We start from the raw sequence: 71,529 nt of genomic DNA on the forward strand, positions 1-71,529 counted from the left end.
AATAAACATTGTTTTGCGATTGATTTGCTTTTCCGCCCTTAAATGCCTTGTTTTTCTCATATAATCCGTGAGGGTTATATACACGACGTAACTTCCCTGAGAACAGAATACAGTGACTGACATGATCACTTTCGAATCACGAGTGGATTCATGAGGATGTGTTATTTTTCACCCCTATCATCAGGAAATCAGAGAGCACCTGCCTAGTCACTCAGCAAAAATAACAGCAATAATCTTATCCGCAGCTGGTAGTTACTGAGTGATTATTCCTCTGTGCTAAGTTATACTTGAACTCATTTAATTCTTAGTAACAAATTTATAAACTAAACACTTTTATTGTCCCCATTTTACAGATGAAGAAATTGAGGCACAGTGACTCCAGTTTTATGGCCAATAAGTAACAGAGCCAGTTTTTTAACCCAAACTGACTGACTCTATCTAGATCCAAGACTCTTAGCTGCCATACCATATATAAAAATAATGTTTCTAAAGCCCTTAAAAAATGGACAGGTATGTTTAAACCCACTTGGGATCTATTCTAGAACTATTCTATGTGCCTTGCCCTTTGAAATATACAATTTAATGGGCCCAGTGTAAATAACTTGGGTGGACGTTTACTACATACGGGATAGACATCTCCATTTCCCATTCACAGACCTTCGGATGTTTCCCAGCTTGGTCTAGAACCCTCCTTGCCATCTTTCTTCCCACACTGGACACCTCAAAGAACCTGAACACTTTCAACACTTTCCCCTTTTTGCAGCTTTGCCCACATCTTCTTACTGTGCGACCGCCCCTGTGCTCTAGAGCTATTGGTCCAAGTTGTGCCCACCTTTCAAGACCCAACGTTGATCTGCCCAGTCCAAGAACTTGACCCATTTGCTTTCCTTCCCTATCAGAACTAATCTCCCTCTCCCCACAACAGACACAATAACACCACCACTAATGACTCACATTCAGATAAGTTCCCTGGCACCGACGAGCACGGCATGGGGTCAGGGCTGGTAAGCTGGTCGATGCACAGACACCAACCACTACCCATCATTCCCTTGTTTCAGCTGAAATGAATCCCGTCCTCGTACATGCACACCCACGCAGTACGGGGGTGGGGGCATGTGCATCAGAAGAAAAACAGTTGAAAACTACAAGGTTTCACACTCATAAATAATGCTACATAAATTGTGAAGGGTTATTATAAAAATAAGTCTAAGTTCACTCAAATTTATTTTTAAAGAATAAGTCATCCCATTCCATGCTTTATTATTGGTAACAAATTACTGATGACACAGTTCACCACTAATTGGACCCTTTAGAGTATCTTAACGGCAAGGCTAAAAACTGATGAATGAATGGCTCCTCTGGCTGGGAGGGCAGCAGAAGGCACAGACCGTGTGCCGCAGTCATTGGAGGAACTTATCACCTGTGAGTGGCAGGGACCTGGTCTGCCTTGGCCAGACTTGATGGCAGGTTTGGTCAGACTGGCTCCCAGAGGAGCGGAGAGGGCATCTGGAGAAATTGGGCAGTTGGTAAACAGGCATTTACTGCACCCTCTGGGGGCACGAAGCCCTGTAAGTAGACACTCCAGATAATAGATAGTGGAGAAGAGGCCACACCCCACCCTTCAAAGAGGGTGTAGGGGAGACAAGACCAACGAGTATGTAATCAGCATAAACACGGAGAGAAAGGCAGTCATTCCGAGGGTATGTTGAGGGGAAGAATGAATGGGCAAGGTGGGAGAAACGAACCACAAGATCACGGGGAGAGAACAGACAGCTTGTTGTGTCTCCGGTGGACCCAGTCATTAGTACCCAGGGGAGAAAACCCCAGAAAGCAGCCTGGAGTGGGCCTCAAGGTGCCCATTCTCCACAGAGGGTTAGAGGGTGCGCAGAGCCCCGCTCTGGGCTCCTGAGAGCCCATGGGGGTGGGGCCGTCGGTATCCACCCCGTCCACGGTGCACGGTGACCTGTCCTTTCTAGGAACAGACTATTCTCTTCCTCTTCCTCTAGGGTTCTTTCCAGAACTTCTGTAAAAATCTTTATCGTTGACAGTATTAGAGACGTCCCCCCTTTCCGGAATATTCCTGTGGTCACCTGCTGTTCTTGGAAGAGCAGGCAGGTCTGCCGGGATATATTTTAGCTGTGGGTGACTGTCCACTTCTTGATGCCCCTGCCCCCACCAGTTACCGGTGGGGAGATGGCTGGGGAGACCCGGCTGGACATGGCTGCCTCAGGGACCACTGTGCGCCGCTCGCTCTGGGGAGAGATGTGCAGTGACAGGAAGCTCCGGGGAGACTCCGCTGGCTTCCCTCCAAGTCGCCTTAATTGGTGATTAGGTGCCAAAGGAAGCTCCCTGCTAATAGGCTGTCTTCCGCTTATATTCGCGATTTTACATAAACTCTCAGGAAATATCATTTCGTATGAAAGACCCTTCTTACGTTCTCTCTGCAGTGTCCCCTTCACGGGCCAGGGAAGTCGGCAGGCTCCCCCTCCTGTATTGCACTATCCCAATAATTGTCAGAGGAGACAGCTTGGCAATGTTTCTGAGTGCCCCCTCCCCCCCCCAACAAAAAACCTGGAAAATCTGATCGTAAAGAATTCAACCATTTTCCATTGAGCAGCTTTGCAAATAGTTGCCTACCTGCCTTGGGAACAAAAGTAATTAACAGGCTGGTAGAAAAGTATGGCCTGCATATTATCCCCTGAGGGTCTAGGGCTGCTGTTTTCCAAATAGTTTCATGAGCTGATTCCTTGTTTTCAGCGCCTACTTGTAAATGCACATTTTCTATGTTGTGCTATATTTGTTTCTATGAGCATCAGTACTGTAGACTGAATGGTTGTGTCCCCCGAATGCATATCTGAACACCCAGTGTGGTGGTATGTGGAGGTGGGGCCTCTGGGAGGTGATCAGGCCGTGAGGGTGGAGCCCGCATGACGGTGACCAGTGTTCCTGCCTCCCTTGTCCTGTGCGGACCCAGCAAGAAGATGGCGGTCTGATCTGAGGCCCTCGCCTGACTGCGAACCTGCCAGCACCTTGGTCTCGGACTGACAGCCCCGAGAACTGAGAGAAGTAGTGTTTGGAAGCCCACCAGTCTGGGGTGTTCTGTTAGAGCAGCCCGGGAGGACGGAGACCATCGGTCCTTCCCACCACACACTTGTTACTTTTTGGTCAGAAACAATGGGATAGAATGAAAATATCCTCAATGTTTCGGTACATATCGGGGCTCACATCTTGGACCCATCACTAACCAGTTCAGCGGTGGGACATGGGTCTTCTGACCCCTCCGGACTTCCGTTTCTCCCTCTTCTAGAAGGGAGACATCTAGAGTTCCTGCAACAGGATTGTTGGAGGGGACACAGGAAAATGCCCATGAACCTCTTTTGTTAATTCCAGTACTGTTCGTGCTGATCACAGGGGACTGGCCACCAGATTCGAGAGGGTCATGAAAATCCAAATCTAGGCATCAGCAAAACCCCACTGCTCCCATCCAAATGTCATAGTGTGGCATTGACCTCTGTGGTCCCGAAGCTCAGAAATGCACTTTAGTCCAGCTGGAAAGGACTGACAGATTCTTGGGTAATCTCCATGTGTCGAAGTAGCTAAGATTTTCTTAATCCTTCCTGAAGGAAGAGGGTGAGTTTTAGTCCACCGCCATGTTCATTTCCCTCCTGACGTCGGGTGAGATTGGCACTTTTGCTTACGTGCAGAATGGGCTCGAATCTGCCTGATTCAGAGAGAATAAGAACATCACCCCCGACCAGATGACAGTAACCCTCTAACATTCTCCCCCTTACGTAGGACTGAGGCAGTCTCCATGGTCTGTCTACTTCGTTTTTTAAATTTTACTCTGGAGCTAATAAAATCGGTTCAGTGGCAATTCTATTAGCAAAAGATAGTTCAAAATAATGGCAGTAAATCTGCAGGAGGATTCAAAATTCTAGAGTTCGGGTGAGTCACCTAAAAGAACCCAGGTTAGTCCGGCCAGTGTGGCTCAGTGGTTGAGCATCGACCCGTGCACCAAGAGGTCACCAGTTCGATTCCCGGTCAGGACACATGGCCAGGCTGTGGGCCCGATCCCCAGTGGGGGGCATGCAGGAGGCGGCCAATCAATGTTCTCTCTCATGGATGTTTCTAACTCTCTTCTCTCTATAATCAATTAAGGGAAAAAATGTTTGAAAAAAAGAACCCAGGGTAATATCTCCTCTCTGGATGTGCTGTATGTAAAGCGCTAAGAACATAGTTGGAACACGGGAAACACTGTGTATGTGGTTGTTTTTCTGGGATCTACATGGAGTTGGGGCTACACTAGCCTGTCTTATGTTTCTTACTGAAGCTCTTGACCCCCTGATTGCATTGGGTAAAGGGGAGGCCCAATAACAGTCCCACAAAACAATTCCCAGGGCTCGGCTCCACCCCTGTGGAGCTCGGACTGCCTTCTGCTCCCTTCCAGAGAGGTCTGAGGGTCCCCAGAGTGTGTCTCCTGCTGGTCCCTGTGAAGGGCTTGTTTCCGGGGCCTCCTACAAATAGACTCACCCCAGCAACCCTCCTGATCTCCAAGACACCCTTAAATCCTAGGGTAAATACACGATCTATAATTTGCCAAATTAGGACCTAGCTACAGCAGGCCCCCCAGAGGGGACAGCACAGCACAGAGAGCCAAGCTCTTGGAATAGGGCAGATCCAGAGTCAAGCCCAGGCACAGACACTTTACCAACTTTTTGACACCGAGTCAGTCGCTTGACCTTTCTGAGTCTCATATTCCTTGTGAATAGTCGTATAGTAGTAGCTATTCAGAACCCAAAATATTTTTGTCATTTATCAAATACTTAGACATAATTTACTAAGTGCTTATTAAATATCAACTTATTTTATTCTAACAAGCCTTGATGTAGGTACTATAATTATGCTCATTTTATAGATGAGGTCATATGCACAGAGAGGTCAAGTAACTGGCTCAATGTCACACAGCTAGGAAGCAGCAGGGGTAAGATTTGAATCCAGGCATTCTGGCTACTGAATTCTTGTTCTTAACCACCGTTCTCATCCAATCTTTCATAGTCAAAGAAGGAAGTGTTTTTTTTTTCTTTATACTTTTGTTACGATGGAACTTTTTTAACACACAGAAGGAGTGAAAAACCCTTGTACTCAGCACTCGGCTTAAATAAGTATCAATATTTGACCGTACTAAACAAATACGTTTTTAATTTGTATTTTCCTTAAGTTGCCATAAAAAAAATATTTTTTGTTGTTCTTTTTGATCTTGCTTAAGTCATTGGCTAAATTTAGGTGATTTCCTTGCATAATCATAAAAACAAGACATTGGATCCCTGCTTTAGTATGGAGCCTCTACAATGATATTTTGTACGTTGCTTTGTACAGTGTACTGAGTACTTTGATTTCATTACTCCATTGAATTTTCAGGGAACTTTTAAGACGAGCAATAAGATTTCCGTGATCCCCGTTTTACAAAATGGTCAAATGCAGCCCAGAGAGCTTGCGTTTACCCACGTCACACTCCTAGTAAGCGAAGGAGTACATCAAAAAACAATTTGATGTTTACTTTATTTATTTATTTTTCCTTAATTGATTTTAGAGAGAGAGGAAGAGAGAAGGAAAGAGAGATAGAAACACTGATGAGTGAGAACATAGACTGGCCGCCTCCTGCATGCCGCCCACTGGGGGTCAGGCCCACAACCTGGGCATGTGCCCTGACCGGGGTCCAAACCGGTGACCTCTTGGTGTAGGGACTGTCGCTCAATCACTGGGCCACACCAGGCAGGCAAAAAACAATTTGCTTTTTAAAGTTTCAATTGATTTATTCCCTGACATCAACATAGAGCACAAAAAATAGCTGCACTTTGATAGATGTCAGCACATCATTCTTCTCACGTACGATCGTACACCGGGTGACCTTCGGCCCCTCCTCACTGAAACGGACAAGTAACACTTACATCACAGGTTTATTTCAAAGATGACATTTTAAATTATTGTAATACAGTATGTCAAATATTAATTATAAATATATATTTACATATTGTGTGTGATCTAATATATATGCATGCAGTTGACATATGTGTGTATGTGTGTGTGCATGTGCGTTAGTGTGTCATCTATACCATGACAACCCCACAGCAGATGTTCATTAAGATCACTTCCCATTCGCCCTGGCCGGTTTGGCTCAGCGGTTAGAGCGTCGGCCTGCGGTCCCGAGAGACCAGGGTTCGGTTCCCACTAAGGGCACGTACCTCGGTTGCAGTTTGTCCCTGGCCCTGGTTGGTCGTGTGGGTGGCAGCCACTCGATGTGTCCCTTTCACATCGATGTTTCCCTCTTTCTCTCTTCCTCTCTCTCCCTCCCACTCTATCTGAACAAAAAATGTCCTCGGGTGAGGATAAAAAAAAAAAAAAGATCACTTCCCATTCGTCACTTCTACATGGAATCAGTCTGAAGAAAATCTTCCCAAATCTTTTCAGTGTTAAGATATTGACCAAAGCCCCCAGATGCTTTTATTCTTCTCCATATTTTTTTACTTCTTTGGGGCTCAGTTGCCCCATCATACTAAGAACATCCTAGTTTTTTTAAATCCACACCCAAGGATATGTTTAGAGAGACGAAGGGGTGGGGGAGAGAGAGAGAAACAGCAATGTGAGAGAGAAGCATTGGTCAGTTGCCTCGCATATACACCCCTACCAGGGATCAAATCCACAACCTCATTTGCCCTGGCTGGGAATCAAACCTGCAACCCTCTGGTGTACAGGATGATGCTCCAACCAACTGAGCCACCCATCCAGGGCAAGGATGTCCCCGTTTTATGAATGACATTCTTTACCTCTTTGGAAGATCTGACCAAAATCCCCACTATTTCATTTGAACTCTGTCCTCTTGAAAACCATGTTAGAGATTATATATGCAAAATAATGTGCCACCAAATGGGGCCCCCGGTAGGCCTTCCCTAAGTCAAATAAACACATTCATGTCTTCGTATTTTTCTTCCATGTTTATCAGTAGGGTTTATGAAGATCATCATAGGTGATTCGTTTCTAGTTCAGGTCTATTAGACTTTAACGTGAAGGGGCATTTTGTCTTTGGTGACAGAATCACCATCTCATCTATGTGTCTGTCCTCGTGTTTGCCCTCCTAAATCAGTAAAATCATCAAGTGACTTTAGAAAAAGAAAGTCAAGAAAAGCAGTGCGTCTTACTTGTTCCATTCCATGACGAAACTTCCCTGCTCTGGACTGGGTGGCACAGGCTCAGGGCAAGTTGGCAAGTTGGCAAGTTGTTGCTGCATGAGTGACGTCACTGGAGCATGTGATGAAGTCTATGAATTATTGCTTTTTCAAGAAATTTGTTATGGTGCTTTTCCTTACATATGTGAAGTAATTTCAATGAGGGTTCATAGTTGTTTTCCAGTAGTAGTCATCCGGGGACTTGTTTTCATGAGCAAGAAGTAATAATAGTTAACGGCAATATTGATCATCTCATACAAACAGATGTTTTTAAGTAGCAGGAAAATGGACTCTTTGAGTTTAAGTCTTTCTCTGTGTCTTTCACACACACACACACACACACACACTCTCTCTCTCTCTCTCTCTCTCCCTTCATAAATAAAGAATACGAAGGTCGGCATCAGCCTCCCTCCATGCGTACTCACACCTCTGAGTTAGGGAATTGAATGACGTTGTACTGTATCTCACTTGAACACTTTCCGTTGACGTTGGAATCCACTTCCATCCTGGGACAGGAAGACCAGTCCCCGGGCAGAGGGTACCGACCGCCCTGCCAGAATGAATACACGAACCCAAACAGATACCATCTCAGCTGCTTCTCTCGTGGAGCAATAACTGCTCCTAAAACCTCTTCTTGGGGTCCTTCTTCAGTCTCTTCTAGTTTCAACGTCCTAGAGAAAAGCGACTGTCCCTCTAGCATTCTTCTGCCCATCCGTCCCCAAGGAGGCCGTCTGGTGGAGCTCAGACTCAGCCTCTCTCCTCTGAGGGACTGTCTTGGGGCAGGAAGGCATATGGTAAGACATGGTTCAAGATAACCATGGCCTCAAGGCACAAGAGTGAACTGCAGGCAGAGGGGCGGGGGACCCCCAAGGGTGGCCTCCCCAGCTGGAATGGTGAATTTGGAACCAAGAAACCAAAATTTGAGGTCTAATTCTATCATTAACTGAAGTCTTCCTTCTCCGTATTTTATACAGTGATACCTCGGTTCTCGAACGCCTCGGTTTTCGACCAAATCGGTATTCGACCAGGAGATTCGAGAAACTTTTGTCTCGGAATCCGAACAAATATTTGGAACTGGAACTTCCGAGATGAGCCAAGTTGAGCCGAATGGCGTTCATTCGGCCCAGCGCGCCTTGCTCGCGTCATCAGTGTGAGTGCAGAGAGAGAGTCACGCTTTGTGGAGTCACGCTTTCCTATTGGGTTTCATTGCTTCGGTTCTCGAACAATTCGGTTCTCGACCGTCCTCCTGGAACGAATTATGTTCGAGAACCGAGGTATCACTGTATATGTTAAATGACCTCAAATATCATCCAGTCTGACTCAGAGGGAATCACCTCTTCATAGTGCAATTTTGGTTTCTAGCATTAAAATCACCTAGGAACCTTTTAGAAATGCAGATTCTCAGGTACATCCCAGAACCAGGGTGGGGTGGCCCAAGGTCTAGATGCAACAAGCCCTCCTGGTGACCTGATGCACCTAGTTTGAGAACCGTGATCTAAATAAGGCAAAGAATGTACAACCATGAGAACTGGGTATGGTAAATTATCCAAATGCCTCTCTTGGTTCTCCACTATACATTTCATGTTCTTTTCCCCACCTGTATCTGTGTTTGGGCTAAGTGACCAAACAAACAGCATCGTGGGCTCTGAGGAACCAGTGGGTTTGTCCATGTGTTGGGTATTTCTAACTAGAACGTACCTGGAAAAGAAATGAATTCATCAAAGTTGAGTCTCTTGGTAAGACTATCATGGAAGTAGAATATTTAACTCCCCAAAGTGTAGAGGGATGTAATAAGTAAATTAAGTAAGATTTACTTCACTGGAAAAAAATCAGGAATAAGGCAGGGGGCTGGCAAAGAAAAGTATAGTAAATGGAAAAAATAATATGCCAGACATTAGTCCCAATAGATCTTAGGCAGAATAAAGATACATAGCTTATATTAGAAAAATAGTGATCAAAATAAATAGTGATTAAAGATGTTCTAATCATATAAATGTCAAATAGAATAGACTTTAAAGGGGCAAATGTTTAGGGCAAGAAAGGTTATCACACAATATACCAGAAACTAGAGGCAACAAATACCAGCAACATAGCCTCAAAATATTAGGTTGAACCATATAATACTGTCAATATTTGATTGACCTACAAAAGCAGTAACTTCATTTAAAGTAAAAGTCAATAGAATTATGAAAAATCAAATGTCTTAAAGTGTTACTTAAACATGCATAGGTTACAAACTGATCAAGTGACCAAATAATGAATAATTATGCTGAATATTTGAACAGCATGATTAAGAAACTTAATAAAATCCACGTATTTAGAATTTAATCTCAACTCTTAAATAATCTGCATTCTTTTCAAGTTTTCAGGAAACATTTCAAAAATTGAGCGCATAAAGAACATCTCAGTAAATATCAGAATTTATAAAACATACGGACTATAGTATTCTTTGGTCCCCAATACAATCAAATGAGCACCCAATTTTGCCCCCCTAAAAATAGCCCAAAATACTTTTGTGTATTTGGAAACTAAAAATGGTTCTAAATCATTACTAAGTCAAAGGGAAACCATGATAGAAATTAGAAATAATGTCAAGCTGGTATATCACGATCTGACTTTCCCCATATTATTAGTCGGGTGATTTAACATTTGGTGATGCCAGTTAGGCTAATACTGTGGACATCAGAAACAACAACAGAAAAATGCCTGGTTTTCAGTGGGGAAAAAAAACTATAAATAAATCTTAATTACTTGTTTCGCCGATTTGTCCGTAGATTTTGTGTCTGGATTTCATTCGGTGTTTCCTCCATGTTATTCCCCAGGACTCATCTGAGAAGTGACCGTCTTCACGGCTGAAAAGCCCACAGGTGCATCACCAGCAGCGCCGGGTGCGTGTCCCGCGGCCCCAAGGCCATCGCCACCCAAGGCTCTTCCGCAAAGCCCTGCACACCGTGGGCTGCCGAGGGAGCGGCCCTGGCGGTATTTGGAGGGGCGACTGAATGGCATCTCTGAATGCCAGCTGCGTTCACTTTCCGCAGTAGGTTCTGCAGTCGGTTACCCGTAATAGCACCCCTAAGCTTACCCCGGGAGGCGGTCTTGTTGAACTGGGCATCTCGCAACTCAGGGACGCGGGCGGGTATGATGCGTCTCTTCAGAGCTCTGAGTAAATGGATCAAGCCGCTGCTTAGAGTGGCACCTGCTTTCCCGTCGGGGCAATGCACGGTGAGCAGGGGGATGTGTTTGGCGTCACGGCCCACGGCCCAGTCCAAGTAAAACACTTTCTTGCGCGTTAGAACACAAAGGGGGAAAACCAAGGCAGAGGTAAGCAAAGGGAAAATCCCTTCTCTGGGACTTCAGCTGGAAGGACCTAGGAATTCCATCTGCAACATTCTCCCAGGAGCATCACAATGTCAACATTCCAAAGAAGTCGAGAGCCCAGAGTCTAGGGTACCAGGGAAGGGATGCAGAGGTGTGCCCATGACTCCTGGGAGTGCGTATAAAGGCTAAGAAGTAGGAAGGAGTGAGATCCTGTCAACACCGGGCAAGCTGAACACCATCCAAGAATGTCCCATGTCACTAATTGGAAGGTCTCCCAAGTCAAAACCTTGATGCCATGTGACAATGTCAGGTAATCAGCTCACCTCTTTTCCTTTACGTGACCCAGGACAAGCTGCCAGTAGCACAGTCTCTTTGAGGCAGAGGCTTGGGCCAATCTGTCAGCCAGTATTTTAATCACCGGGACAAGAAAACCATTAAGGAAAAAAATATATATACACGTCCTTGCCACAGGGTAGAGAGGATATGGATATTTCTCTTTCCATATTAATTTCCTTTCATGTTACTATATTAAAAATAAATTCACAAGTAAAAGTAGTCACCGTATGAGATGAAATTCACTCATCACCCCTAATCTGACTCAGTGGCTCAAACGTCAAGTCCAGTGTCAAGAGTCGACCTTGCGAAGAAGTCAGGAGAGGGCGTCAGAATGTACATAGACCGCTCGGAGGTGCTGGGAAATGAAGCTCTTCCGCACTTCCTCGTGGAGCCCCCTTCCTCCTGCTGGCAGAGAAACGTAAACCTGGCCGGTTGAGGGTCACTTACTGTCCCCGTTGGAAACATCTCACTTTGAGGTTCACTCACCCAGTCCATTCAAAGGCTGTTTCTTCCCTCTCTCCAGGGTCACTTGGTCCCCTCCTCCTTCCCAACGTGGCATCTGGGAGCCGAGGAAGCTGACATCCCCTGTGGCAGGGGTCCTCGGGGTCCCTAGCTGCACACGGGTCTTGTCCTTGCATGTCCTGGGCTGGTGTTTACTTAGGTGTGGCTGGTCTCACTGTCCTTCGTGAGCATCCTGCTGGCATCTCTGCCGAAACCTAAGGTCCCTCAAGTCATCAGGCCCCTACGCTTGGTGGCACTGTCCTTCCTTGCCCTGGCCACGGGCCTATGCCAGGACACTGCCATCTCAACACCTGGGGGTCCTCTGACCAGGGCGGACGGGAACTCCAGGCCATGCGAACCCCACGACCCTGGCTGCTCCACCACCTCCAAACAGACGCAGAGGGGGAGCCGAGATGACTCCCCCCCAACATTCTGGCTTCCTGCGAGGGCTCCCGATGCCTCATCACCCTGCCCCAGTCGGCTTGCGCCTGGTGGGGTGGTGGAAGGGGAAGCCGGGGGGAGGGCAGCCACTTCTCAGCGACCCAGCTGAGATGCTCACGCTGGCTCTCTCCTCCCAGAGGCCCCCTCCCGTCGCCCGTGGCAACGCTCTCTACTTCCTCTTCCTGCCTGGTAGGGACCTCCCGGAAGTCATCTCCGCCTGCTGGGCACGCTGGGCACGCTGGCTTTGGTCCTGCTGGATCGAGCCTGGCTCCTTCTGTGTTAAAGGAAACCTCTCGGAATTTAGAAGATGCTTTCTCTTTTCACGAAGCCGCATGGGCACCTTGTGTGGATTCAAAGTGCCATCTTCAGCCCGGGACCTGCACTGGAGTCACAGCTGATGGCGGCCACCCGGGATGCAGGGCTGCAAGACAGGCTCGTCACCCGCTGCGTGCGGAAGGGCCCCCGGGTTTATTTATTCATTTGTTTTTTAATTTTTTTTCTTTACTCTCACCTGAGGACATTTTTGCATTTATCCTGAGATAGAGCGGGAGGGAGGGGGGGGGAAGAGAGAGAGAGAAACATTGATGGGAGAGAGAGACATCGACTGGTTGCCACTCACACAACCCCAACCAGGGCCGGGGACAAACTGCAACTGCAACCAAGCCACGTGTCCTTAGCGGGAACCGAACCCGGGCCTCTCTGGTCCGTGGGCCAACGCTCTAACCGCTGAGCCAAACCGGCCAGGGCCCTAGTTTCTCATTTAATTGTTCAATTTAAATTTTTCGTTCCATTTAAAACACTGATGAGTTGAAGTTACCACACCAGGAGCTTTGCTAGACTGTATCAGAGACCCCAGCACCCCAGCACCCCTCCAGCCATGGCCGTGACGCTTGTCACCAGCCCTTACAGGGGTACCGAACAGGAGCGTGTGTTTCCTGCCAGCCAGACAACCGTCACATGGTGGGCTTAAGAGCAATGCCACGGTGGACAGTGTGTGGACACCAGCACCAGGAGGTGTCAGGCTGACAGCTTCGCGTGCTGTCACTGTCTCAACGACAGCCCCGCAGTTTACATCGAGACCACGGCCCACGCCTTCAGATGAAATCACCAGGTGCAGAGACGGCGAGTCCCAAGCCCGGAGCCACAACACAGCAAACAGCCAAGCTCAGGGCTCAGCTCAGGCCCCTGCACCTGCAAACTTTCAGCTCTTTCTATCCAAAGTAGTTCACTTTCCCCTGTGCAACCTTGAGATTCGAGGCACGCAGACCTGAAACCACGGGACGGTCACCGGTGGTGATCTCGAGATAATGCATTTTGCAATGCAGGCTGCTCTACCCCAATACCATGCTTCCTAAAAGCACCCTGGACACCCCTGGGACACCAGACAGAAAGCGAGAAGCGAAGGCGAGAGAGGGATAGGTGTGCCCGGAAGAGGCAGCTGGTAGAAAAAGCAACAGCATCTGCTGAAAATGAACAGGAAGGCAGAGACTCAGCTGAGGATATGCTAAGAGGCGGCTCTGTTCGTTTTTTCCTTCCTTCATATCTGATTTACAGAGAAATGTCATTTTTAGAGTGGCTTTTAAAAAAAAAAAATGGGTTCCACTTGCTGAAACCCGAAGGACAGTATTAAGTAAGCAGATGGTATCACTCCCTAGGCACGCCAGGCAGGCCCCATGTTCTTCCTTCTCTCTCTGCATTATAACTCTTGTCCCCCTTCCCAGAGGTTTCTGACATCCCTCTCGGTACACGCAGTCCCCAGACCCCCTGCACCCCTAGCCCACGGAGTGACTGTTCCAAGGCAGGAAGGAAGGCTGGAGGGACAAGACGTCGCAAGGGAGGGAATTCATGGCCACGTATTTCCATATGCTATGTCATTCACCAGATTTACAGCCAGCCCTTGAGTCATCTAATTCCCAGCTTGTCTCAAGCTCCATCTCATGTTCTTCCAAATGTTTCTATCATGACTGCTAAAGTTCAAACAATAAATTAAAAGTGAGCCTTTTCAAGAGACGTATCGCCGAGGGACTTCTGTTTCTACATAGGGCTTCGTAGCGGGTGTCCCTAGTTAATAAGTTCAAAACCTGGACTGTATCCCCCACCTCCCCATATAACAGCAGTTCCTCCCCGCCAGAGCCCCATCCCTGTAAGGGACCGCCATCCACCCTCCTGTTCAGGTCAGAACACCAGCGGGTCCCTCGATGCTTCCTTCCCTTGTCCCCTCCAGCCGATGCATCAGCAAGCCTTGTCCAGCCTCCCTCCAAAACCGCTCGATCGCACCCTCCTCTCTCCATCTCCAGTGAAGCCATCCCAGGGCAACCTCCCTCACCCCTCACCTGGGTGGATGCAACCACCTCCCCCGGGTCTCCCGCTCCCCCTCCCCACGCTCCAATCTGTCTTTCATTGATTAGCCAGCCTAATCCTCATAAAATGCAAATCCAACCATGGCATTTTCTCCTGGCTTCCCCTTGCTTCGAGAATAAAAAGTAAAATCCCGAACATTTCTTATGAGGCCCTCGCTGACCTCACTCTGGCCTCTCTCCAGCCTCATCTCTCTCTCTCTTCCTCACCCCCACCCTGGCTTGTTTCCTCTTCCTGAGATATTACAAGCCCTTGACTGTCTCAAAGCCCTTGTAAGTGCTGTTCCTCTGCCTGGAATATTCATCTCTCAGTTTCTATTTGAATGGCTTGTTCTTATCCTTCAGGTCTTAGCTCCTAATTATTTTGCCCAAAGAGCCATTTTCGACCACCCAGCCCAAAAGGGGGTGCTTGAGATTTCCTCACTCCGTCTCCCCTGTTTGTGTCCCTTCATAACCACAATTATTTCACTTACATATTTATGGACTGACCATGGTTTTCCCTCTGCTCCTAACACCTGGCACAGAGTCTGAGACAGTGGAGCAGAAAATGAGGGTCGAACGAGGAGGACCCCCAAGCACCGTCCTGGAGCCCCCGAGAAGCACACCTCAGAGTCGGAGACAGGGAAGACATGTCACCGCCTTGTTGTGAAAGCAAACAGCCCGTTAAACGTCTAAAAACATGCTTTTAGCTAAAATCACAGACGATATTTTCTGACAGATTATGCGGAGCTGAGGAGCAACATGCAAAGATAATAAACATATTTAATTTGAAGCAGGTGGAAACCCGGTCAGTTCCCCACTGGTTGCTCGACGTGGGGCCCTTTAAAAAGCATTCTCGTCTCTCCAACATTTTCTAAGTGTGATTTTTATGTGGCAGAATGTGCTCCGGTTCCGGTCGCCCCCAACTCCCAGGCAGTCAGCTGAAGGCGGGGCGTAGGTGAGCCTGTGGGCCCAAGCTCATTTGCATAACGCTTAGCTATGACTTCACGCACAAGCATCCCCAAGTAAGTGAAGCTCTTTAAGATCCTCGAATAGGGCACCAGAGACATGTATCATAACATTTATTGAGTGTAGATTTACTTGATGTGCCAAAATATGCCTCAGGGTTGTCCGCTCGGACGTTACAACTTGCTAGAAAAGTTGGAGGTTGCAGTGATCTGTGAGTGGATGTTCTAAGCTGGAGACTTGTGTATTCCTAAAAAACTGCCCAGCACACAAACCACTTAAGACGGATCTTTTGAGAAGAGCAAGAGAAACGTAGAGGTGAAGAGCCTTCAGAATTCAGAAACCCAGTTCAAATTTATAAGAGAAAAACGATGCACTATTTTTTATTTGCATGCATGAAGAAAATTTCAGGTTTCTGTCCAACTGATCAGTGAGGGTAGTTCCATAACTGGTGTTAACCGAAAGCGCCCAGTAGGGACACTGTTATTTCTAAATCTTTAATTATCCTTTTCTGACGGTCAGCTTTAGGATGCTGGTTTTTGGAGTAAGTTTCTCTGACTTTCAGAGGCGAAAAACAAACCCACAGAAGATGCTGTAACTTTGTGCTTCTGCAGATGGGCTGACTGCAAAGCCAAACAAAAGCCCTGCTCTCTGAGCCCTGACTGGAGCAGAGTAGTCTTGATGAACCCCACAGGCAACCTTCATGGCTACAGAAGCACCCCCTTGACTATCTGCTCCTGAGTCTGGTCATCTGTGGATCTGGGGCTGATTAAACATAACCCCCAACTCCCGACTCCCCCCTCCACATGGTTAATATTTTGAATCTACTGTCTTTTGTTCCCTTCAACCTTCACCTAGTACTTTGTCATCCAGCCTTTCATCCATCCATCTGTTCAATCCACACATCCATTCATCCACCCACTCATCTATCCGTCCGTCCATCCATCCATCCATCCATCCACCCACCCCCTCATCCAACCCTCCATCCGTCCGTCCATCCATCCATCCATCCATCCATCCATCCATCCATCCATCCAACCAGTATGGATTGAACCAGAGAGTCCTACATACTAAAGATACACTGGTGAACAAGATCGAGTCTGTGACCTCATGGAACATAAACTCTAAAAGTGGATATAGGCATGAAAATGCACCCTTTATCGCACAGCTGGTCATTAACTAGAATGGAGATATTTTAAAGGTGATGGAGACTGGAGGGAGGGCAGGTCTACATCGAAGGGTGAGAGTTGAGGGGTCTCATGGACAGCACCATAAAAGGACACACAGGAGTTCACCAGGAGCTCGCCGAGAAGGGAAGAAGGGAAAGGGGTACATTCTAGGCAGAGGGACAAACACAAGCCAAGTCCAGAAGCCTCAGAGCCCACAGCGTGCCCAGGGCACGGGTGGTTCTGCTGGTGAAACAGTGCTGAGGGAGGTGTGGAAGAGAGGATGGAGGAATGAGCAGGGTCCGATCAGGAAGGACCTGGTGTGTCATGCCAAGTGAGGTGATTTGGATGTTTAAGAGTCACTGATTGCCCTGGCCAGTCTGGCTCAGCGGTTGGAGCGTCGTCCTGTGGACCAGAGAGTCTCAGGTTCAGTTCCCTCCAGGGGCACATACCCCCCCCCCAAAAAAGAGTCACTGAAGAGTTGTGTTTAATATTCCCCAAAACACAAACAAATCAGTGATATGATGAGAAATGGAAAAAAAGAAACAGAAAACACAATTTGACCTGCAGTATATGACTCCTACACCACAAAAAATGAAACTCTAGCTCTTAGATGTTTCCTGACTTCCTTGGTTTTATTTCTGTAAGAACTGTTTTCTTTCTGGTGTGTGTGTGTGCGTGCGCACGCGAGTGTGTGCATGCACACATATGTGTAATTCTTTGGTGTCATCCCTGGGAGCATGATATGTGGAACACCTGTCCTGCAATGGTCCTGCTGCTTGGGAAATATTCCCACCCTTCTGGCATTACGACTATATGCAAATATGCAAAAATAAGCTGAAAGCATCTCTTTATTTTCCTTCCAGATCGAATACAGGTTCTTGAAGTTGGGGGTCCCATTTCAGCTCCTTCCTCTCCTGACCTCTTGCGGGGCCACTCCTAGGGGGCTGCTGAATCACTCAAAGCATCACACCTGATGGTGTGTTTTCTCGTTTTCTCGTTTTGTGTCTAGAATTCCCCATGAGAGGAAGAAGGAAAACAAGAAGCATGAGGAGCATTCTGATGGCCAGGCCTGGCCTCGTGGTCAGGTGCTGCAGACGGGGGAAGGTGCCCCGACCACCGAGGACGGGATAAAGGATACAGGAGGTGACAAGTCCACCGAGGAACACCTTTCTCTCAGCAAAACAGAACCGCGGCACGACGCCAAAGGTAGGGCCAGCCCAGGGCTGCAGACAGCACCCGCAGGCATCCTTCAGCTTTGTGAAGGGGGTCCCGGAGCTGGAGCTCCTGGGCCACGGGCAGAGCGGTGCTGACGCCTCCAGGTTGTAAGCAGCAGTTCTGCAGAGTGGCCGCTACGTCTGACCAGTCCTGCTCAGAAGCTCTCATTTCCGTCTCGAGGCATTATCTGGTGATGGCCCAAAGGGACAGGCTTCCAATGAAGCCAAAGGCTGTGCACGGGAGTGAGCTGGACAGCCGCATGCTCTGCCCTGGGTCCAGAGGGTCAGCCTCATCTTTCCCGAGAGTCTGCCTCCTGGAAGGAGTGGTGGAGAGCGCTCATGTTCCTCCAGAACCGGCTGGCTTGGTTCTGGCCAACGGCCCCCAGACCTTTGCCCTACTTATCACCATTACCTCTTAGAGTTGGGCACTTCCGTGTGAAGTCGGGGGTCCCATTTCAGCTCCTTCCTCTCCTGACCACTTGCGGGGCCACTCCTATGGGGCTGCATCTCTAAGCCCAGCAAAGCCCACACCTGAGCCCCAGGCACACCCCATTAAGGCAGGGACCAGCATGGCCAGTGAGGTGTCTCAAGTCTGAGGACCAGATCATACCCTCGCCTGTGGCCCCCGGAGCTCGAATTGAGCCGCCTTGAGTTAAATCTACGGAGTAGCCTGTCCTGTTTGGGCGCAGACAGCTGGGGAAGGCACAGAGGCGAGACATCTTAGCGTGTCCATCTGTCCCTCTGGCTGAAGAAGTCAAACCTTTTGCAAATATATCTACACGACGTTTCTGCTATAAAAGTAAAAAAGGGTATTTTTTTTAGGTGACAAGTTATCTTTAAGCCTCACTTACTAACTGGTAGATGCAACCTTTCTGGCCATGAACATAGAGATGTCACTTACTCCCAGTGTTAAAGAAGGTGACGAATGGCACCTGCCAAAGGGGATGCATCCATTCTCCTAGTGGCCTCTAGAGCCTAGTCACAGAGTCAGAAAGGGTGTCTGGTTACGTAGAGGCCGCTCACTGTGTGAAAATCACAGTTTCAGTTCCCTCAGAGTCCTCTTCCTGTTTGCGTCACATTCCAACCAATAGAAGCTGTGACGCTGTAAACCAGGCGAGACCGAGCTTGGAAGACGGGTCTTTCGCAAAGCCTGGTCTTACTCCCCAGGACCGAAACTAGGCCTTAGGGAGAACTGTCGGGTAAGAAAAAGATGCAGCAAGTGTGGGAGAGAGGGGAGACCCTCACGCTCAGCAAAGCCGGGGCCACATCTTCACTGCACGCGGAGTTCAGATTGAGCTGTAAACCCCGAAGACCCAGGGGAAAAACATCTGGCTCCCCTGCCTCCCAGCTCAGACACTTTCTGAGGGTCTGCACGTGACCGACATGTCGCAGACACCTCCACACAGCTGGGCTCACTCTCCCCCGCTCTTCCAGCCTTCCCAACTGTATTCCTCTGCGGTTCTGTTCGGAGGTCAGCGCCCCTCGGCTTTGCTCCCTTCGTTTCCTGCAGTGACCATTTACACAAAGTCAGCTAAGTGACAAGAACTTTTGAGAGCAGAGGACACACAAGTGGAATCATTCATTCATTCAGGGAATTTCTGGAACACCCACTCTGTGGCAGGCACTGTTCCAGGTGCTGAAAATACCTCGGTCAATAAAATCCATAAAGATGATCAAAGACGGTCACACACGGAATGTATTTTAGGGGCCCGTTCCGTTCTCCAGCTCATCTCCAGCCTTAGAGAGCAGTGTGGGGGAGGGGGAGCAGGAACACCGCCCCCACCCACTTACGGTCCAGTCTGGGCCAAATGCATCGCCTCGGAATGTCCGCGCTGGACATTTGGGGAACATTTATCCCGGGAGTTCAGAGTCCGCAGTCTGCACCCATGTGAGCTCATCTGGTTCTTATTTTCCTCCCACTTGAAAGTGATTAGGATTTTCTTCCATTTGGGGGTTTCTGCCCACTCCTGACCCTGAAAGGCGCAGGAAATTACAAAGCAGCTTTTCCAACAGATGCTTTGACCAGCGTCAGACAGTCCTACTCAGCTGCCAATTTGCTCTCGTCGCATCTTGTAAGCCCGGTGTGTCCCGACGTCCAAGGCGGCCTGAGCTGGACGGGCCCGCCTGCTGGGGGGATGCCCAGCGGCACTAGTGACCTTGGCCTTCGTTGCCTGATGAGACACCCCTAAACCCGTGGAGGTTGTGCCGGGCAAGAGGTCCTGGCAGGAAAGATTCATTCATGTAAGATGTAAAGATTAGCAGTACACTGGCGGAGTGAGTGTGTGTGTGTGTGTGTGTGTGTGAGAGAGAGAGAGAGAGAGAGAGAGAGAGTCCGAGATGTTTCGAAAGAAATGGGCTTGCTTGGAAATGTGTGGTTTCCACAGCTATTTTTGGAATCTCAGTGCAGAGGTGACTGTATCTGAAGAACCCGCAGCCGCTCCCCAATCAGAAGGCCATGTGTTGCCTGCATGAAATGTGAACCACAGTCCTTGCCTATAACCCCCTTCTGCTCGGGGGTATCTGGGGAGACTTGGAAGAGTGCAGTCAAAGGGAGGGCGTGCTCCGATTGGTTAGAGGCAGGAAAACGCATCCTTGAGACCAACACCGAGTAACTGAGCCCCCAGCCTTATCCGCGACTAGATGGTCGAGCCCAGCACGACTTCATTCTTTTCTGAAAAGAACTAACGATTGGAAAAGGAAGGAGAGTAGACACAGCAAAGGCTCGGGAAGAACAAAGGGTCCGCCCTTTAACTGCGGTGTGGCTCTGCATCCCCTCCAGGTCTTACTGCCTTGGCGTGGTTTTTTTTCCCTTGTTGCAAGATGGAGCTCATCCTACTCAGAGCATCAAAGAATCACCACGTTGGGGGAGATCTTAAAGGCTGTAGTCTGGTCATTAAGAGCCTGACACATGGTAGGCGCTACATAATTCTTAAATTCACCAGTGGTGAAGTCACCGAGAGAAGGAACTAGCACGTGAATGTGTGCTGGGATCCCTGCACAGCATCCCTGCGAACGGTAGTTCAGTCCGTGCTTAACCATCACCTGCCTGGGACCAGCCACTGGGGTGGGCCACTCTGTCTTCAGCAGCTGTGGCTGTTAGTCTAGCGTCGTGTGCAAACCCAAATCCAAACCTGCCCCCCCCCCCAGAAGTCCCAGTGCTACCCTCTTCTGCGTGGCAGCCCTTCAGGTGTTTAGACATAACTGCCATGTCCCTCACTGGGCTCATTCTTCTTCAGTCTAATGATCCTCACCTCCTGCAGTCGTGCCCCAAACAACAGCATTTTAGGGTTTGAGTTTCCAAAACTAGACGTGCTCATTGTTCTCTTCTTTCTCTGAATGAGTTGTCGTTTGCCCACCCACCCTTGAGCTGCATTCAGGGATTCAGCTGTGACTGGACCAGAAAGGAAAAGTAGGTCTGTCCCGTTCTTGTTCCAGATCCTGTGTTTACTGATGCAGGACATGCCTGTTCTGGCATGGACATTGGCTCGTCTTACCCCGAACTGTACATATTTTGTTACCTCTCAAATAGACGCTCAGGTAAGGGTGCTCAGAGAGAGAAAACGACTTCTTTCTAGGTCTTCTCTGTCTCAGACAAAACTAAACACATCAGGCCCAAAGGGTGATTTGCTGCTCAGGTTAAATTTTATTTGGCCACCCTATGTCCCATCCTACACCATGCTCCGCACTTCCCCTGAGTCGGCACTGAAGAGAGGCGTCCCTGTCCTTACTTTCAGAACGACTACAACTCTAGAAAGGGACTCTTAAATTATAGTAAAAATGTTGAGTCGTCCCTTGCATGTATTAACACTGGATAGTTTACCAAGTATTTTCAAATACCTTATGATGTAGAGTTTTATATCATACAGAATTGCATTTGACCTGAAGGAATAAAAAGAAAAAAGTCTCACCAACAGAAAGAGGAGTGTATTTTCCTCCTATAACAAGATGTTCTGAGGAAGGCAGTGCAGAGCTGGTAGGTGGCTCCCTGACAGCATCAGAGACCCAAACCATTCATATAACTTTCTGCTTCTCCGAATCCTCATGTTCACAAGATGGCTGCTCACCTCTGTGCATCACATCCACATTCCAGGTGCACCAGAAAGCAATAACTTTCCAAGCAATAACTTCCCTACCAATAAGCTTTCATACACACACACACACACACACACACACACACACAGGAACAGGAAAACCTGGATTAAAATGAATCTAGAAGTAAAGGTTAGCTTTTCTTTAAGGCAGGGCAACTCTACTAATCATGATGGTCTAAATTCTGGATCTGGTAAGAAAAAGAGGTCGATATATTCTCAGTGGGAGCAAAGGGGATGGGGTCACCACGTGACCAAGCCCATGTCGCTTTCTTTCTCATGGTTGCTTTGATGTTCAGTAAATAGGCCTAATTGAAAGAATCCTAATTGAAAGAGTCTCTTCGGCCCTGGCTGGTTTGGCTCAGCAGTTAGAGCACAGGCCTGCGGACCAAAGGGTCGCATGTTCAATGCGGTCAAGGGCACGTACCTCGGTTGCGGTTCAGTCCCCGGCCCCAGTTGGGGCCGTGCAGGAGGCAACCAATTGATGTGTCTCTCACATCGATGTTTCTCTCTCTCTCCCTCCCACTCTGTCTGCAAATAGATGGAAAAATATCCTCGGGTGAGGATCTAAAAACAAACAAAAAAAGAAATCGTGGCGTTTCGCTGACACTAATACTCCCAACCCCCGTCCCATGCAAAAGTTGGCAAACAGCCAGAATAAGGCTTTAATCAAACTAAATGACTTTTAGATGCAAAGACTCAGAGTTTCCTGGCCTGTGAAAGCCACTGTCAGAAAGAAAAAGTGCTGACTTCAACCAAATCCCGGAATCCACAGCACTGTGGGTTCGACCTTCAACGCCGCCCGCTCTGACCACCCAGGTGCCGTCCGCACACAGAACCAGACTCCCCAGCCATCGGAGGGCTCGGGCCGACCCGTCTGCCGACACTCGGGTACGTGTGGCCTGGGGTATGCCCTGCACTGGAACTGTTTCCCGGGAGCCCCAGCACAGCGGGATGAGAGCGGCTGCCAGGGCCGAACGAAGCCTGGACGGTCTGCAGGGTATGTTTCCCTGAAAGGGAAACTGTGAAGACGTGACCAGCCAAAGGGACGTGAGCGGCAGCAGAGACATCGACATCCAGCACATGCCCCAGCCTCCCAAGCCACTCGCGTGCAGGGACAGCTCGCCTACCGGCGGGACGGCACTGAGAACGATGGAGGTGCCCGCGCAGCCCAGAACGCCACTGGCTGGTCCTCTGCTGGCCGCTCCGCGTGGCCTGTCACTGCATGTGTGAAGCACGTGCTACACGCCAAGCGTCATGCCGGGGGCTGCACAGACCCGCAGACCCCAACGCTGCGCCCCGGGGCCCAGGGCAGAGGCCCCCTCTGTGCCAAACGAGTGCCCCCAGGGCTGAGGGCAGGGAGCTCGTGTCTGGGTTATGAATCACCGTCCTGAAAACCGGCTGGGTCTTCTGTGGCTCCGCGTCTCTGCAGGGTTTAATCACTCCCAGAGAGCAGCCTCCCCCCCCACGCCTCCCCCCCCCCCCCCCCCCCCGAGAACCACGACCACCGAGGGCGAGCAAGGGCTGAAGTTCCACCTGGATGCCGTGACTATTTCACAAGGGAAGAGCCCACGCCTTCCTCCCCCCCCACCCCACCCCCACCCCGCCCCGAGAACCACGACCACCGAGGGCTGAAGGTCCGCCCGGATGCGGTGACTGTTTCACAAGGGAAGAGCACCGGGAGCAGCCTCGTCTTCCCACCCTCTGCACCCCAGGTCCGTCTCCCCACCGAGCGGCGTGCATGCCCCCCACCTGGACAGCACCCTGAGCGGGGTGGGGCTGGCCCTTCGACCTGCTGGGGAGAGACCGCCAGTGGGCATCGGGCAGACGCTGTGGACCAGGCGGCTGGCAGAACCCAGGGAGCTGCATTCCTCTTTGAAGATAACGCTGAGCCAGCGGCGGCTGTTTGAGACCGAGAGCCACGTGTGGTCTGGGGTGGTGACACGAAGCCTGGATTTGGGCAGAAGGGGAACTTTGCCCCCAGAACGTCACGGGCTCCTCCAAAGCCCTGAGACAAAACCCGAGAGACGGTGCAGCTGGAAGGAAACCGAAGTTCCTGCTCAGACAAATCCTCTCCCAAACCCCGGCCCGTTCCGTCTCTGTTTCATGCACGTTTGTTCAGAGTCCACTGTGGTCAAGAACCGAGCCAGGCGGTGCCGCCCACCTCCCCACTCCCACCAAGAAAGTTTTTAAACGTCAAATTCCGCTACGCTCTCACACGGTGAGTGTTTTGGCTGACCCACTAAGTCATTCTGAGTTTTGTTTTTCGCGCCGTTTCTGACATCCTAGGGAAACTACTGTGTTAAGCTCACGTCATTCTCTGTCGCTCATTCTGTTAGAAGAGCGACGTTTCACCGCGAACTGCCGGGAGCTTTCAGGGTCCCCATCAGCCGGCACCCGGGCTCCCCACCCTGGGGCTCACCCCAGCGCCCCACGTGGAGGAAAGAAACAGGCACCACCCAAGGTCATGGCTGGAAGAGGGAACTGTCGAGGGAAACCCAGAGATGAAGCCCTTATGTCCCCTTCGCCGCACGAGTGTGGGAGAAACCTGTCTGACAACACAGAAGTCAGAGGACTCTGAACCGAGGCAGCACCGCAGGCCTGACAGCCGGCCAGCGCGAAAATGGGTGACCAAGGGACGGGGACGACGGCATTTACTCCAGGAGTTAGGTCCTTCCCTCCCTCCCTCCCTCCCTTCCTTCCTTCCTCCCTCCCTTCCTTCCTTCCTTCCTTCCTTCCTTCCTTCCTCCCTCCCTCCCTCCCTCCATCCCTTCCTCCCTCCATCCCTTCCTCCCTCCATCCCTTCCTCCCTCCCTCCCTCCCTCCCTCCCTCCCTCCCTCCCTCCCTTCCTCCCTCCCTTCCTCCCTTCCTTCCTTCCTTCCTCCCTTCCTCCCTTCCTCCCTTCCTTCCTCCCTCCCTCCCTCCCCTCCCTCCCTCCCTTCCTCTCCTTCCTCTCCTCCTCCCTCCCTCCCTCCCTCCCTCCCTTCCTCCCTCCCTCCTTCCTCCCCTCCCTTCCTCCCTCCCTCCCTCCCTCCCTTCCTTCCTCCCTCCCTCCTCCCTCCCTTCCTCCCTCCCTCCCTTCCTCCCTCCCTTCCTCCCTCCCTCCCTCCCTTCCTTCCTTCCTTCCTCCCTCCATCCCGCCCTCCCCTTCTTCCTCCCTTCCTCCCTCCCTCCCTTCCTCCCTTCCTTCCTCCCTCCCTCCCTTCCTTCCTTCCTTCCTCCCTCCCTCCCTCCCTCCCTCCCTCCCTCCCTTCCTCCTTCCTCCCTCCCTCCCTTCCCTCCCTCCCTCCCCCCCTCCCTCCTTCCTCCCTTCCTTCCTTCCTCCTTCCCTCCCTCCCTCCCTCCTCCCTCCCTCCCTCCCTCCTCCCTCCCTCCCTCCCTTCCTTCCTCCCTTCCTTCCTTCCTCCCTTCCTTCCTCCCTCCTCCCTCCCTCCCTCCCTTCCTTCCCTCCTCCTCCCTCCCTCCCTCCCTCCCTTCCTCCCTCCCTTGCCGCTTCCTCCCTCCTCCCTTCCCTCCCGTCCTCCCTCCCTCCCTTCCTCCTCCCTCCCTCCCTCCCGTCCTTCCTCCTCCCTTCCTTCCTCCCTTCCTTCCTTCCCCTTCCTCGTCCGTCCTCCTCCCTCCTTCCTCCTTCCTTCCTTCCTCCTCCCTCTCCCTTCCTCCCTCCTCCCTCCGCCCTCCATTCCTCCCTTCCTCCCTTCCCTCCTTCCTCTCTCCCTCCCTTCTTCCTTCCTTCCTTCCTTCCTTCCTCCCTTCCTCCCTCCCTCCCTGCTTTCCTCCCTCCCCCTCTTGTTTAATCGAAGGGAGCCTGTAGCCCTGATTTGGTGTGAAGTGCGTTCACACAGCGCATCTAGAATAGGAGCTGGACGCCCTTGAGGATGCCCTGGAGGCCCCGTACGCCCTGGGCTTGGTCGTGAGTTAGGCACTGGCCAGGCTTGGTTTGTTCAGGGCCTGATCGTGGGCCCGACGTCCCGCTCACTGGTCATCTCGGCGGCTGGGAGCTTCCGAGCGCGCGTCGATCTCGGGGGCCAGCCTGTGACTCGTTGCTGCGGGAGCTGTGTTGGGACGTCACTAACGCAGGGGTCAGCACGCTCCAGCCCCCGGGCCAAACTGGGCCTGAGACCTGTTCTTGGAAGTCTTGCAAACAAGGAATGGATTTTCCACTGTTTAATGGTTGAAAGGGAAATCAAAAGAATAATGTTTTGTGATACAAAAAATTATAGGAAATTTTATAGTACCCGTTGGAACTGAGCCACACCTACTGGGTTCCATGTTGTCTACGGCTCCTTTTGTGCTACAACAGCCGTGCTGTGTAGCTGCCCCTGAGCCCTTGGGGTCCATGAAGCCTAAAATATTTACTACAGAGAGAGTTTGCGGACCTCTGTACGAAAGAAGGATAATTCAGCACAAACGCAGAAGAATGAGAGGCTCGCATAATTCATCCTTTAGTTAACCTAATTCAATCACCATGTGGAGCCCCTAACGATCTTCTTTACTCCGTTAACCCCCCAGAGTAAGAGTCGACTCAACCATGTGGCCCTTAGCAAACCAACTCACCCGAGCTGCCCCTGGCGAGGGAAATGGCCCACCGTGCTCATCACCTGCGGGATACCCTGTGGGTCCAGTTCCTGTCCCAACAAGAGCCTCCGTTCTCGGCCCCGGGCGGAGGGTCTGCTGCCTTCTGCACACGCCTCTTGCTTGTTGTGCTGCAGGGTCAAACCCAGAGGCGGCAGCGCTGGTCTGGCTGGGGGGGGGGGGGGAAGTGAGCCCCACGTGTGGGATCCCACAACGCGGCCTTTCTCTCCTCATCTCGGACAGATCGGGAGCCGCCAGTCCCCCTGGGACCTGTTTATCCACGATTGATCTCGAGTCCCAGCACCAAAGCTGGGGGACGAAGCTGGGACCTGTTCCCTCCCACAGCGAAGAACTTCCGAATACACGACGTAAGTCTCCCCAGGGTCCCCCCCCCCGATTCTTTGCAGACCGGGAAGTGAGACTGTGCCCCACACAGGGTCAGCTCAGCTAATGAGGTGCTGTGACTGACAGACCAAGGAGAAGGAGCCGATGGTTTCTCTGTACCCTGGCCCCACCCGCCCCCATCTCCTCCTGCACGAGACCATGCAGGGAGAAACGGAACCCCGAACACAGCTCACGATGCCTTGTGAATCTCATCAGGCCCCCCCTCCCTCTACCAAAAGAAAAAGAAATTCTCAAAATGAGAGAATTTTCCTATGTTCCCAGTGGTCTTTTCCACCCCAGGTACCTCTGTTCCCCTGAATTACATCCCCACTGTGTGCGAGGAGTCTTCACCCCCTGCCTCACCCTCTAGTGAACGGGTTTATTTTGTTTCGTGTGAGACACTTCTGGAAAGTTTGGTGGTAATCAAGTCCTTCCTCCCTACTGTCTTAAAATCCAGAAATGGCCTTCAGAGCACTTGCTTGCTCATGTGACAGACTTCGGGCACTGAGCACGACAGGTCACCCATCGGAGATGGTCAAACACAGGCCCTGTTTTCGAGGGCCCTCGGGTGCAGTTGGGACCTAACTGGGTAGAGAGACACTGGCGGGAAGGCGGGGTGGGGGGCACAGACCCCTGGGAAAATGGTTCGGAAGCCCGAGGAGGGGCAGCTCACTCTGCTGGGGGCCAGACACTTCCCCGGAAGCCGAAGCCCGCGTCCAGGAAGAGGAGTAGGGAAGGCAGGAGAGAGATGCCCCAGGCAGGCAAGGGGGCACATGTACCTTTGGCTCCTCTATTGAAAATGTGAGGGTGGTGGTGATGATGGGGAAGACGACCTTCCTGAAAAGAGGCAACAGGACGAGCCAGGGGAAGAGCAGAGAGAAAGAAGAGTCCAGAACAGAGGACTCTCTCCCCTGTCACGGCAGCTCCAGCCCAACCCAGAGTGACCGGCTGGTTTGGCCCCTTGAGGGTCCACTGGCATCCGACTGTCTGTCTTCAAGGTGGACACGGGGAGCTGTCTTCCTTGACACAGAGTCCCCACCCTGCAGAGACACGTGTGCATTTAAACTTGATGCAAGAGAAGGTGACAGACCTCGGGAGAGTCCTCTCACCTTGCGGGGTCTCAGTTTTCCCACGAAGAATGTGGGCCCCGTAAAATCCCTCGTGGCCTCTGACTTGGGTCAGCTCCTCTGTCCCCACCTGGCATCCTTCTGTCAATGCTGGAAGAAATAAAACAACACACATTTGTTTCCTGCTGTGTAGGAGGCAGGAAGTGGCCTAACCCCCTAATTGGGATGAGGTTCCTGTTGCGTTTCCAGCCGCCCACTCCTCGGCGCACGCCCACTTCCCAGGTGTCCCGCCCAGAAGGCAGCCACACTGGGCCACCAGCGGCCCGAACCCCTCCTCCACCACCATCTTGCCAACCACCTCCCTGCCTCCATGGGGGTCAAAGGATCAATATGTAGAGAGAGGTGGCATTTGCTGAGCCTCCTCTGTACCCAAGGGAAAGCCAAGCACGTCTGGGGTGGGCCCTGTGGTCAAGAGTCTGCTGGACTCGCTCTGCCTCTGGCCACCCACGGGCAGAGCAGGAAGAGGTACCAGCTCGTACGGAGAAACTGATGGACAGACAGACCACAGGAGTCTGTGGTCATACAGAGAGGCGAGGCCAGAGAGAGAGCAGGTGGTGGCCAGAGACCTGGGAAACCATGAAGAGGAGCATCCAAGGGGCCGTGGGCACCCAGCAGGCGGTGCCTTCAATACAGAGCAGGGAGGGTCTGTGGAAGGAAGCCCTGGGTGGGAAGTCCACTGGGCACCACGTGTCTCGGGTGGAATGCAGACGGGGCTCCTATGCTCCTCAATTTCTAGTAGCAGTGAGATTAGAATCACAAGACAGGACCCTCCGACACACGAGGACACATGGGAGCTGGCCCCCTGCCTTCAGGAAGGATGGCCTTCACTTGATGCCATTCCAAGGTCAGAAAGGACCTTAATCACCGATCCACCATGGAGGGTGACTCAACGTGCTATAGTGGGGGCACAGTCCCAGCTAGAACTCAGTGCCCTGACCCTCCATCTACTGCACAGGCCCAGCAACTCATGGAGGTGAGGGCCCCTCTCTCCACCTCCCACGGCCACAGAAAACTAAGAAAGGCCCATGACGGTCCCCCTGATGAACGAGAGGCGTGAAGACGCGATGCCTCTTTTGAGCAGTACACCTGTGTGGTGTGAGCTGGTGGGACAGGTGCTTCGGGGCTCCTCACCCAGCTGCACGTGGCCCGTCTGCCCGCAGGGCCCCTTCCGGCGCTTCCTGGACATGAAGGCAGAGAAGAGACTGGCCAGCTGGAAGGAGCGTCGCAGTCGCTATGGAGACATCAACATGCACAAATGCTATCCGCTGGGGCAGGTCTTCACCCCTTTCCGGGCTCTGGCCACCACGGTGAGAAGCTGTTCTCCGAGCAGTGTTTCCAAGTCCTTCAGAGACCAGAGACAAACGCCGACCCTTCCCGCTTTGACGGGATGGAGGAGTCAGTTCTGGCCGCACCAAGGCTGCGCCGCCAACCACCCCAAAGCTCAGTGACTTACAGTCCCGGGGCCCGTGTTTCTCGCTCGCTAGTCCACAGAGAAAGAGCCTCGTTCCACTTGTTTCCTGTAAGCCCTGGGGTGGGAGAGAGAGGAGAACTGGGAATGATCTCCTGGCCACAAGAGGCTAGCTCTGGCCTCCCTGGAGATCGGTGACCTGAGGGGGGGTCTGAGTGCAGACGGTCACGGCTGTGGTGTTGAGAAGTACCCACGCCACGGGGAGGAGAGGCCCGGGGAAAGGAGAGGATTTTGCGATGGACCCAGGTCGATTCAAGTGGGACTGTCCCAAATGCATTTCCTTGAAACCATTACTATTGGGTCTGTGGATGTGCTCTAACTGTACATCCTTCGATTCTGAAATCTGGGCGTGCACATGAATCGCCGGGGAAGCCTGATTCCAATGGAGGGTCCCAGTCGGAGGGTCTTGGGTGGGACCTCGGGATTTTCTTTGTCCACCTCCTCTCTCTCCAGCACCTTCATGCATCACGGCTCGCTCAGCGCTTCCCACCCTTGTCCGCGTCATCTGCGCCCGAGTCTGAACGGGGCCAGGTGTCCGGGCCTCCTGTAACCCATGCACAGCTCCCGGTCAGGAGTTTTCGCTCAGCCAAAGCACCAGAAGCCCTGAGTCCCAGGAAACCCCTCAGTTCTGGTTTTACAACAGAAAGTCTCGAGTCCTTGGGATTTTTGCAAAGTAGATGGTTGGTCGCTCCATCCACACATGATTTTAACTCACAGCCAAGTTTAGAATGACGGCTCTCCGAATGTCCTAGAAATTAGCCCCGATTCCTCCTGCCCCGGGCAGCTGCTGCCCATCTCTCTGCTCACTGACCAACATTCCTTAGGCGTGTGCGAAGCCCGGAGCTGAGCCCTCCGGAGGCCAGGAATGGAAATCCCGATCCTGCCCCAAGGAGCTTCCGGGCTGCCAGGGAAATCGAGCCACGCGCCGAAATGATGCTTCAGAATCAAATATGAAACGCTCATAAGAGCAGCTCCATACTCTGGTAGACCCAGGAGGAGATGAGGGCTATCCAAATGTGAGCTGCCTTCTTTTAGGTCCAACCCCCCAAGGTCTTGCTGAAAAACAAAGTCTACAGGTAGGGACACCCTCTCAACCCACGGTGCCACTCAGGAAAAGCAGGTCTGTCATGTACTGGGAGCAAGCGTACCCACCAACCGAGTTCTTACTACGTTCCAGGCATAGTGCTCATGACTTCCCAAATCCTGATCCTTGTGACCTCTGCCCTCTCCACCTCATTTTATCAACGAGGAAGCAAAAATTGAGACATGTTAAGTAACTTGCCCGAGATTAGGCAAGTGACTGTGCTGGGACAGGTGCTCGTGACCCCCAGGCGTTATTTCATTGCTGTTCTTCTCTGCTTCCTAGGAGATGCGAAGGCTGGTGTTTCCCCAACACCTGCCCAGGAGTCCGCGCACGCGCAGATTGGGCACTCCGTGCACTGATGAAGGGAGTCTCCAAGACTTACCTTTGTCTTCCTCAGAGCTGGGCTTGGGAAAGGATGACAACAACCATGAGAGAGAGAAACAAGCCAGCCATGTTAGGACACCTTTATTCCCCCCAATAGTTAAAGCAACACAGTCTAATAACAGGAAATAATAAAAACTACAAAACTGCATTCTGGCCCTTGGCTGCAAGGCTTTGCATTAAAACAGTTAAATCCCAGGGATTCGAGAATGCCAAGACGTTCTCAAGCCTGACTTAACATTTAGGTAGGTTGAGGAATCCCACCAGCGTGCGTCTGTGTGGACATTTTGAGGACATGAAGCAATTAGGAGCTGTGATACCCAACTAGAATGGAATCTTCAATAAGTATACTTTTCTCAAAAGTCTAAAGATAGGGGGAGGAGATGGTTATAGTTCGATAAATCAAGGACCCCACTTTTTCCATTTTTCTAGTCTACCATCCCAGAGCGGTAGGTGATAACCTCAAGATTAGCTCCCCATGGTTACAAAATGGTTGCCACTGCACCAAACACCATATTCTCACATTTTGATGTGCACGTCAAACACTAGAAGGCTGAAGTTTCTCCTCATGCTACACACACACACACACACACAGATGGTGGAGAACCTCTCCCAAGAACCACTCAGAAGATTTCCCAGAAATTCTCCTTGGCCAGGATGGTGTGGCTTGCCCACGCCATAACTCCAAGGGAAGCTGGGGAGGTGACTCTTGGGGGTAAGTTCTACCAACAGGAAAGAGAAGTAAGGCAATGGCTGACGGGAAAGTAATTAATATCTGCCACGGTGGGACTTTCACTGGTTTGCAGCTCAGACCACAGCGAGTGAAAACCTGTCTTCTTATCATTTCTAAGCATCAATTCTAAGATTGGTCCTCTAAGAAGCCGCCTCTACCTCAATACCTTTCATTTCCTTTGATTTTTAAAAGTAATATATGCTTATACTAAAATCTATTCAAAAGTACAAGCAAGAAAACTATTCCCCAGGTCACACCACTTAGAAACAACTGGTGTGGGCGCCTGGGTTGCTTTCAGTCTCTTGCTCCTATTGATTTGGGGCCTTGATACTTTTTTGTTGTTGTTGTTTGTTTGTTTATTTTTTCTTTTTCATAGTTTGGGTTGGGCTGTTTCTTGACACCACTGCCCAACATGTCCCAGAGGGTCGCCGGGTACACTTGCGGGTCCCCTCCCACGTGACCACGGCTGCCAGAGCCACGGCATCGGTTGCATTACAGCACCGTCCTCAGGCAGGTAGTCTGTCCTCGTTTGAACCTCTGAAGATTCCTAACCCCCGAAACAGACACAGAACATATCCCTTCAGTTTTAGTACTGAGCCTTTCCACAACCTCATGGGGCGCCTGACGTTTTCTAACACCATTGCGTCGACTTCTGAGCAACGTGATCTGCAGCAGACAAACACAGCCCCCCCTTTCTGGCATCGGCCCCCCTTCAGTCTGGGGTCAACGGCTCCCTTGCAGCTACGTGGAGGAATTCAACTGCCTACTTGCCTTCCATCTTGCTAACATCATTCACAATTACCCAGGCAGAATTTTACGTTACTGTTTCCCCTTTCTCTTAAGCCAGGAATCCAGATACTGTGGCCCTTAGGCCAAATCTGGTCCTCCCATTTGTGTCAATAAAGTTTTATTGGAACACAGGCACGCCCATTTGTTTCCTGTTTTCTCGGCTGCTTTTGTGCTACATCAGCAGAGATGAGCAGTAGCAGCAGAGACTCGAGGGCCCGCAAAGCCCTCTGGGGCTTTCCAGATAAAGCTGGCTTCTCTGACTTAACCACATCCCTCGTTCCCATTTCGGGCCAAGGGAGTCTACCTCACTGGTCTCTGGTCTTAAAATGTTTTTCCTGGAGTCTAGAGTCCACAGCAATGTCCATCTACCTTCCGAGAGGGACCGGTGGTAGTGGCTGCCTGCGACCTCACTGCTCTACCTGCTCACGGGCGGACGAGACATCTGGCTGAAGAAACCACCCTGTGTATCTTGGGCATCACCTGGAAGTCTGTGCATAAGCTTCTGCCTTTCTCTCCTTTTATTGTAGCCATGAGCCGCTCCTTCCCACCTGCTTCTACTCTGGGGGGCAGGCGTTCATACAGAAGGGCCAGCTCTGTAGGGGTGCCAGTGAGGGTACCCATCCGTGCCCCCTGGGTGCGCTTTCTTGCAAACAAGGTGTAGCCTCCCACCCAGACCCAAGCAGAGATAAAGCCCCTGACAGTTACGGGGCAAGGGGGAGCTCTCCCCCAATTAGACCACATGCCCAGGCATTGAGGAGGCACTTTAGATATAACTCACAGGATGTCCGATCGACATACACCTTTGCAGGAATCCATTAATACACAGAGCAACCTCTGCATAGACAAAGCTTTGCTCCTACCCCAGGACGTGAGCCGGGCAGCACCCATAGATGAGAAGCAATAACAATTGCACCAGCCAGCACACCTGAGTGAGTACTTTGTCCCAGGCCCTGTGTTAACAGCTTTTGTGGATTTACCTCCTGTAGTCCACACTATAGTTCCACTCTAATAATCCACTGTTACTACAGATGAGGAAACTGACATTTCAAAGGGTGATAGCAATGCCGCCACAGACGTGCACCGTCTCCGCAGGCATTTCACTGGCTTTCCCAGGCTTGCCCGGTGCACAGCAGCCCCAGCGAGTGGTAGTTCTGTCCACCCTGTTCAGAACCACTGCGACCCACCCCTCCCCCCGTGGCTTCGTCCCGTGCTCCTTTCTTAGCTCTCGTGATAAAATCACCCATGCGTGTGCGACCAGTACTGATGGATTCATTTGTCACTGCTCGTAGATGATGTCTTTCCATTTTGGCTGCGGCCTTCTAGAGCTAATTTGTCAAAGTGAGAACATCAACCTACTGGGGGCTGAGGCGGGTGGCGGGTTCAGCAGCCAGAAACCTGTTCGGGAGATGCTGGGCTGGGCAGGTGTTGTAGGGCACCGGTGGGGGCCTGGAGGCAGCGAGCTGAGGGCTCCTGGGGCCGTTAGGGGCTCAGAGCTGGTTCATTTGTGACCGTGGGACCCTGGGGAAGGTGCTCAGGGGACATCGAGAGTCCAGCTGCTGGCGAAAAGCTTATGTGTGATTTTTCAGGCTTGACTCTGTGCAAGTCCAAGGCGGTCCCGGGCGGGTCTCATGGGGGAAGCTGCCCTCCCCACACCAGGCCTGGTGGCAGCCACACTGCAGACTCGGAAGGGAGCTGAGGTCCGGGACTCAAGCCTTGATCTTCACATCCTGTGCTCCTAGCTCAGGTACCTGATTCCTAGGTGTGTCTGTCTGGGGCCTTGGTAGATGGAGTTTCTCCCGAGTCCCTGCTGCTGCCTGCGCAGAGGCAGGAACGGGAGCACCTGACTCAGTACACAACTCCCCGCGCTCCCAGCCTTTCCCCGCTCCTCCCCTTCACCGTCAAGGTCCACAACACTGCCAGAGCTTTTGGCCGGGCTCCCTCAATGGCGAGACCAGCCCGCCTTCACCGGGGAAATAGCGCGGGGACTGTGGGCATTTCCTCCAGCATTAGGCGCCTGCCCCACGGCGGGGTGACAGTCAGCGCTGTCCCTCTGCCTCTGCACTGGACTCCGCGCTTCGCCTGGCTGCTGACCTCCTGCCCACGCCCCGCGGTCCCTCCCGTGCGAGCCAGGAGGCCGTGGCGAGCCTCCTTCACGACACGAGGATGCCGGAAAGTGGCTGGGACACAATGCCTGCAGCTAGCTGGTCGCTGTACCTGCTTTTTCCTCACCTTTTCCCAAGACTGAACCGCACTTTCGAGAAACGAAAAGGGGGTCCAGGTGGCTGGAGTGGGAGACAGTGAAGGGGGAAGAGAGGTGTCAGGGGAGGGTAAAAGGCAGCAGCCCGTGATGCTGGGAGGGTGGCAAAGACTTCAGATGTCACCCCCAGGGCAGTGGGAAGCCCCTGAGGGGCTCCAAGCAAGGAAGAGTCATTCCATTTCGTTTATTTAAAGCATGACCCTAGTTGTCATATGGAAAGAGCATCAGAGACAAGAGACTGTAGTTTGGGGACTAATGTCCTGGTCCAGGCCAGGGACAGGATGGTCTGGCCCATGGTGAAGGCAAAAGGGAGGGAAAGATGGCACTGGGTCAGAGACACGCACTGGGACACCCCAGTAACACTTGTGTTTGAGGGGACGTCACAGCCGTGGGAGCAAAAGGTCCCCAAAACAGCTTCTAGGTTTCTGGCTTGAGCCATTGGGCAGACGGCGGTGTCTTTGCTAGAGTTGGGTCATTCCTCTGGGCTGGACCGAGACCTACATACCATCATCTCTCCACGACACTGAACTCCAAGTTCCAACGTGCAGACCTAGCGGACAAACCACCAGAGCTGGGCACACGGGGAAATGGCCAACAGCCTGCACACGTGTCGTTACTATCAGGTATTTGCAAACAAAGCTTGTTCTTTCCATAAGCACACCTGGGTCTCAGACTATCCATCTCCTCAAGAAGCAGAACCAAACAGAAAAATCAAACTTCCACCTTTGTTTTGTTTCATTTCCTTCTTGTTTCTTGCTGACTATCCACTCACAAGATGCCCCATGTTTGCATGTTCCGTTTTCTCATTTAGTTTTATCTGGTCAAGGCACAGAGCCTCCAGCTAAAGAACCCTATAATCTGCATTTTATGAAGAACCATGTAATTGAGCAATTGCCATAATCGCTGTGGGCTGCTGTGTGGACAGTAAGCTTTGTTTTTTTGTTTTCTTTTCCAAATTTTTTTCTGCACTGCCAGGAAAGGGAAGACTCGGGTTGAGTCTCAGGCCCCAGTGTCCTTCCTGCAGAAGCAGCGACGGCGAGAACAAGTCTCAGGGAGCCGAGTGACTCTGCACCCGGTTTGGAAGCATTTCCCAGCGTGATCTGCTTAACTGGAAAATCTGAGGAATAGCTAAATCTGCAGAGCCCAGAAGTGTTTACAGTGGTCTTCCAGAGCTCGGTGCCGTGCTGATTCCTGCTCCCAGAATGTCCTGCGTCTCAGCCCATCACCACAACCCAGCAGACGGACCACTGACGGCTCAAGAAGATGAAGCTTCCCGTTTCCCTCTGAAGTTGTTGGCTGGGAGTCAAGATGTTCTAGAGCCCGGAGACAACACCATTTGTCTCTGTATCCCTCTCCCCTGAGTTCTGGACTCGCCTGGGGGTCTCTAAGTTCAGCATGTCCCAGACCCACAACATCACCTTCTCTCCGAAGTCCTGACTCCCTGCCACACTCCGTCTCACTCAGCAAAGCTGCCATCCTCCACGCTGCTGGGACTAGACATCTTGGGATCCGCCGTCACATCTCTCTCCTTCCTCCTGTGTGTGTGTGTGCGCGTGTGCGTGTGTGTGTGCACGCCCTACCCATTGCTCCTACCTTTAAGCATCTTTCACATGAACTGCATCCCTCCTCTCCATCCCCACTCCGCTCTCTTAGCTTTAACCTTCACCATCTCTTCTCCACATTTACAATAGCCCCGTGACCATTCTCCCCGTCGGGAAGATTTTCCTGAAACACAGACATGATTATGTCTCTCCACACTGCGGACGGCTCCCCGTTGCCCCTATAAAATAAGAGCCATGACCTTTCACCTGTCACACAGGGCCCTGCTCACCCTGTCCCAGCCTCATCTGCTGCTTCTCCCAGGCACCTCCTCCAAGTTCCGCAGCCTCACAGCCGTGCTCCCTCTCACACCACCTGCTCTGCGCCATGGACTCCCCTGGATCCTTACACACGTTTCTCTGCATATACCATTCCCTCTGCCACGACTGTCCTTCCTCCCCTCACCTCCTGGGGCACTCGTACGTGCCTGCAGGAATCAACTGGACAGCACCTTCTCTGCGACGCCGCCCCCAACGCAGGCAGAATTAGTGCCCTTTCTTTAGTTACAGTTACAGTGTTTATCACAATGAACTGTGGTTGTCTGCTGTCTTGAGGGCTCTGCTCGCCTAAAGAGCAGTAATTATATATTATTCACCACTCTATTCCCCCGTGCCCAGTCCAATGCCTGGTACTTAATGGCTACTCATTAAAAGTCTGGCAAAGAAGTGGATGATGGAGAAAAGACATACATGGCAGCCCGGCTTTGGAAGATCAGCTGGGGTTTTGCACGAATATGACGGCTGTGACTGAAGATGTTAGCAAGAGCACAGGGTGCCTTAGAGGTGAGTGTGCATGTGACCAAGGGCAAGTGGGATGTTTGGAAGCTCCAAGAACTCAAAAGGAACGTCCGCAGACTCCCCTGCGGTTGGCAGGCTCTCCGTAGGCAGCACCCATCTGTTGTGTGACTGAGGGAGTCCTGCCCCCTGTGACCCGCCGTCTGAAACAGCCACGTGGCAGCAGGCTTGCGGGGCAGCGGAGGTGGGCTTTGCTGGGGGCCTTCCCCGGCCAGGCTGGGAAAATCGTTTCCCAGGACTTACTCTGTTTTAACGGGAATATAGTGCACACCTGTTGGGTACCTGGCTTTTTGTTCTACAGTCTTATGAAATTTTAAGTATTAAATGTTCTCTCTCCACTCAGGAGACTGCGCTCTCACTGGAGAAGCTAATATATACACATGGAATTATTAGAAGTCACAAGACCACATTAAACTGGTGTTAGATAGTACGAAATGTGATACCTGAAAAGATACTGATGAATGAGAGGTGAGAATTTTTGGAAGGTTGCAAGTACCAGTATTTTTTGGTCCCCAAATGACACCTCCCTTGTCTGCATAAAATGTAGTCCTGACAGGAAGTACCAACAACTCCTCACCACTTAGGAATGAAAATAAGAGGCAAACAGGAAACCATGTTTATTTTTTACCACTAGTCTGCCAGACTCCCACACCTATGCTGTGCATTTCCTCTGCTGGGTGTTACAAAGTATAGCAAGAGAGTGCGGCCTCCCTCCTCCCTTTCTCCCAAGCAGCGATCTTACTGTCACTCTGCTGGGCACAGGGTGTGCGAAAGGTTTCAGGAGCACAGCGAGGGACAGGTGCAGGACAAGGTGCCCCACCCTCCACCCGGGATTCCTCCAGAGGGTCACGCTGAAACTCTCTCTAACAGAAAGCCACGTGGCTATTTAGCAATGGCCATGCCGGTAGGGCAAGGTAGCATTTGATGAAAATTCCTAACAGGACATGACTGAGTCATGGGGGTGGGCCACACTGCTGCTGAAGACTGTTCTGTAATGAAATGGAAGAAAACAATAGAACTCTTAAAACCATGGGATGAGCTCCATGTTCCCAGACCTCGCTCACCAGGTGGTTTGAACGTTCAAAAGGTTATTTTGCCGCTGAGTCCTCCAGTGAGCCTCACCCTGCAGAGACACCTGGAGAGATGTGGAAACATGAGCGCCTGCTCTAATTTAGACTGTTCTCTTAACTTCATTTCAATTACTATCATCATGCCCGGCCTTCCATAATGATGCACCTTGGTAGGCCACAATGTCTCTGAGGTGCAGGCCCTTAATGAGGATCTTGGTCCAAGAGATGTAATTTGACCAGTCTGGCATCCACCAGCTCAGCTGGGCCCTGTCCCCACTTGCACTGAACTCCCCTCTCCCCCCGGGGAAGCACTCTGCTTGGGTCTTTTCCATTTTCTCGTGGCCTTGGCACCTGTGTCTTTCTGCTTGGATCTACCTGCCCATTCTTCACATAACAACAATATCATAATTGAACACTAACAGGCAGACTGGAGAAATACCCTTATTCATAGTCACATGGGTGAAAATATCAGCACAAGGTTATCCAGTAGAGAACAAAGTTGCTTTAAAATGAAGTTGCTCATCCAGCCCGAGTGGCTCGGTGGATCGAGCGTCGTCCCATGGACTGAGAGGTCCTGGTTTGATTCCCGGTCAGGGCACATGCCCGGGTTGTCAGCTTGATGCCTAACAGGGGGCGTGCAGGCTACAGCTGATGCATGTTTCTCTCTCACATGGATGTTCCTCTCTCTCTCTCTCTCTCTCTCTCTCTCTCTCTCTCTCTCTCTCTAAATAATCAATAAGAACATTTTTAGAAGAGAAAAAATAAAGTGGAATTGCTCTCCTTATCGCACACCCATCAGGTGGCTATAATTAAAAACACAAATGTTGGCAAGGACGTAGAGAAGCTCCAACTTTTGTGAAAATGGTGCAGCCACTGTGGAAATTAGTATGGCAGGTCCTCAAAAAAAAAAAAAGATAGAATTACCATATGATCGAGCAATTCCACTTCTGGGTATATACCCCAAAGAATTGAAAGCATTGTCCTAAAGAGATATTTAGATCTATTCATAGCAGCATTCTCAACAATAGCTGAAATGGAGAAGTCACCCAGTGTCCATTGGCAGATGAACCAATGAGAAAATGTAGTATGTCAACACCAGGGAACATCATTCAGAGTTAAAAAGGACGTAAATTCTGGCATAAACGTTAACATGGATGAACCTTGGGGAAACTATGCGAAGTGCAATAAGCTAGTTATAAGAGAACAAGTATGGTACGATTCCACTGCTTTGAGGTCCCCAGAGTAGTAAAAATCAGAGACGCACAAAGCAGAATGGTTGCCAGGGGCTAGGCTGTCATAGGAAGGATTCTCCCCAAGCTATGTGTATGGATGGGCGTGTGTGCGTATGGGTATTAACCGCCTGTCCTGGACGGGTTCCCTAGGAAACAGACTCGAGATGGAGACCAGGGTGCAGACAGTTCAGTGGAACGTGCTCTCAGGAGCATCTTGTAAAGGAGAGAAGTGGGATGGGGAGGAGAGAGAAGACAGAGGTGATGGTGAGGCCTCAGTGCATCCCCAGGGAGCTCTGCAGTGGAGAGAGCCCATCAAGGAGGCTGAGTCTTTGTTGTCCTGCATCAGCCAGTCTGGACGTGGGCTGCCCAGGAGGGCTTGTGCTCTTGAGAAGGGCGGCGGCCTTCAGCAGAGGGGAGGAGCCTGACTGTGAGCCACCGGCAACCTCTGTAGGAACGAGCACTGTCCTGAAGGAGGGGCCCTGGGGGCATAGTTCAGTGTTCACTGCGCCCCTTTCACCTACCTCCTTCACTGCAGTGCACACCTAGTCCCGGGTTATCCCAGCAAGTGGGGTACAAAGACCCCGTTCACTGTGGTTGACCCTTCCACCCCAAACTCACTTTCACTAGAAGGTTAACCGTGGGGGAGGGGCGGGGTCTGAAGCAGAGATCTAACTTGTGGAGCTTAGACCAGAGGAAGAAAAGCCTCTGGAGCTCCCCGACCTCCCCTTCTCTGCCCTGCCCCTCTTCTTCCTCAGATGGGGTCACAGATCAGTATGTGGTAGACTGAGTCGGGGTAGAAGCGTTTGCCTTGGAGTCAGGGAAGTCAAGGTGCCATCGGTTCAGTAACATTTACCTAAGAAAGTAGCGAGCGTGAGTGGCGGGCATGAGCTTCCCTCTTTAATCCACCTCCCACCCTCACCACTATCCTGTCCAGAGGCTGAAATACACAGAAATGTTTGGCTAGTTGAGCCGATGTTCACCCCCAAACAAAATCTCCTCCTGGGAGTGCTTTGCTGCTTGCCTTTTGGTCCCCTAGATGCTGACCTCGTGTCGCAAACCAAAGGAAATGCTCAAGGGGAGACAATGACAGGCAGGGCTTGAACCTTAACTACTGCTTCCTTAGGCCAGATGGGTCTGTCCTTAATTCCACCGTCCTACTAATTGGTAGGTCACTGCTGTTATGAACTCACTGGCATTTGGGCCTGGTCTGGGCTTGATTTAAGAGAAGGAAATAGGCCCAAATCCTATGGGCAAAGATAATTGCAATGGGATGTGTTTTTCTTCACCAGCGTCTCTTCCCGTGGCCACTGGGTCCCGCCAGGCTCCGCACAGCTGTCTCCGCAGAGTGGGCATCTGGGCCCGTGCCCCCTTGGAACCTGGTCTTTGGGTTTCTCTTCTTCCCCCTCCCACTAGGTATTTCCTGAGGCTTAGAAGAAGTCTTCCTTCAGCACAACAAATAGAAATTGTCCAGATCAAGGCCTTTGTATTTGTGCATCTGGAGTCTAATATTTCAACGTATAAATTGACGAATGAACCAAGCTCTTATTTCTACGTGTACTTATGTTGTGAACCGGCCTAAGGGTCACACACACCTTGTACGTTCTTTCTGTTGATAATGGCAACCGCTAAAAAAAAAAAAGTTGGGGATAGGGGTGCGGTGGGAGGTTTAGTTATTGTCTCATAACCTTCCTGGAAGATTATCAGGGAAGAAAATCTCAGACTAAATCCTTCCTATGACATGAACATTTATTCGACAAACATGTATTGGCAAGCAGATACAAGCAGGTCATGCAGTTGGGTCTGTAGATTCCAATGAAGTCCCAGTTCTCTGTCTTTGGAGAGCTATGAACACCACCTTTGTTGGAAAGGCTTTGTCCAGACAAACAGAGCAACGTTCCAGAAGCAGGATTCAGCCCCTCTCAGCTGGATTCAAGCAACCGGATATGAACACGAGATGGTTCGCTGACCCAGCCCCGTGCTCTGAGAGTACCGGGCTATCCCTTATAGGCCCTTCGTACCTGGTCGTGCAAGCTAGGGGGTGTCTCCCAAACACAAAAGCTGAATTCCTTCCTTTCTCCAACGACAGCTCATTTCTAGTCACTGTGCTAAATAAACAGCTATTATCTTCACCAATAAGAATAATTCTAATACCCCTGTGTTATCTAGCAATGTCTGCTGCTTCCAGCCACCCAGCCCGTAGGAATTCATTACAGAAACCCGGGAAATGACGGCAGCGTCCAAGAGGAGGCATTCAGCTGTTGGCTCCATGGATCTGGAGCTCAGAGACTGATCTGGACTAACACACGGACTGCAAGTTAACAAGCAGTAGATGGTGGCCGAAAGGGAAGGCTAGGTCGCCTGGGAAAGAGTTGCTGAGGTGCAGGACAGAGCAATGAGGAAGACCGACGAGCGGGCTGCCCAAGACAAGGAGTTCGGAAAAGCAAAGAGGAGCAAACGTCCTTAAACTTGTTACACCAGGTCCAGGGAGGGATCTTCGGACGCAGGGAATCCTACCAAGCCTATAGCCCACAGTACATGGCCACAAAGAGCAAATCGGAGCCAGCCCGGGACATCCATAATAGTCATTTTCCCCCAGTGCAGACCTTCAACTTAAGGGGATGAAGGATGCCCTGGAATTATAGCTGTTTATGGACTTGCCTGGAGAGTCCCCAAACTCCCATAGGCCGTCACTTCCGTTCATAATACAATTCCTTTGAACTGACGTGATTCGATTCACTGGGGTCGTTTGTATTAACAAGCCCCACAGATTTGGGAGTGTTGCTTTATCCTCTGACAGCCTGTAAAATGCTAATACACACAGATCTCACAGTCTCCTCGCTGCTTTAGAAAGAGAGAGAAAAATTCAGCCGCAAACAATCCTCACTGAATTTTGATGACGACCCTAAAACTTTTCCTCTGATACCCAAAAGTAATTATGCACCACTGGGGCAAAGAATTCTTTGTTTTCTAATTATAGAACAGATGTTTTCTAATTATAGAACAGACGTTTTACAGAAGCTATTACCCCTATGCTACCCATAACAAAAATCCTCTCAAAAATGGGTCTCTGATTCAGGAAACGGCTGTGTGATTCTGCCAGCAACAAACCCTGATGAGGGGGGAGAAAAGAAAGAAGTCGTCATTGATATGGATCAAATGTGTTTCAGGGCAGCTCCTCCTGACCGCCCAGAATTCTGGGATTCCAGGAATCGAGAGCAAGTACCTGTCACTGCTAGTTCTGTGCAAGCAGGGATGGGGGAGAGGGTGACACACTTTATCTTGGCAGAAGGGGGTCTTCACGAGCTTACCTCCGCGGGATCTCAGGACCGGGATGCTTCTGTCCCGTAGAGGTGCTGGTGACTTCCTACAGGACGGCTGAGCGGTCATTTACTTAATACTGAACTTGGAAGAGCACCTACAGTCTCAGGGATAGCATCACCGTGTTGCTCAAAAAACTTTCAGTGGTCCCCCTACTGCCTCCCAAACTAAGCATCAGTCAGTGCTCCGCCTGGGACTGGAGACCCTCCATGGATGCTCCTAAATCCTCTCCAGCCTCGGTCCCCTCGCCTCTGTGCTCACACCAAACTGTTCTACCAGGATGCCCAGCTTTCCAGCCTCCAGTCCTCCCCGCCTCAGGTGGACCTTCCCAGGAGAGGGGGGTCCACTTTATGCCAGGAACGTGTTTCTTCCATTCCTGTATCTTAGGACCAGTTATCCTGTAGCAACATACAGGAAGTTTGGCAGCTATGTTCTCCAAACACAGAACGCTGTGAGCAATTTTGCTCTTCCAAAAGCATAGCCACCCATTTTTTTTTCACTTCCCCCATTATCGAGACCCTAAGCTGTGCCCCCTGCAAAGCGCTGGGACTCTGACTTGCTTCTTTCTCGGCATGAGCTCTAATGTTTTGCAGAGAGCAGTCTTCTAAATGACGACTACTGGTTAGCACAACCTTCTGAGCATTTTACCACGTCTAGCTTATTCCAAAGTGATTGATTTTTTTTTTTTTTTGTATCAGGCTCAGCACCAGCAAATAATAAAAACGTAGATACTACTGTCACATAATATATAAACATTTAAAATGTTCAATAATTGTAAAAGTTAAAACAATAGCATAACAATGGCCACAATCATTCACAACATTTCCAATACCCCCAACCAACCGATTGGTTTTGGAATAATGACGACAACAACACGGAATATTTTGTTGTACCAACAAAAAGAGGCGTCGACGTTTACTAATCATTTACATGCAGCTTACGAGGCACTCCGCGCACCAGTTTACAAATTAGTTATACAAGAAGTTGTGTTTTTAATGTGGGGAGTAAGAATCGTTCCAAATTTGGGGCAGTGAATAAGACTTTATTAATCTCTTTATGCCTTATTTTCTAATTTTAGATAGGACTCCACGCTTCTGAGGAAATCGCTGGCGCTGTGTGGCAGAGCGACAGGTGGGTGGGAGAGGGGCTGCGAGTCAGTTCCCTGGAGAAGCAGGACCAGTAGCAGACACACAGTAGGAGGGTCACTGGACTTCCACAGTGTGGCCCGGCTCGGCGCCAGTCAGGAAGGGCAGGCTGCCACCCTGGGCGTGGACGGAGGCTGCTGTCCGTAGGCGGGAGTCCTTTTCACGGAAGCCTCAGCTCTGCTCCTAAGCCCTGCCCGCTGGTTGGATCAGGCATTACCTAGCGGATCACTTAGGACGATCTCCCTGCCTTTAACTCAAAGGACTTCCACAGCACAGCACAGCTTAGCGTTTGACTGCGGAAGGAGAGACAGAAGCCTCGCTAACTGGACACACCAGAGTGCTCTGGGTGGGACAGAAACTTGAGAGAGAGAGAGAGAGAGACCAAGCAGAAGTAAAAACAAGTATAGAGTCCCTGGTACTGGGAAGATGCTGCTTGAGTTAACTACAGGGAGGCCAATGGGCCTGGACTGTTAGAAGCCAGGAGGAAGAAAAGGCAAAATTCAGTGGGGGTTACCCAACTGTGTGGGCCTTTTAGGTCATAGAAAAAGGTGTGGATTTCATTCTAACTCAAACAGGTAGTCATTAAAGGTTGTAAGTGGCCAAGCAACATAAGGCTACATACTTTTTAAAGAGATAACCATCCGTTGTGCAGGGGGACCAGTAGAAGGGGATCCCAGCGAGAGTGGACTATGGTACGATGCAGATGTTGGGGCTGGGGAAGGAGGAAAGTACATAGCTTTGGGGGAAATTCTGGAGGTGCACCAAGACAGGCATTGCTGCCTAACTACAGATACCTCGGAGATATTGCGGTACGGTTCCAGACCACCGCAATAAAGCGAATGTCGCCATAAAGTGAATATTGCAATAAAGCAAGTCACACAATTTGGTTTTCAGGGCATATAAAAGTTGTGCTTTCCCTATAGTGTAGTCTATTAAGTGTACAATTGCATTATACATAAAAAAACAATGTACATACCTTAATTTAAAAATACTTTATTGCTAAATAATGCTAACCATCATCTGAGTGTTCAGGGCACTGTCATCTTTTTGCGCTGATAGACTTGCTCAACACAGGATTGCCACAAATCGTCACCTTGTAACAAAATGCAATATTGCCCAGCCAGTGTAGCTCAGTGGTTGAGCATTGTCCTGTGCACCAGGAAGTCGCTGGTTCTGTTCCCAGTCAGAGCACATGCCCAGGTTTGGGGCTCGATCCCCAGTAGGGGGCGTGCAGGAGGTGACCAATCAATGTTTCTCATAGATGTTTCTATCTCCATCTCTCTCTCCCTTCCTCTCTCTGAAATCAATAAAAACATATTTTTTAAAAAAGATATTTTAAAAATAAATAATGCAGTATTTGCAAAGCGCAGCAGTGTGATAAAACGAGGCATGCCCGTATCCGTCAGTCACTATTCATTCTCCCCTTTCACGCACCAACAGTCTTAGTTTTCTCGGAGGTAGGGCTGCCGATTGCGGTGCTCCTTAGCCCCAGCCACCCTGCCGGCAGGGATTTCAGGAGAGCTCTTTTTAAGGACAGACTCAACCGGCTTGACTTTCTACCCTTTCGCCCTTCCACCATCATCCTGCCTAAACGAGGAATGTGGTTTTAGGTACAACAGCCGTCTCTCCACCAGGAAGACAACAGCCACACACCGATGTGTGTGCATTTGTGTATCATCTGTACTGAGACAGGAGTCTTCATGCATCTACACTGGCAATGAGAGACAGAATCCTTTACCAGGGAACTACTTTGTTCAGTCTGTGCTTGAGTTATAAGAAATAAAAGTTTTGGCCCTGGCCGGTTTGGTTCAGCGGTTAGAGCGTCGGCCTGCGGTCCTGAGAGACCGGGGTTCGGTTCCCGCTAGGGGCGTGTACCTCGGTTGCAGTTTGTCCCCGGCCCTGGTCGGTTGTGCGGGTGGCAACCACTCGATGTGTCCCTTTCACATCGATGTTTCTCTCTCTCTCTCTGTTCCTCTCTCTCCCTCCCACTCTACCTGAACAAAAAATGGAAAAATGTCCTCGGGTGAGGATAAAAAAAAAAAAGAAATAAAAGTTTTGGAAATATCTTGTCTTGACAAACAAAGTACCATTTCTCTCTCTCTTTCTAAGCAAGACTTGATTCGGCCTTGATGTAGAGATGGCAGGTTAGATATCGTCATGTTCATCGGTCCCTGATGAATTTGCATCTCTAAGGAACCCGATCGGAATAAACAAACCCCTGGCGTTCTCTCAACTTCTGCTCTCTGGCATCTCTCTCTCGATAATTTCCAGAAGAGATGGTGGAAAGAAGCAACGGTTCATTCCAGGTCAGCTTCCATGGCAACTGCCTGACGTGAGCACCGAAGTCTTTCTTCTGGTGATGTCTTTAGAAGAGAGAGAAGTGCGGGGGTGTAAGGAGCGATCCCACTGATTCTGAAACGTAAGGCCGTCAACAGGGTTGTTTGCAAGCTAGTGCTTTGGATCTTCTTTTCTCTCTTTTTTTCTTTCTTTCTTTTTCCTTTTTTTTCAGCTTTGCTGGTTCATTTTGTTACCTCCAGCTTCTTTCACTGAAGTGAATGTCGAAGTGGTCTTTGGAGTTGGGGGACTCGAGAGTTTACTTGCAGCATCTCATTATGGAACTAGAACAGCAGCCCTGAGGAATCATTTGCTGCCGGATGTTCAGTTCTCACAGCTCCGGTGGCTCCATTATCCTCTTACTGACAAATCAGAGACCAGCCTGCAGGGAGGGCCAAGGCCTAGTTTCTCAAAAGTGCAGATGCTAAGGCTGAACCTCGAACCAACATGTCAGAACCTTGAGGGGTGGGACCTGGGACCTGGTATGTGATTCTGATGACCTGTGGTGAGTTAGTTCTTCCCATGCCTACAAGCTCAAGACATGGTGATGTCTCCTGAAAGCAAACGAGAACAAGGACAAAACAATAACCCAAAGGCATCGTCTATTAAAATGCCTAAATTCAGTGCTCAGTCTGCACCTAACTGTGTTGGGGAAGATGCAAGAGAAATGCTACCAGACTTGCCACCCCATGTTGGAAAAATCCAATCTATTCACACAGTAAAATGGCTCAGGAGTAACACAGAGTCACATGCGGTGGAAGACAGAAAATCAGCCTTAAATGTGGATGGTGTGAGGGGTAAAGGGGTCATCAGAGTTTGAAGGGACTGTTTCCTGCAAGAAATTTGATTTTTATCTCGGGAACCCACACTCTATCAGTAATGCTGATTTGGTGACAGTTATAGATAAGAATGAATGATTTTCAGCCCCAAAACAGAGGCATGACTATGTGGGCATATGGTATATGAGGTAGCACTTTCAGAGTGGAGGGGAAAAGAAACAATATTTAATCACTGTGTTGAGGCTTCCCATGTTGAAAAGGGAGTTCGATCCCTCTCTCGTGCCACATATAAAACTAATTCCAAATGGATAGAGTATCTAAAGATAAACCACAAAACTACAAAAGCATTAAAAAAAAAAAACAGAAAAACTTTCATAGTTTTAAGGTGAAGAAAGCCTTCCTAAACAAGGCATAAAACTGAGAAGGTTTGCCCTGGCCAGTTTGGCTCAGCGATTAGAGCGTCAGCCTGCGGTCCACAGAGACCCGGGTTCGGTTCCCGTTAAGGGAATGTACCTTGGCTGCAGTTTGTCCCCAGCCCTGGTTGGGTCGTGTGGGTGGCAGCCACTCGATGTGTCCCTTTCACATAGATGTTTCTCTCTCTTCCTCTCTCTCCTTCCCACTCTATCTGAATAAAAAATGGAAAAATGTCCTCGGGTGAGGATAAAAAAATAAAAATAAAAAACTGAGAAGGTTTCAATGACAAGATCTGACAAATGTGACAAGACAGAAAAGGAAAACCTGGACTACAAAAGACACCACCAACAAAGTTAAAGACAAACTAGAACAGCCTGAAAGAAAATGTTTTCAGTAAATATAACAGATTAAAAAAATAATATCCAGCGCTGGCTGGTTTTGCTCGGCGGTTAGTGTCGGCCTGCGAACCAGTCTCGAGTTCTATTCCGGTCAAGGGCACGTACCTCGGTTGTGGTTTGATCCTTGGCCCTGGTTGGGGTTGTGTGGGAGGCAACCAATCAATGTGTCTTTCTCACATCAGTGTCTCTCTCTCTCTCTCTCTCTCCCTCCCTCCCTCCCTATCTGAAGATAAAGGGGAAAATATCCTCAGGAGAGGATTAAAAATAAATAAATAAATAAAATCCTGCTGGCCAGTGTGGCTCAGTGGATTGAGCGTCATCCCATGGACTGAGAGGTCCCAGTTCGATTCCAGGTCAGGGCCGGATCCCCAGTAGGGGGTGTGTAGGAGGCAACCAGTCAATGTGTCTTTTTCACATTTTTTACATTTCTCTGTCTCTGTCTCTGTCTCTCTCTTTCTCCCTCCCTCCTTCCCTCCCTCCTACTCTATCTGAAGATAAATAAAAAAATATCCTTGGGTGAGAATTTTTAAAAATAGCAAAAATAATAATAACAATAATAATATCCGGAATATTGAATTACTACAAATCAATTAGAAATGGTCAAACATCCTAACAGAAAACAAACAAATGAAACCAGGTAAAGTGTAAGAACAGACTCCAGGAAAGACAAAAAAAAACAAAAAACAAACGGAAAAAAAAAAAAACCACACATATGAGCAAACATGAAAATATGCTGAACCTCATTAAACTCTAAAGAGGTAAAAACCATTACAGCAAATATTTAACAAACATCGATAATATCCACTATTAGCAATAAGTCAAACCGCTCCTACACTGCAGATACGAGTGCAATCCCACTGATACTAACTCATGACTTCAGAAGTGTTTGTAATGGCAACAACACAAATTAGAAACTTGGTCAAAGGCAGGGAGCGTTTTAAGTTCCCTTTCTCTCTGGCCCAATTCAAAACTTTCTGTGCATTTTCCACATAGGACTTAGGATAAAAGTAATTAGACAACCTCATAATTCTTCATTCAACATTATAGCTGTCCCGCGGCTCTGTGAGCTCCCTGGGCAGAGCGCCCGCCCAGCCTGGGCCTGGCGGTGATTATGGAGTGAATCAACCTTTCCAAGCCTCCATCAGACACCAAGGTCTGCTGAAATAAATAGCTCCAGCTATTTAGGAGAGGGTGAGATTCCTAAAAGGACTTGTCTGATAAACATGACAGTAAGCTAGGAATCAGATGACTTAGGGTAAACTGCACCCGTACCTCCCATCACCTTGAAGCAGTCACGTAACCTCCCTGACCTCCAGCGAGCACGTTTGCAAAATGAGAATTCTGAAGTCTGCTCTTCGAAAGGACTGCGGTGGGGAAGAACGCAATAACCTGAGGTCATTCGCTAACGTGCGCCTGGGGAGGTCAAGACGGAGCGTTTCGTGCAACAGAGTGAAAACGGAGAGACCCTCATGCCGGCTCACCGCTCCCCAGGAAGCAGTGCCTTCGGGTGCTTAGAGACACGTCTCATCTTATCCCGTGCCCGGCGCAGACAGGTCGGCAGAGCCCAGAGTAACCGGAACTGGGTTCACTCGGGTTATTCGGGACACGGGGTTGTGGTTCAGGAAAGGAAACACGTGTTTTGTTTCGCCCTCAGACATGGTGCTGGGGTTTTATCACACACTGACCTTCCCATCACCTCCTAAGAATGTGTGGTGGGTACTTGTCAGAGCGTAGGTCCAGCACCTATGACCTTGTCCTTGTGCCCCTTAGTCAGAGTCGTGGACCTCAGGAAGCCATCTGAACGCCATGACGTCACCCCAGGTCATGGATGATTGCCCTAGAAACCCGCAGGTGGCCCAAGCTGACCTAATCAGAGTGCCCCTTCTAGGAACCTGGAAAAGGTCAGCCTCTCTATTGACGGGTGCTGTATACTTGAACCCTGAAATGGTGTAACAACCTTCCTCTTTACGGGTATTGAAAGTGGGATCTCACCTGCCGTTGACTCCTGGTCCAGCTCACAGGGTAGAATACATTAGTGCCGGTAAAACTCAAATCTAAACTCGTTATCGATTTCCTCTCTGGTCTCTCCCTCTCCCTCCCTTCCTGTCTCTGGTCAATCTCTTTGTAGTTGTGCACATAACAAAGAGGGAGATAAATTCACAAAACATCAGTATGTGTCATGAACAACTTTTTCCCCAATGCTGAGCAAGTTTTTTTTCTTTTTATCCTCACCCGAGGACATTTTTGCATTTATCTTCAGGTAGAGCGGGAGGGAGAGAGGGGGAAAGAGAAAGAGAGAAACATCAGTGTGAGAGAGACACACCGACTGGTTGCCACCCACATGACCCCAAGTGGGGCCGAGGACAAACCGCCACTGAGGTACGTGCCCTGAGTGGGAACCGAACCCGGGTCTCTCTGGTCCGTGGGCCGATGCTCTAACCACTGAGTCAAGATGGCCAGGGCTGAGCAAGTTTTAAAAAAAAAAAAACAATAGACTCTGTTACCCACGCCCCCATTCTCCACCTGCTGTTTACATTTTATAAGCCAACAAAACAAGCTGGTGTCTGGACAAACAGCAGAAGTGCATGGATCCCCTCCCTCCCCCTCCCCCGCCAACAGTGCCTGTGGACGCCACGCAGAACACGACGTGGCTTTTCCTGGGCACTCGAGGCTGGCCTTTTGTATCCTCCAACAGCAGCTCTGTGATCCATGGCCCTTCCGGTGACATGAGAACCAATTTTGTAAAAAGCCCCGTGTCACCCATATGGAAAGTCCCCAGACAAGTATCTTCAGAGAACGACTTTCACAGCCAAGTGTATTACCTGCTGGCCTCTCTACCCACCCCAACCTCCCCCTGTCAGTAGCTGCAGGCAGCCTGGAGGGCGGGGTGGGAGAAGAATAAAGAAACTGGCAAGAGAAAAGTAGAAAAGAAAGAAGAATCATTGTTCCTGGGCGTCTGGTGGCTTTCCTGCTCCTGGTTCCTTGTCTTCTTAAGTTACAGGACACGCTCCAGCAGTCTTAAAATAAATTCCCCAGTGTTTTGCTGATGTTGGCTGGAGTGAGGTTCCGATATTTGTAACAAAAGAAGTCTAAGTAATACCGCTGGATGATACATCTCCCCCGCCGCTTTCCAACGAGGCAGCTGAAGGTCAGTAACTTGCCCAAGGTGAAATGGTCCTCCCCCTTGGCTTGTCCAGCTCTGAGACCTGTGTTCTTGCTGTTGAGCTGACGGGGATGGGCTAGGTCCGAGCCCACCGCAGCCTGAATGATCAGGTCTCACCGCCTTGTTGATTTCCTTCTCGGTTCTCGGCAGGAAGCCGCCCAGTGGGAGAATCTCATTCATCCGATGCTCCCCTGCTCCCTTATGGTTCTCGCTCCATGTTTCTGGCCAGAACTGAACCCTTGTTCTCAGCCACAGCCCTGAGATCTCTAGGGCACGGAAGGTCAATAAAAGAGAAACGGGGGAAGCTCAGCTTCCAGTACGTCTTTCAGACTGCAGGCCGGAAAGGGTGCCTACTGTTCACCCTGTTATTGGATGGTGCATGGCAAGGTTAACAAGTGGTGAGTTTCAGCCCTCCCAGCCTGCCCAAGGTCAACATGCTCAATACCCCCTTCCACCTGGCCCCACGAGGAAGTCAGGTGGGTCCTGCCACTGAACAGAATCGGCCTATTTGAATTTTCTTTTTATTTTTATAAAAAAGAAGGGGGAAGAAAGTCTATATCACCCCAACTCCTATGACCCTAGCACTACCAGTGTCGGGAAGCTGGTAGCATTTTTCCTGTTGCCACATGTTCTTTACGATCATAAATTTAAGGATAGGTATATTTTAAGGCTGTGGCATAATTGTAGTGGACATGGGCAGGGGTGGGGGTGGGCGGTGTTGCTACTTTGCATCCGGCCTTCTCTCCAAAGGTCAACAGCTTCTTATTAGGAGCTGAGCCAAATATCTCCTCTCCGCACTTCCTGGAAGCGCAGAGACGTGAGAATGTGAAGGATTCATGAGGATCTACGATGTGCCTGTTCAGACGGGAGCGATGATCTCAGGAAGAGGCATTCGTAGCTCGGAGCACTAGGGCTCAGCCGCCGGGAGCGTTGTAAGACCTCTCTCTGACCGCTTACATCACTCTAAATTCTGCTCAGCTGTAACAATAACTGTGAGAATTTGAAAACAACCTTATTTTTCACTGAACTTTACTCTAGAATTCCACTGGAAAGCAGGTCCCATGTGAGCAATGTTGTTCTTTATATGATTCCTACTGCTGTGCTTCTATAGCCTCTGTCTCCCATTATTTATTTAGAAGTATATTTCTTAGTATCTTTGCAATTGTTTTTTTTTTAATCAATTTTATTTAGGTATGATTACATACCATAAAATACACACATTTTCATATATAGTTTAGCGAGCTTTGAAAAACGTAAACTACCACGATTAAGATACAGAACATTCTCTTCGCTCCAAAAAAGTTGTCCATCTCCGCCTCCCCGGCCCCAAGCAACAAGGTCTGCTTTCTGGAACTATAGACTATTTCTCCTGCTATAGAATTTCATCCAGAGACGATCACGTGCTATTTACTCTACCTTCTTTCACGCAGGTGAATGTTTTTGAGATACAGCCACATTGTTGCATATACCCATACTTTGTTTTCTTTTCATTGCTGAAAAGGGAGCCCATTGAAGGGATGTCACAATGAGTCCATTGACTGTTTGATGAACATCTGGGTTGTTTCCCAGGTCTTGTTATTATAAATAAAGCTGCTAAGCAAAGGTAGAAGAGAGAATGAGGGAAACATGTCAGAGGTGAAAAGAGTCTGCAGGTGGGAAGAGGGGCTCCAGGGGGACATCCCAAGAGGGTTACTTAGGGGGCATAAGAGCATCCGATCTGAGTTGGAACTCAGAGGTTGATAGGTGTTTGGCAATCTTCAGCTTAGGTTCCTGGATAAAGGGATCCTGAAAAAACGGAGCAAAGGCCCAGATGTATAGTGACAGCTGGCTGAGTTGCCTCTGCATTCATGAACTCGCCAATGACAAAACCCAGTGTAGATTGCTACCAATGTTACCAGTCTCTGCTCGCGGGCTTTTAACGCCTGTCTAGATCTTTGCAACCTGTGACTCTCCCGCCGCAGTTGATATAAATGAGCTGTGTGTTGAGGGTGAAAATACCCTTTCCTCGGCCACCTCCAAACCACGTGTCTTGCTTTTCGGATAGAGTCCAGTGTGATAGCACAGGCAGAGCTAAGCGACTCCTCCCCAAACAAGTATTCGGGAATATTTGACGAGCGACCACACCTCAAGTCTTATGTATCAAAACCAGGGTCTTGAGTTTGCTAAATCAACATGCTCAAAATAAAGTATGTTAGAACCATAATTTCTGTGGGCAAAAGGCTAATGGCAAATTGACGTGGCAGGAATTGCCTGCGTTCAGACCTCAAACATAGTGAAATAAAGCTTTGTCCCTCTTGGGTTTTTGTTTTTCCTTTTTTCCTATCTCTACACACAAGGACCAAACAAAGAACCTCCTTGAAGATAGCTAAAAGGAGGACATTTTCAGAAAACCAACCCTATTTGTGTGATTACTATAAGTTAACATTTATTCTGCGCTGAACAAAGGCCGGGCGTTCAAGCACCAAGCTCTTAGCGTGCGTTATAGGAGCTCGTTCCAACATTTCACAGTCCTGCCATGGACTCCTGTTATCGCCCCGGAAGAAGTGCTGAGGTTGAGTAGCTTGCCCAAGGTCAGCCGTGGGGGAAGGATCAGGAATCGAACGTAGGCTTTCTCGCTCCAGAGCTGATGCCTTACCCACCACCCAGAGGACACAGTGAGATGAACTTACCGGCAGTGTTGTCTCAACCACTGAGCTACTTACCATTCGTTTAGCTCACCTGCTACAAACTCACCGGGGCGGCCACCGGCACGAACCACACTTTCAAAACTAGGACCCAGCGAAGTTCTCGGGGAAGCTCTACAACTCTCTCCTTTCTCCAGCTCTGACTCTCCAGCTCTCCTGACTCCACGCTTCTTTGGCAGAGAATGGGTGAAGCTAAATAGAGAACAAATATGAGGAAAAGCTTGTAGGGGAGTGGTAGTATCATTAAAACGTTGACAGGGTGGGAGAGAGTCTACACACACACAGATCGACCACAAATTGCATCTGGGAATTCATCTGGGCCGTCCATTTCATAGCGAGGTCATATATTTCAGATATTAACTTACATCCTCTCTTTTGGCCTCTTCTATTTTTAACAGGAAAGTTATTTTATGATTATTGATTCAGGGAATGAGGGAAAGAAGGAAGCAAAGGAGGGAAACATATTTTTTCCTGGCTCTTAAGTTTTAAAAGGTTAGGCTGTTCGGGGCCTGGAAAGGTCTCTCAGCTTAGATAAATATTTCTTGGAAAACATCTTGGATAGGAGGAAAGCTATGTAGGAACCATAAAAACAGGAACCGGTAAGTCTCTATTGTGACATGGTTGGGCCCACGAGGAGGACCAAACTGGGTGACACAAATCCCATCCAATGCCCTTATAACCAAATTACATGAAAGAGTAAATAAGCCCAGGGGACTGCTAGTTCCCCCCCAATTTAAATGCAATCCTAGAGCAGAGAGAAACCAGAAATTAAACTTTTACCACCCTGGAGAAGTGGGGCTTGAAATGGAAATTAGACTGAATTTCAAAAATCTAAGTTATGTTTCTTGTACCCTCAAGCTTCTGGGCTGAAATTCGCATCTGTGATGATTGATACAGTGGGCTGCAAACCAGGACAGTATTCCCAGCAGAATCCTATCTCAAGGTGAATCTTGGGAAAGGATGGAAGGGAAGAGGTTACAGGCCACAAGTCTGGGAGATTTCTGGGTAGCAAAAGGGACAGGTCATGCCTCGCCTCCAGGTCAGGTCAAAGAAAAGGACAATTCGTCTCTTTGTAGTCATCCCAGAGCAGGGACGTCAAACCATTTCGAAACACTTCTCCTTAGGGAAAGGGCCAAATGTTACACAATGTGAAAAGCCAGTTTGCAGCCCCAGGCCCAGGACGAATCCTGAACCCTCTCCAAGGGAGCTAGGAGCCTGTTTCCCTGCAAAGGCAGGGCTGTGCCTCTGCTCCGTGACCTTGATGCTATTGTTTGCTCTTCTCAAGAGGACCTGGACATGCCCCTTGTTTAGCCAGCAAAGAGGGACGGGAGAAATCTGTAGGCACACACGCTGCGTGGGCTTCCCGCCGACTGATGGCCAGTCACCCAGTTTCTCTGCTGCGAGCTGGCATCCAGCTTCGGGCACACTCCGAAGTCAGTGGATGCCTTGGAGACAGCGCAGGTGACCCAGGGCAAGAGAGGCGCCTCCTGCCATTACAGGAGGCTGTTGGACTTTCTATTCAAAGTGCGGTCCAAGGATCCAAAGAAACAGGAACATCACCTGGGCGCTTGTGAGAAATGCGGAACCTGGGGCTCCATCTCCACACAGGCCCAGAGGGCTTTTCAGGGCAGTGACAATACTCCGTATGATATTACAATGAGGGGTACAGGTTACAACGCATTTGTCCAAACCCACAGAGTACACAACACCAAGAGTGAACCCTCAGGGAAACTGTGGATTTGGGGGGCTAGGATGGGTCCAGGTAAAGTCATCGATTGTTAACAAATCCACTCTAGGGAATGATGTTGATCATGGGGGAGGCTATGCACAGGTAGGGGCAGGGGGTGTACGGGAAATCTGTCTCTTCCCTCCAATTTTGATGTAAACCTAAAACTTCTGTAAGAAATATAAAGTCTTTAAAAAAGAAATGAGGCCCCCAACTCTCCGGCAGGATTCCTGACAGGGGAGCTGTGTACGAATGAATGGTGAGTGTGGAGCCGCCGGCAGCCCTGGAGTTAAGCCCCCTGCGCTCAGATGCAGCCCTCCCTGCTTACTCGCCCTGGAGCCTGAGGCCACGTGCCCTCTGGGCCTCAATCTCCTAACCTGTGATATGGGACAATGAGAGCAATGGATCTAGTTCCCAGGGTCGTTGTAAGGATTTGATGAAACAACATCAATAACACATTTAGCAGAAACATGAGTGTTTTTATGAGGAAGTGGGTTGTGTCTAGAAAACCTAACAAAGGTACAGAAATCTTGGAGATTTCGTCCGTGTGCCTTCTTTTCGCAATGAACGAGTTGCACTGCTTCTAACAGGGCCACGCTAAGTGGGGGGCAGTGTCGCCGATCTGGGAGGCATAGGTCACTGTTTCTCAAACTTGATTCATCCCAGAAAACTTCACTCTTTTTTTAAACAATTTCCACATACAACCCATATGTATTATTTTTACTTAAATCAATTTACAGTGGGTTTGTTTTTTTAAGCCACATCCTAAGCAATAGATAATATCTATGAAATCAGTGGTTTGATGACCTAGTTGTCTTTTTTTTCCCCTAATCCACATTAAAGGGATACCCTAACTATGCAAATAAAAGCACTCACACACGCATAAAATGTTACTTAGAACGCCAGAAAGTCCCTTCATTCTTACATTAGCATTTTATTAGCTCTCCGCTGCAGCTCGAAATGTTTTCACGCAAGGGATTTGAGCAACAGCCTCTTGGCTTTCCTCTCAACCAGCTCAGCTGGGGACCAGAGACACCAAGTGATTTACCCAAGATAACACAGCCGCGCAGGGCAGAGAGCATGGACTGCAGCTTTTCCGAAATGCAGAAGGGGGTCGCTCCTTCCTCCCCTAACACACGGAGACAGCTGGCGGGGACTTGGGTCTCGCTCCTGTGACTGTTCAGAGCCCTTCCTTTCTCGTGAGTGTGATCGCAGGTTCCTACTGCAGGGCAAGAGGTAATCACTTCTGAATGCCATGGCTTTCGCAGTTGGCCAACGTCAGAGGGGCCTGATTTCTTTGAGAGCCCTCAAGGTTTTTCTCACATAAACAAAGCCTGATTTTCCTGCCCTCCTACCTGTCACAAAGTGTATTTCTTTCCTTGTTTTTTTTAATCCTCACCTGAGGATGTTTTTCTATTTATCTTCAGATAGAGTGGGAGGGAGGGAGGGAGAGAGAGGGCAAGAGAGAGAAGCATCGATGTGAGAGGGACACATTGAGTGGCTGCCTCCCACATGACCCCAACTGGGGCCGGGGACAAACTGCAACCAAGGTACATGCCCTTGACCAGAATCGAACTTGTGACTCTCTGGTCCGCAGGCTGACGCTCTAACCGCTGAGCCAAACTGCCCAGGGCAAAGTGTATTTCCGAGGCCGGGTCTCAAGGGCCAGATTGCCTTCTCCTTCAACACGTCAGGCTGCTACGAAAGGAACGCATGAGCGAGACCCCGTGATAGCCTCCAGCCCGATTACCCCTTCTCCATGTTTTCCCTCTGAATTATCCAGCAGTGTTCCAGGGGTCCTTGGCAACGTTGATTGACAGATTAGTGGTGCCTCTGCTCTGCTTTGTGGCAAGCTTGATGATGTGCTTGGGCACTGGGTCACCAACAACCAGGGCAGCGGGGTAAATACTTCCTGAGGGTTCCAGGCAAGCCACGAATGTCAGTGCTGCCAAGGTCACAGACCTGATATGTTACAGCCCTCACAAAGGAGGGGTGTAGCTTTGCAGCAGGGTCCGCCAATGAATCGGTTTTCAGCTTTTTAGCCAAATCATGCGTTCTTGGTGGGAAAAAGTGTTCCTGGAGGTGCAAATATCATAGATACCACACTGCTCAATTCTACCCAACAAAATCATGTTCTTTAGGGAGAAGTTTAATTTAATGAACTTGAGCAATTGATTTAATTTAATAATTTAGGTTAAATTTAACTTCTTTCTTAGTGTGAGGGGATAATGGGAAAAGAATGGTAGAAAAACACTGATGTAAATGAATCTATATTTCAAAGGTGCTTCTCTCTTGACCTAGCAATTCTGTTTCTATTACCTCTTCTGGAGAAAGAGTCCCCAAAATAGGTATGTATAGAAAGTTGCTGACTGCATCATCTTTTAAACAGTGGAACAGCCCAGCCTGCGTGGCTCAGTGGTTGAGTGTCAACCCATGCACCAAGAGGTCACCGGTTTGATTCCCAGTCAGGACACACGCCCAGGTTCTGGGCCCGATCCCCAGTGGGGGCATGCAGGAGGCAGCCAATTGATGTTCTCTCTCATCGATGTTTCTGTCTGTCTCTCTCTCTCTCTCCTTCTCTCTCTAAAATCAATAAAGAAAAAAATTTTTTTAATCTTTTAAAAATTAGGTTAGACCGGGGCCCTCTGAGGTTTGTCAGTCAAGGGGGGGCAGGCAGGAAGAGAAAACCCAAAGAACTTATAGGCACATATGTATAACCAATAGACACAGACAACAGTATGGTGAAGGTGGGTGGGGGAGGGCGGGAATGGGGAGGAGGGTGTCAAACGGGGGAAAAGGAGGGACATCTGTAATTTTACAAAAATTTATAAATTAAGTATTTAAAAATTAAATTAAAAATTTTTTAAATAAAATAAGTAGGTTAGAGAAAAACACGAAGAGAATGATCTTATTTACATAAATATTTCTAGCCACCCTGGCGGTTGGCAAGAGGCCTCGGGTCCTCATCACGGGTGCTCCCTGCTCAGCACTGCTTCCCCATGACGTGAGAGCGGTTTCCCCAGACTGAGCCACCTGCAAGGCAGGAAGATGCATGTAGCCAAGTCAGGAGCCATGCTCGGCCACCTCCGGGACCTCCTGTTAGCCGCACAGGCCCACCCTACGCAGTGTGACAACCAGGAGGCAGCAGCGTTGGGGAGGCCCTGGAAAGCTGGCTACCATGGATATATATTTTTCTCTAAGTTTTTGCAAATCTTCTTGAGGCAAAATGAGACCTAAATAAATAAATAAACGATGGCCCCGTGCCCAGAGCACTATTTGTATCACTGTTTATCTAACCTCAAATGCCGTCAACTGAAGGGTATACCGTTATTGTCTGTGCCTCTTCGAAGCCAATATACGCCACCAATAAAATTATGACGTGATGCTTTCTTATCACTTGGAATTTTTATTGTCTGTTTACTGAAAAGGCTGCATTAGGCTTCTCTTTCGCAGTTGTTTATCATAGATCACTGGTGTGTCCTCGTGAGAAAGAAAATATACGAAAAACGAAGGGTTTGGCGTCTTAATGTTCTAGCTCCTGTTTCAAATCAGGGCTGTCAATGATGTCCATGTTTTTCCCACGCAAAAGCATCCTTTGTGCTAAAGCTGACTCTGCTCTGAGATCTCCTTTTAACTCCGACACCTGTTCAGCAAGTTCTGACGTTGGTGCTTTCTTGATCCTGCTACAATAAATCACAACAGCTTCTTGTTGCTTTGAAATGTCTTTCATCTAGTCGATGGCAGTTCACAATTTCTCCTGCTTTCAAGTTGCATTGCTTGGCATGGGATAAAAAATAAAACTCTCTTACGTGTATTAAATAAATAACACAGCTCTATTTCCTCATGCATATCTTTCTTAGATCCCATGAAACAGTCATTGTTCTGCAAGAAAAAAACAAAACATGGAGCTGTGGTCATTTCTCCAATGCTGAGTACTTGGTTTACAAATGTTACATTTATATTCCACCCATTGGGCAGTAATTGCAAGATGCATCCCTGATTTCAGAGATGGTAAAATATGAACAATAGGCATCCTAGAATAACTTCCCAGCGGACCTGTGAAATACTTTCTGCTTTTATGATGAGGATGCTGACATTTAATTGGATAAAATGGCTTGACCAAGGTCACACAATCAGAAAGACAGGATAGACATTCAACTCCGGAGTCTTTTGACTCTATTTGGCCGGTCACTCATCTGCTTCTCAAGTCAATAGGGTCATCCTTATCAACATTGTCATTGTCATCATGGTCACTCTTGTTTGTCATCATCATCATCATCATCATGGTCATCATCACCCAAAGCACAATTGTCATTGTCATCGTTATAGCTCATATTTACCGAGCATGTATTTACAATGGGCTAACTCTGTGCTGAGGGCTTTATGTGGTTTGCCTCATAACTACCCTATCGATAGGTGTTATTACCTCATTCTATAAACATTGATCATGCAGCTCAACAGGATGAAGTAACTAGTTCAAAGTTATCCGGCCGAGGCTTTAATTCAAACCAGGCCATCTGCCCAGCCTGTGTGGCTCAGTGGTTGAGCGTGGACCCATGCACGAAGAGGTCACCAGTTCGATTCCTGGTCAGGGCACATGCCCAAGTTGTGGGCCCGATCCCCAGTGGGAGGCATGCAGGAGGCGGCCAATTGATGTTCTCCTTCATCGATGTTTCTCTCTCTCTCTCCCTCTCCCTTCCTCTGTCTCTAAAATCAATAAAGAAAAACAAAACAGGCCATCTGACAACAGAAACCGCATTACAAACTCTTACAATATCAAGTACAGTTCAGAGAAAACTGTAGGCACTCACTACCTGATGCTGATCCTTGTGCCTGTCCCAGGGTCTGGCATGTAGAAAACACACAATTATAATAATAACAGCAACAGCAGCTAATAAATATCTACTGAGCAATGACTGTGTGCCAGGCTTCACACAGTTTATACCTTTCGGTCTTCATAATTAGCCCTAGGAGGCAGGCACTGTGTTTATCCTCATTTTACAGGTGAGGACATTGAGACTTGGAAGAAATAAGGAAAGTGTCCAAAGTTATACAGCCAGTTAGTAACTCAGCAGCAATTCAAGTCCAAGACCCTGGACTGCAAAGCCCATGTTCTGTGCCACACAGCACTGCCTCTCGCAAGGACGGTGATGAGTGCGTTCTTCATTGGCTCGCCCCACAAATAATTCCTGCGCGCCTACAGTGTGCCCTGTGGCGGGCCAAGTGCAGTGGATGCAGTGAAGAACACGAGGAGCACGAACCCTGTCTTCATGGAAAGTACCTCCGGGTGACACCCCAGTGACAGTGGGAACTGGGAAGGCCACGCGGAAGAATGGTGACAGGACAGGCAGTTTTACATCCCACTGTCCCCTAAACTCCACTAAAAAGATAATGGATTACAATGGTAGCTGACATTTATTGAATGCTCACTATGTCTAAGACATCCATCTGAGCATTTTACGTGTATTATAACATTTAAATATTCTAACAGCCTGTTCTATCGATGGGAGGAAGGGAAGAAGGAGGGGAAAGAACAAAAGAGTGAGAGGAAGGAAGGGAGGGAGGGAGGGAGGGAGGGAGGGAGGAAGGAAGGAAGGAAGGAAGGATTTTATGTATTATACATACAAAGGATTTATGTATTATATTATATACATAAAATCAGATAGTGATAAGTGCTCTAAAATGCAAATAAGTTGTTCAAACTCTACACATTCCTCCACGAATAACACTTTCTCACACAATACTGCCGTTTCCAAGGTTGCTGCAGGCAGCCCTTAGCCTGGACTATTCCTTCCCACTATTAACGTCTTGGTTAAACATCCTTTCACCCCAGAAGCCTTCCTTGACTCCCCCTTCACACACACACGTGCGCACGCGCACACATGTGCACACACGCACACACATACACACACGCACACACACACCAGTGCACCGAGGTCCAGGGCACTGCAGTGAACTCACCAGAACTCTGGGGTACTTTCGATTTCAAGGGAAACACAGTGACAGGTGACATCTTTTGGACACAGAATTCCTAATTCAAGAATTCAAGGTTCGTTTCAACATTAGATCACTGTATCTCTTTTGATGACAACAAATTTGAGCAAAGCTGAATTGGGGGTATTTGATGTGAGGCTTTTTTTAAAGGCAAATACCGTGGCCTGAAAACCGATGTGGAAAAGGACATGCGGGTGATGGTGTCCCGCCGGTCCCCAGGTTTGAGAAACTGTGTAGTGCCCAACAAGCACACACATATTAGCAAGTAATCATCTTTTTTTCTGTTATTACTTCATTTTTGTTACAGATGTTCCTTCCTCCCTCCCCCCCCTTCTAAGAACAAAATTGAAATGCTTTCTATTTATGTGTACTCTTTATTTTTTAAGGGCTACTACATTTTTAGGACATGAACACTTAGTGTTTTGGACCTGACCACTCCATGAACAAAGCTCTGTAACCCTAGCACCCCGGAACCAGAAAGGTCGGGAATCTCTGTCCTCGACTCTTACAGCCACTGTCACCTGCCTCTGCTGTGCTGTTCACCTCCCTTCACACATGCATCCCACTTTGGTGCAATTACTTGAGTAGAATGGCATTTTGATGGGCCTGCTGGAGGACACACACACACACACACACACACACACACACACACACCATCTGTCCCCTTCCACATGCCTGGGAGCTTCCTCCTCTGGCAGCAGGCATCTGAGAGAAGGGACCTGGGGAAGGAGCCGGAAGAAGAGAGGAAGGCAGCACGACAGTGAGTGACACGAGGCTGCGCCCACCTGCCCCGCGGGTCCCTGGGCTCTCCAGAGGGAAGACACGGGCAGAACCCAGGACAGCGTCTGGGAAACTAGGCAGAGGACGGCTCTTCCCAAGTGCAGGAAACAGCGTGTAACACACACTACGACCAGCCCTGCCCGAGCCCCACCCTGGCGAGTGGCGTGGATGTTTTCACGAGTGCAGGTGTTCCGGGCAGTGGGGATGGCACGGACGAGTGGGGGCTGGACCGAGCCAGCGGCCCGATGCGCCGTGGCAGCTGCGGGGGTAGATGGGCTCCGGCCCGGCCTTTCGGAGAGCCCCCCCCCCATATCTGGGAAGCAGTCTGGATGAGGGGTGGGGAGGAGTTTGGGTCAGCTGTGAGGACAAGGACTAGAGCTGCCTCCAGGGCCCAAGACAGGGTTACCACGTGGTCAGAGCTTTTAATCTCATTTTGTCTGTTTCTTTGTCTGTTTCTACCTCCCCGTTAGAACAGCACAGACCTCTCCGATCTATGGACGTCAACGTATCTAAAGCCAAACGCATCGTCTTCTCCCATTTACTCCTCCTCTGTCTTGGAAGGCTCTTTATCGGCCCCCTGCTGTTTGACACCCCCACCCCCCCCACACTGTTCCTGTCCTGACATTTCCCTAGGACACTGCCTTGTCGGGCCTGACCGCCCTCGCCGGAGCCTCTCCTTCCCGCCAGCGCGTCCTACCCACTGCTCCCTGGGATGTGATCGCTTCCTGCTCTGCTCAGAACGCGTCCGTGGCTTTCTCGTGGCCCTTGTGACACGGACCAAAGTCCTTAATAAAGCTTGTGAAGGCCTCCACCTTCTGGCTCCTTCTATCTGCAACTTATTCCAGTTCCCTCCCCCACTGAAGGCCACCTGCCTTCCCCTGCACCTCTGCACCTCTGTCCGCGCAGCAGGCTGCTTGCTCTCTCTCAGGCCAGGTAAGCTCCTGGAAGCCTGGGGCATCGCTTGTTCCTCTTTCTGTCCCCCAGGGCTCAGTACAGTGCGCCTTGCTGTAGGAGGGGTGCTCAATATACAGCCCATGGGAAGATCATTAGGCTCAGGACACCCCCTCGCAGCGACTCCACCCAAGGGAAAGATGATGTATCTAGTTCGCGAGTCTGACAAAAGGCTCTGAGTTGGCTCAGCTCCGTACCCTCCATTCTCTCTTTGAGAAGCCAGCCACCTGTCATTAACCTGCATTCCCACTGAATTCGCATTTCTCCTTGGCCACCCAGAAAGTTGACTGGGGCGGGATCATTCCAGCAAAGAAGGGCTCCAGTTTGGGGGAGGACTGCAAGTTTGAGTCAAGGGCCAAAGCTGTGGAACATCTGGCCAGATGACCCCGTGCCCTGCAATGTAGTGCTTTGTGAGAGAGAAAGGCGCTGTGTGTCTCCACCTGCCTGATCAGTATGTCTACTTTTCAACTCTGTCCAGTTAAGGTTGGGTTAGAGGAGGGGTGTTGTATTTTAGGTCATCTCAACACCTAGTGTCTCTTACAGACATTGTGTCCCCTGTTCATGTCTTTGATTTAACTGGCTTGAGTTCTGTCCTCGAGACTTATTTTCAGCTTTTTCATCCTGAGTAAGATTGAGCAAACAAAGCCAGACTTTATAAATAGGCTAACAGTAATGTGGCATCTTTCAGCTGAGGGAACTGAAACATTCCAGGTTTGAGAAACATCGCTTGTTATTTCACAAACAGCAGGAGGTTGGGAAGAGCCAAAATTGGATTTTCCATGTTAAATTTCTCTTCGTCTGTAAAGCCTTCCCTTCTCCTGGAAATTTATAGGTTTCTGGCTTCCTTTCCCTTTGGTCATCAAATTTAATTTCCCAGGAGAACTTTTTTTTTAAGTTTCTAGTCTAATTGAAAATTGTAAAATTTTCCCAATTCTTGATGTTCCAAATCTTTTGCTTTCTTTCACCCATCACTTCCAACCAATTCCTTCCCTCTAGCTGACTCTGCTTTTAGTCCTCAGTGAATTCTATAGACAACCTCTTGCTTCTCAAAGACTCATTTGAGCTTTTGCATTTCTTTTGTTAGCATCTCAAAACGTTTTTCATCCTTCCCCCCAGCCTCTGATTTTTTCTCTCTTCCTCTAGAAAGTGAACTTCTCACTTCTACCATCCATAGCACCTGGGAGAATTTCTCCGTTCCTTTTACATCCTTTCTGTCTCTTTTTCTCCATTGACTCCCTCCTAGCTTTAACATCACCCAGATGCCCCTGTTTTGAAAAACCTCTCCTTTCCACTCCACTGTTGGCCACCCCTGCCCGGGCTCCACTGGCTGTCAGAAATCTTAAAGCATCATTACAGTTCCCCCTGTATTTTTACATCATGGATTTCTCCACAGTGCATGGCCTTCTGCTTCCAAGCCAGCCACTCCGCTAAAAGGCTCGCTCCTCAAGTTCACCAACCACTTCCTCATTGTCACATTCTTCCATCGTTATTCAGTCCCCACACTTCTTGACTTCTTTGCTATAGCTGACACTGTTGACCACTTTCTTACCCCTGTTTTTATGTGAAGGGTATGGCCTGGTCAGCACCACCAGCTTACTTAAGCTTACTTATCTGTCTTTTTCCGGTATGTGTCATGTTCTTTCTCTCCAAACAGTGATTCAGTCCTCGGCCTTGATGAACTCTGTGGCAAGCACTTAGGGCTGACGTTCTCACTGTCTGTCTTACTAACAGAACATGCTGTTCATTCCAATCGTGGCAAACTATATCCATTTGACGGTGATCGGGGTAGAGATGGGCATGTGGCCCATTGCTGGTCAGTGGTAAGGTGAACACCTCCTAGCAGTTCAGGGAAATGTTTACTTCTTCCAAAAGAGGCGCATACGAAGAAAAACATATCTTCCTGTTCATCCCTTCTTTCTTGGAATATTATCACATGAGATCATGAAGCACTGAGCTGTGTCATCTTACCACCCTGAGGGAAGGTCAAGAAAGAGCCGGGACGCCGAGACTATTCCTTGACATCTAGGAGCCACCAAGCCAACGTTTCTACTACCCACATGCTTGGATACGCACACGGCTAGATGTAAGTAAGCAACTGTGGTCTGTATTGTTATAACACACAGCCAAATGTGTCAAAGCATTCTTCAAAACTCCCCACATGTCTATGCTGACCTTGTCAAAGTCCTTATCTCCAAAAGTCTCTTTCACCCCCAGGCTCCCCAGGCACTAGATGATTCCACTCAGGTTTCATATCACCAGTTTGGTGCAACATATTCAAATCCAAACTCATCATTTCCCCCTTAAAATCAACCCACGTTCTGTCATCTTCGTAAAGATTAAGATCCCCTCCAAGCGTTATTAGAAGACCATGAGCACCCACCTGGCTAGAGCGCCCAGATGGGGAACTCTGTCCAGACAAGTGAGACATAACTTAATATTTATGACTTAAGGAGGCTTATCTCTGGCTGGGTATGCTAGGTATTTTACAAGGGCATGTGGTTATGAAATGGATGAGACACAGCAGGAAGTGGCCAAAGACAAAGCGAAGTGCGAGCAGTCAGCAGACTATGAGAGGTGCCTTCCCAAAGAGCTCGGCCTGCATGGCGTGGCTGGTGCAACATTTAAAGCTATGGAACAGCGTGATCGGATCTACCTTTTGCAAAGGTGACTTCAGCAACTGCCTGAAGAATGGATCAGCCCTGGCCAGTTTGGCTCAGCGGTTAGAGCGTCGGCCTGCGGTCCAGAGAGACCCAGGTTCGGTTCCCGCTAAGGGCACGTACCTCAGTTGTAGTTTGTCCCCGGCCCTGGTTGGTCGTGCGGGTGGCAGCCACTCGATGTGTCCCTTTCACGTCGATGTTTCTCTCTCTCTCTCTTCCTCTCTCTCCCACTTTATCTGAACAAAAAAATGGAAAAATGTCCTCGGGTGAGGATAAAATAAAGAAAGAAAGAAAGACTGGATCAAAAGGTGCATGACTGAGATGATACAGCAATATAAAAATCCCCGAACCGGACAATCGTGAGATCCTGAGCCAAGATTCTGGCAGTGGCACTGGGAAGGAAGGACATAGTTAAAAAATAATTAGGAAAAATTTACAAGACTAGGAGACTGGCTGAATCTGGAAAAGTGAGAGAAAGAGAAGAGTGTGAAATGAGAGATTTGGGTTGACCAGGCAGTTGGTGGAATGAGGACCTACAAGGGAACATAATAATAACTGTGGGTCAACAGGATGGAGTTCAGTGTAGCACATGTTCAAACTGAGTTGCCTTTGGGACACCCAAGTGGAAATGTCTAGTAGACAGAGGAATATGTATCCAAAACTCAGGAGAAAGATACGACCTGGAGACACAGATTTGGGAGTGTGACTGACCTGTGGGTGTGGTGTGGCTGCTCAGCGTCCTTTCCAGTCCTCCCCTTGCTTTCCTTCCCTGCAGAGGTGAGAGTTCCTTCCTTCCTTCCTTCCTTCCTTCCTTCCTTCCTTCCTTCCATCCTTCCTTTCGTCCTCATCTATTTTTTTTAATCCTCACCCAAAGATATTTTCTATAGCTTTAGATAGGGTGGAAGGGGGGGTGTAGAGAGAGAAACATCAGTGTGAGAGAGACACATTGATCGGTTTCCTCCCACATGACCCTGACCAGGGCCAGGGATCGAACCTGCAACCCAGGTATGTGCCCTTGACCAAGAATCAAACCCGTAACCCTTTGGTCTTTGGGCCAATGCTCTAACCACTGAACCAAACCAGGACTAAAATTTTCTTTTTAAGTCTACATGTGCCAGCTTCCTCTGTAGCTAGGTGTGGCCGTGTGACTGTGTTGTGACCAAAGATGAAAATAAGAATATTGTGTGGGACTTCTAGGAAAACCACTTAAACTTGGATAACTAGAACGGGAGTAAGCTCCTCTCTCTTCCACTCTTCTACTTTCTCCCGCTAAGATCACGGACGTGATAGCCGGAGCTGCAGCAGCCATGTTGGCCATGAAGTGACCCTGACTATGAAAGCCATCCACTAGGATTTTAGAGTAGAATGATAAAAAGGTCCTGGGTTTCTGAGTAACATGGAGCCACCACACCAGCGCTAGACTGAGAACATCCAGGTTTGTTTTACGTTAAAATTATTGTGATTTGGGTTGTATATTTCATGTCCCTAAATGTAACCTTAACTGATACGTCAAATTATTATCAACTTCTAGGTAAGCCCTGGCATAGGCGATAACAAAGGGCCACATGAGAACCACTGAAGTGGAAGAATCTTCCAGAAAGAGTCTATGGAATGAGGCAGAAAGAAAGAAAAAGAAAAAAAAAAAAGATGTCTGGGGAATCTCAACGTCAAAGATAGAGAAAGGCAAGTCAGCTAATGAAATGAAAGAAAGAGTCAGAAGGTTGAAAGGTGTGCCAAACTCGAGCTGCACCACTCAGCTGCCCCTTTAAGAAAGGACTCACCGCTCCGCTGTGAGCAGTGTGGTCGGCGACCGCCTGTCTCCTCCGGGATGGTCCACCTCGGCTTTTAAGCTGTTAACTGAGTCAGGCAATGGTAGCTGAGATCACCTCTTAACAGAGCCCTGCCAGGGACTGGGCAAAGCGTGTACAACATTCCCACCAACACAGAACCCCTATCCAGGCCCTCTTGGCTCCAGAACTCCATCGAGCTGGTAGAGGCGACCGGATCTGCTGGCAGTCGCTCAGCCCCTGCCCAGTAAATCTTTGCACAGCTAACTGTTTCAGCATCTGCCTCCCAGACAACCCAAGTGTGCAGAGGATAGGAAGAGGCTACATGAGCTAACACGTCTTATTTGATTTGATTCAATAAACATTTAATAGATACTAACGTGAAGAGGTAGGAGGTTAGTGTTCCCTCAACGAACATTACCAAATACAAACAAAAACTACCAAAGACAGGTATTCTTACTCAAAGCAATTCACTTCCCAACTAATGTGCTCAGTCCCTCTTGGTCTTTAACTTTCTGCTAACCCAGACTATAACCATATTTCATCAACAGTCCTTCCAAATAGTATCCATTTTATTGTCTTACTTTCCCCTTAAATGTTATCTTGCAATCAAATAGTATGTGGGAAAGGTAAACAAGAATGAACTAATAACTCGCAGGTAAAGGATTTTATTCAAGTTCCTTTGTGTATGTCTTTACTGATTCTTTTCCAGATGCAGCTATATTATAGCATAAACCACAATCCTTCACCACATAATTCCATATGGCAAAGGCTCCGTGTAATAAGGTGAACTTACAAGGCACGTACCAAACCTGTTCCCAGAACACACTGGCCAATAGAATTAATTGAAAAGATTCTTGTTTCTGAGAATCTAACTATTTCACAAAGACAGAGGTACATTTTATCTTACTTCCTTTTATGTCAATTATTTAGCCCAAATCACTCTTCCAAGAAAAGCAAACATATCTGCAAATGTGTTATCATTTCCTCCTTACAAGAACAATAACAACGCAGATAAAAATCTGTTTTCCCCGATGCTAGAGAGCCAGTACCATTGGTATATGAGTGCAACTTTCTGATGCTTTCTTCCAAGGGTTAGCAAACTGCTTCTGTGGACTTAATCTGGCCCACCACCTGTTTTTATAAAGTTTTATTGGAACACAGCCATGCTCTTAGTTTATGTATTGTCTGTGGCTGCTTTCCTACTATAATGGCCGACTTCAGTCATTGTGACAGAGACCATCTGGCCTAGAACGTCTAAAATACTATCAGAAAAAACTTGCCAACTTTTGTCCTGGTTTAAAAAGTATGGTCTAGTTTGACATTTCTACTTATCCATTCATTATTACTCATTCATCACATTTTAACTGACATCCTAACATGTTAGCATCATTGTTCATAAGTGTCAATCCTGGATTATCTGGCAGGCCCTAAGTCCAATGATGAGAGTTCTTATAAGGAGAAGAAAACCCACAGACAGGAGAGAAGGCCATGCAATGAGGGGGGCAGAGTTTGCAGTGATGTGGCCACAAGCCAAGGAAAGCTGGAGCCTCCTGAATCCAGAGGCTAGAACAGATTCTCCCCTAGAGCCTCCAAAGGAAGTGTGGCCCTTGAGTTCCGACTTCAGGTGTTCAGAATTGTGACAGAATAAATTCCTGTTGTTTTAAGCTACCAAGGGTGTGGTACTTTGATAGAGCAGCCCTGGTACGGTTAATAAGCAATCGTTATTGTTAATAAGCCCAAGCCAATTGTGGTATTGTGGCCCTTTTTACAGCAGCCCTGAACAAGTATTATTCAGTAAATATTTATAGAATAACTATGCGCCATATGTGATACCAAGGAGTTGATGAATAAGACACCAAACCTTTCCAAGTTTCTTTTTTCTGTGCATAGAAATAGACGTATAAACAGACTGTAATGAGTCATAATATAAAAGTTATCAACACACATTTTTCACTTAATAATATAATAATAAATAAATCTGGCCTCATCTTGTAGACGACCACATTTTGCTCAAGCAATTCTCAGTTTTTTGGCATTAGACTGGTTTTCATTGTTTTCTACGCCACAAGAACCATTTTTCGAAACCTTATGCACACCTTCAATTGTCTCCTTAATTTTTAAAAAGATGGGATTCTGAAGTCAGAGTCTGGGCCAGTTGCATTGCCTCTCAGCTCCAAATCGACCCTCGTTCCCCTGCCTTGAGGACCAGGAGCTGGATGGACCCTGCCACTTGGCTCAATGACGGGCTTTGTCAATAGAGAGAGCTGGAGGAACAGGGCAACCCAGTGGGGGCAGAAAGACACCCCTCTGGGCCCCCGTCCTCCCTTGTTTTATGCCACATGGGAGCCCAGCAGCCCTCACGGACCAGCTCCAGGCACCCCCATGGGGCCACACTCGCCCACAGTGCAGCTCCAGGCACCCCCACGGGGCCACACTCGCCCACGGTGCAGCTCCAGGCACCCTCACGGGGCCACACTCGCCCACGGTGCAGCTCCAGGCACCCCCACGGGGCCACACTCGCCCACGGTGCAGCTCCAGGCACCCCCACGGGGCCACACTCGCCCACGGTGCAGCTCCAGGCACCCCCACGGGGCCACACTCGCCCACGGTGCAGCTGTTTCCACGGCAGCCCTGGCCACGGCCTCAGGTGTCGGTCTCCCCTGCCCTTGGGCACAGTGACAGATCCACAGAGCCTCCCAAATGGAAAGTTGCGTGTCCACCTTCAGCAGTGGCCAGACAGTCTTCACAGCAGTCTAAATCTCAGTCCTGATTCCTCGGTGTCCACTTTCCCAGCCCAGAAGGAATAGCTCCTTTTTGGCACAGGCTATTTCTGGGTCCTTGAGCGGTGTCTTACCACGTTCGCTAGTTAACAATTCCTTCGATTAAATTTTTCTTGTTCAAATAACTGCTGCATGTTCAGTCCCCTGACTGGCCCCGATTGATATAAAATCTAAATGCATTTACATTACCAAATCCACTTTCAGAACAGTGGCTCCAGTGGAAAATTCCTTCCTAAGCCCGAGCCAGGTCGAAATATTTTCATTCATTTGTAGCAAGGAAAATAAGATAAGAAAGAAATGGTCCTTTTCCATTGTTTTCATTTGCAGATCTTTCATTATTAATAATGTAGAGGGAAAACTTCGAATAGATGATAGGTTGAAAGGAGTTGTATCCAACTAACAGTGGTTACCTCTGGGGAAGGAAATGAGAGGAGGGAGAAGTGGAGGGATGCGGGTGGGCTTCCACTTTTTACTCTAAAATCTTGCTTAGTGTCCAAATATTATACAAAGATAAAATATTTGTATGTCATTTATATGATTAAATATATATGCATCATCCGGTCGGTGTGGCTCAGTGGTTGAGCATCGACCCGTGCACCAAGAGGTCGCCGGTTCGATTCCTAGTCGGGGCAGGTTGTGGGCCTGATCCCCAGTGGGGGGCATGCAGGAGGCGGCCAATCGATGTTCTATCTCATCGATGTTTCTATCTCTCTCTCCCTCTCCCTTCCTCTCTCTCTAAAACCAATAAAGGAAAATAATTAAAATTATATATATATATATATATATATATATATATTACACACACACACACGCATCGTGAGAGCAGGTGCAGCGAGCCCTCTGACGACACACACGCTGGGAGTCAGACTGCACCTTCTTCAGCAGAGCTGAGCGGTGACCTTGGGAAGGGCTTCCCGAGACCTACAGCCAGAGGCTCCGGGCCTGCCACTGAGGCCTCCCTCAAGCACATCAGAAGCAGGTGAGGCTCTGGCGTGTGTGCCTGTGCAGCAGCTATAATTCCTATGTTTTCGGAGATCGGAGAATCATGATGTTTTTCCATGCCCCTTCTCATAGTGAGAGCATAGAGCTTAGGATTGCATCCTAAGTTCAGATTTTTAGTTCATAAAATACAGTCACCGTACACCTTGGAAAAAACAGAGGAAGAGTGCGGAGACCCCGGGGTCCACTTGCCTTTTCCGACCTCTCAGGGGAACAGGGCTGACGCTGTGAAGTGCGGGACCTGGTCTAACCCGGAGGCAAGAGGGCAAGGCCTGTACTGCACAGAAGTGGGCTCCAGTCATCTGTTTGCAGAATGATTAATTGGCTTTTACATCTTCCGTCCTTGCTTCCAAATTAAAAAATAAAAGCAGCTGAAGAGAGTTATGATAATATCATTGAACTTATCACAACTGATTTTTTTCTGTTGTTTGACAAGGCTAAAATATTAATATTGTATTACAGATATTATAAAACCTCTGTTTAGGAAGGAAGGAGTCTTTCATTACCAGCCAGCTGGTCGACCTCAGTTGGGCT

The 71,529-nt window shown here is 49.3% G+C and overlaps 1 protein-coding gene across 1 annotated transcript; it reads left to right on the plus strand.

Annotated features, from left to right (window-relative positions):
* Nucleotides 1–10,786: 10,786 nt before the first annotated feature.
* Nucleotides 10,787–30,741, plus strand: LOC118634044. The gene is made up of 6 exons (XM_036268359.1): nt 10,787–10,851; nt 17,300–17,496; nt 26,409–26,533; nt 28,225–28,227; nt 28,837–28,983; nt 30,511–30,741. The coding sequence occupies exons 1-6, from the start codon at nt 10,787–10,789 to the stop codon at nt 30,739–30,741; spliced, it is 768 nt and encodes a 255-aa protein (XP_036124252.1).
* Nucleotides 30,742–71,529: the final 40,788 nt, after the last annotated feature.

The sequence above is a fragment of the Molossus molossus genome, unplaced genomic scaffold (assembly GCF_014108415.1).
Source record: "Molossus molossus isolate mMolMol1 unplaced genomic scaffold, mMolMol1.p scaffold_m16_p_19, whole genome shotgun sequence".
NCBI lineage: Eukaryota > Metazoa > Chordata > Mammalia > Chiroptera > Molossidae > Molossus > Molossus molossus.

What these genes read in the sequence shown, in the direction of transcription:
- LOC118634044 (XM_036268359.1), top strand. Translation starts at nt 10,787, where the DNA reads ATGTCCCATGTCACTAATTGGAAGGTCTCCCAAGTCAAAACCTTGATG. An exon ending in ACCGCGGCACGACGCCAAAG is followed by an intron (nt 17,497 to 26,408) that starts GTAGGGCCAGCC and finishes CATCTCGGACAG; the next exon opens with ATCGGGAGCCGCCAGTCCCC. An exon ending in TCCGGGCTCTGGCCACCACG is followed by an intron (nt 28,984 to 30,510) that starts GTGAGAAGCTGT and finishes TCTGCTTCCTAG; the next exon opens with GAGATGCGAAGGCTGGTGTT.